This window comes from Cydia pomonella, chromosome 6 (genome assembly GCF_033807575.1).
Source record: "Cydia pomonella isolate Wapato2018A chromosome 6, ilCydPomo1, whole genome shotgun sequence".
Lineage (NCBI taxonomy): Eukaryota > Metazoa > Arthropoda > Insecta > Lepidoptera > Tortricidae > Cydia > Cydia pomonella.
Genome location: NC_084708.1, coordinates 16,761,787 through 16,833,875, shown reverse-complemented (window position 1 = coordinate 16,833,875; position 72,089 = coordinate 16,761,787). Strand labels below are relative to the sequence as shown.

The 72,089-nt window shown below is 35.7% G+C and overlaps 2 protein-coding genes across 3 annotated transcripts in view; both read left to right on the top strand.

Annotated features, from left to right (window-relative positions):
- Positions 1-1,752, top strand: part of LOC133519126 (uncharacterized) — a 6,265-nt gene extending 4,513 nt beyond the window's left edge. Inside the window, exon 2 of the mRNA XM_061853069.1 lies at positions 1-1,752. This exon is cut by the window's left edge and continues 2,973 nt beyond it. Coding sequence (XP_061709053.1) covers positions 1-1,361 — 1,361 coding nt within the window. The 3' untranslated portion in view covers positions 1,362-1,752.
- A 37,643-nt stretch (positions 1,753-39,395) lies between these two features.
- On the top strand, positions 39,396-46,926 carry LOC133519125 (ciliary microtubule associated protein 1A-like). Of its 2 annotated transcripts, XM_061853066.1 has the most exons (6): positions 39,396-39,640; positions 40,134-40,265; positions 40,882-41,095; positions 43,959-44,148; positions 45,336-45,461; positions 46,581-46,926. In XM_061853066.1, the coding sequence occupies exons 1-5, from the start codon at positions 39,508-39,510 to the stop codon at positions 45,459-45,461; spliced, it is 795 nt and encodes a 264-aa protein (XP_061709050.1). In that variant the 5' UTR covers positions 39,396-39,507; the 3' UTR covers positions 46,581-46,926. The 2 variants fall into 2 exon arrangements, with proteins under 2 accessions (XP_061709050.1, XP_061709051.1); XM_061853067.1 differs by lacking the exon at positions 46,581-46,926 and having other exon boundaries at positions 45,336-45,760.
- Positions 46,927-72,089: the final 25,163 nt, after the last annotated feature.

Genomic DNA, 72,089 nt, shown 5'->3' with positions numbered 1-72,089 from the left:
CTGAATTTGATAAAGCTTTAAATACTGTTATTAAAATTGACCAACATCATAACTATGAATCTGAAATCGCCTCTATAAAGGCCCAAAAGCTTGTAAAGGGCAGTCTTAGCTCCTTAAATTGCTTTTTAGACAAATATAATATGTTAAGAGTAGGTGGTCGCTTACAAAATTCTGAGCTATCCTACTCAACAATACACCCAATTGTGTTAGTTAAAGGCTCACATATCACAAAATTAATCATACTCAAAGCCCATAAAGATTTAATGCATACTAGCCAAAAGGGAATATTAGCTCATTTAAATCAAAAATATTGGTTAATTGATGGTCTTAGAGAAATTAAAGGTGTAATCCATAAATGTATTATTTGCTTTAAACTTAAGGCTAAAAATGCAACCCAGCTGATGGGATCTCTGCCTAAAGAGAGAGTGCGTGTAGCAAGAGTATTTGAGAAGGTCGGTATTGACTATGGTGGACCCTTCACATTAAAGTTTGCTCGCGTTAGAAAGCCAGTGCTTTATAAGGGATATGTGCTAATTTTTGTGTGTTTTGTCACAAAGGCTATTCATATTGAGCTTGCCTCAGACATGACTACTGAAAACTTCCTCAGCTGTCTAAAACGTTTTATATCGCGTCGTAACAAACCGTCTCAAATATTTTGCGACAACGCTAGCACATTTCGAAGTGCCAATACGCAGTTACAGGAGCTGTATCAGTTACAAAACTCGTCTGAGCATAAGAGTGTAGTTTATAATTATGCAGCGGATAATCAAATTGAATTTAAGTTTGTGCCTGCATATAGCCCCGTCTTTGCCGGTCTGTGGGAGGCAGGTATAAAATCTATAAAGTATCACCTAAAAAGAGTTGTAGGTAACAGCGTATTGACATACGAACAATTAAATTGTGTATTAATTCAAATTGAGGGAATTTTAAATTCTCGGCCCATCACTAGTATGTCATCTGACCCTAATGGTATGTCATGTTTGACTCCTGCGCATTTTTTGACAGGAGCTTCACTAACAGGTGTACCAGAACCTGATTATGTAAATGAACCTGTTCACCGCCTTTCCTTTTGGAAGCAATGCCAGCAAATCCAACAGAATTTCTTTAAGCAATGGTCAAAACAATATTTAACTATGTTGCAGAATCGTCCTAAATGGAAGGGTGAACAGCCAAATTTGACTGTGGGTTCATTGGTCCTGTTAAGGTCAGACAATATAGCACCCTTAAGATGGCCAATGGGTCGAATAGTAAACGTTTATCCAGGGAGAGACAATAAAGTCCGAGCCCTTGATGTTAAAACATCAAACGGCTACATAATGCGTACTAGCATTATGAAAGTATGCCCTCTTCCTATAGAGTAGTATTTGTTTTAGATTTAAGTACTTTAGTTACTTTCTCATTTCCATTCGGAATATTTTTTGGTGGTGGGAGCACTTCAAATTCTGATACAAGCATTTAGTTAAGTATTGTAATACTCACATAAATGAGTTTTAGATATAAATAAGATACCTATATCAGTAAAAAAAAATGTTTCTTGGTATTTAAAAATGTAATTACTACAAGCCTTTGTGCGGGCCGCAGCTTATGTACCATACAAGGCACATAAATATGTGAAACGAAACGTTTTAGTTTAATATGGCAACCCCGCAGCTGACCACCCAGCTCAGGCCTCTTTCTCGGTTTACCATGTGACCTGTAAATACCTTGTATTTTGGAAAGTGCATTTAATAAAAGTTTATTCATGTCTTTGAACCCATAGTTTCATTGAACACTATCCTACTTCACCTTTGAGCGCAACAGGGGATAAGACGACTGCAGTAAGACTTTAGCGACTCCGAATTAGATCTCAATTCAAATGCACAACGCTGCAGACGCGATACGAATTTGCGATTGTTCATGTTATTGCGAGAACATATGCACTGAAGCTAACTTCGTATGTTTATCTACGTTCGTGGGAAATTTGATATGATTCTACAATTGTTGAGGGAATAACATTATCATGTACGGGATGCTATCTAGCATCCCAATCACGTTTATATGAAACATTACCTCAACAACAAATAGTTCAACCTTGATATTTTGAATTCTTCCTATCCAATTAGGGTTTATTTTAGCAATATCGGGCCGTACTACATTTACTTAGATGCAAAAATGAGTCAAAAGTAGTACTATGCAGTACTTAGTCAAGATAATAGTCAAACATGACTTGTTTGTTGTATTTGAAAACTTATACCTAGATTATAAAAAGCATCAGTCTAGAAATTATCTTTCTACTTATCGTTTATGGTTTTTTACTTACGCATAAATCCTTAATTTTTTATAGCCCCGATAATTACCAAACCTCTGTATGAAAGTCAGTACCTAAAATTCTTAAATTAGGGAATGAATACCTGTATACAATAAGTAAATAACAGATTGGGTAAAATATTTTTTTGCAGAAAATAATTGTAAACAAAGAGTGTGGTACAAAACTAAATCATTGCAATCATGGATCGGACCACTGATTCACTTTTGCACCTAAATAATATTTATTTCTGCAATAATTACTAGAAAATCTTTCAATTTTAAGAGAGTTGTTGTTTATTAAAAAGACTTTGGTTTGCTTTATAACCCTTAATAAAATAGACAGGTGTCCAAATTATGCCATTTTTTTTTTCTTAGAATCGAAATGATGGTACGGATATATTCCCCTTGTCTTATTAAGGAATAAATTGTAGCACCAAAGCAAAGCAGCGTAAAAACCAAGACGTCAGAATTATATTGTTTCAAAGGGAGTTTAGTAGATAATATAGCTATATAAGTCATGATCTCATGATATAAAAAAAATTAAATATTATCTATTATTAGTGTTTTGTACATATGGAGCAACTTGATTGATATCAAGGGATATGAAGATTAAGAGTTTTATTTTAAAGAAATTAATTAGACGACCCGCCAATGCCCGCCAAAATTACTCAATGCTAGATTATCCTTAATGTGGATTTTAACGGGAAATAATTCACTGAAATTACCAATTTCATATAAATTTAAGATACATTTCAAAGAAGTCCAATACTATTCAGTTTTGCGCCTAACTGTAGGTAGATTTTTTATGTACACAAGATTTGAGTTTGCCTGGCACTGGTATAAAGGGAAAAGGTTTAGAATACAACCTGCATTTCCAAGAATCCGTTATTCCGCATATTTCAACGTCGTCGGTTCCAAAGCAGAAAAATTCCCAAAGTGTAACGTTGTGTCTTAATGCACAGGAAATATTCAACTGAACCGTTCCCACGAGTGCTCTCTAAAGACTTGCTACGAAAATCTCCAACAGCTTCGCCACTTGGACGATTTATGAGGATAGTTAGACCAACGCATTTCTACTCTACTCGCAAACAGGTATCGCCAAGGAGTGCCGATAAGAGCGAAGGTGCGTAGATATCCATGGTCATTTTTAGGGGATCACTTGTGTGTCCGTCTGTTACAGTCAACACTACGAACCTACTGAATCGATTTGGTTAAAAATTGTATTTGCAAACTATATTAGGTATAGTGTGATACCCATATAAAATGGAAAGGCTTGTTTATAATTTAAAACAGTTTTGAAGTTAATGAAGAAAAAGAATTTACCATTCTCCCCCATTTTGGTAGTTTGTTAAATATTTTCTGAAATGGTTAACATTTTTAGAGTTAAGAGCTCCGAATGTTAGTTGTCAAAATTCATGTTTAATGTTTTCCCTCAGTTCAGGGTACGAGGGTAACACTCATATAATAATTAATGAGAACAAAGGGGATGCCGGACTGAAAAGACCCAGGTCTGTCTCGCCGACTACACGGTTGCCACACCGATATACCGGGGAGCTGAAGACGCGCCGCGACTGCCTGATGAACTTTAATTACAACGCTGCGGTACCAACGTGGAAGCAATTGCCTGGTATATTAGCATAATCACCGCGGTTAATTGAACTGAAATTGAAGACGTCTAAACGTACCTTTGGCAGATGCGAACCGTCTGTATCTGAGTAAAAACTTTTCCATAAGTCAGCAGGTAGTTATTTGCACATTATAAACTGTGCTGCTTTTGCAGTTTTATATTTATTATATATTAACCCATTTTGATTAAAATGTACTTCATATTCATAGGTATAACTATGTTTAATTTAAACTGGACACGTCGTTGTAAACTCCAGTGATACATCAATATATCTTAGAATCTTGTTCTGTTTAAGTACATCTATTTTTCCTAAATGGACCGGCAACAATAATAAACCCGTAAAGCGGTGCCGGTCATAACTGGCGTTATTATGTCGCAATAACCGCCGGAGATGTTGGGGAAATTATGACCACCGCGGGAAAAGGCTTGATATAAAAATATTAATAGCGGCGTAGTTTTTCGCAACCTCTGCCTTTGTGAGATTTCCTCGGATTATACAGCATCAAGCTCCTCAAACTGCTAAGCCTTTGAAGTTGGCCGTTTTAAGGAAAATTAGAGGTTCTGGGTCGTTATTATAATTTGCTTGGCGTGCAAGAACTTCTTTTTACTACCTATTATTTTAGTCATCTTCTTATTTGGTTTGGATAATACATTTAATGATTAGCGTATGGTTTTATTAAAGCTCAAAAAATAAGTTTCTGTCATTGCATAAACATTAATATCGGAGGTACAGAGTTCTGACTAGATTTTACACAATAAAAATGCACACAAATATAACAAAATTTACATAAAATAAATGCGTAAAAGAGCTTTGTTGTGGTGATGGATACATTTATAATAAATAAATAAATAAAATAAAAAAATATTTATTCAGTAGGACAAGTTATTTTACAAAAATCAGGTGGGTGCCTCTTTTTAAGTATAAAATTACCTGTGTCAAGAGACACCGCTCTTCCATTGTGATTTACAGCATCGTAATACTATGGTGTGTTTATAGTCAAGATAAATGGATGACATTCACATCACGAGATCTAATACTAGACGGGCACTATCGCTTATAAGCAGCATCTAGTGGTTAATAAAATCCCTTACTCTACTAGAAAGAACTTAATATTTCAAATTTCAAATAGATAGCGTAAGTCCCGAGATATTTAGCAATGAATCCAAGTAATAACCAGACCGACAGAGTCGCACCTTAAGGGCTCCTTTTTTGATACGGAACTCTAAAAAACACAAAGTCATATAAGTATGTGATAAACCGTCCGCGAGTATGAAGTTGCTAAATCAATAAACAGCCCAGCCATAAATAACGGGGCATTTGACTAAGCCGGCAACAACAAGCCAGCCCGCGCCGTCCTTCGCAAAATAGAAGCTACAAACACCGGCGAAAAAAGCAGACCAAGAGGTTTTACTTTACAGCTAACAAAATAACAGGCCATTTAGGTACTGGAGTCCTTTCAAAAATAAACTGTCTACTGAGGCTGCTGTCTGGATACTGGCTTTAAAGAAGTACTTAAATCATTGTTATATAAGACACTGTGTAAAGTGCAATTTAATCAAATTTCATTTATACTGAAATCTCGTTTGTACTGTACGAGTATTGAGATACTGAAGATACTCAAACAAAAAGTAAATGAACTTTTTGATTGTTTAAAAACAACTTTTAGTTAGAAAAACACAGCTAGTATATAAATTTCATTGAAAATTCGAAGACAGCAAACCCCTCCAATATTTATATATACTTATATATATTATACGACGACATTTTAAAAGATTTTCTCTTGTTTAGCCTATCAAGGTATCTACATAAAGCTATACGCTCAAATTTTCTTAAGTATATGTAACAACAAATATCCATCAAGCGTCAAATAAATAACAATGGTATTCCGAGTCTATAAAGTGAGGAACCTCATCATAATATGGCACGAGAGTGTTAGATTGCGAGTAAAGGCAGGGCGCAGTGCGGCGGGTTTTGATAGCTCCATGATGGATAGAAGTACTGAGCCGCCAGGGAAAATGATGAGCATCTCATTGTTCTCTGAGAAGCGAAAGTATTTTAAATTCAAATCAGACGGGGAAGAGTTTTAGACACGCCACCTTGAGAATATTGTATAGACGAAGGTGAAATATAAGGATCGTAAAAAATATCTGCTTAGAATTGTGGACCTAAAATTCTCTTGTTAGTAGGAACAAACATTGTAATTACCTAAGCCGAGGAAAGTAAATTTAATAAAAAGGTACATATAAAATTTCCTCGTAATGATTATGCCGGCGACAAGGAAAATAAACAGAACTAAACAAAAAAACTGTCGTAAATTTGGAGGAATTCGTCAGTTCGGGTGATAGAATTTGTTCAGGGACATTAGTAAGATGGGTAAAATTATAGATAGAATTTTGCTTTTTGTGTGCTTGTTTTTGATAGAGCTTTGATAAGCCGTAAGTAAATTGAGAGGATCACTAATCGAGCTATTTAGACCACATTGATGAGTTAACATTTTTACTCTTTGTATTTAAATTAACCTGCTGAGATGAAACTTCATCTTGTCTATTTTCGTTCATTTGCCTAGCTCCCATTTGTGAGACACATCAGTTGGCTAGAACAGTCGTGTCACCTGCGACCCGCTCTCGGACGGATGCATTAATTTTACCTTCACTGCGCTCAGAGTAATTTTTTAGCATTAAAGCTAGGCTACCCCAGCTTTGAGAAACTTACGTCTGTAGAATCCAAATAAATTTAAACTAGTGACGTCCGGACGTATCAAGGAAGTACTTAAAATATCACAATGACTTAATACAATTTGTATGAAACATCTTCGTAGGAAAGGAAGTCTTATATTGTTTGTGTCACGAGCATAGCTGCGGTGCACGTTTACTTTAATCTTGCGACTGTCTCTCGAAGCACTTAGATGAGAATCACATAGGACGTACGAGCTGCTTCAGCTGCTTGTTTTACTTGCTAAATTCTTGGCAACCGTCTGGTTTCTGCTATCTTTAAAATAGACATATATCTGTACAATGATATAGATAACATATCGTCTTTTATTACGTGTTTGTAGTTTAAAGAATTTTACAAAATGCTTTATATGTGCTACAACATGATACAACAATTGAATAAATATATGCTTGCAAGAGGTAAATTAATTTAAGGAACAAACAAAAAAAAACCACAGTTTCCGCGCGACCATAACATTGGCCGTAAACTGTGACACGAGCGACCTAAAATTATGGATCCGTCGGTTTTAATGGCTCTGCAGACCCCAAATTATTCTGCTCCAATTTCAGGGGTGTCGAGTCGATCGGTACTACAATTTTATGATTCACAAACATCATTTTATTGATTAATGACATAACATTAATTGATTCAAATGTCGCCAACCAGAATCAGTTTACTAATTAACATAAATTAGCAGAGAACAATGATAATGATAATTGCGCGACTGCTTCAGCCCTGCATTGGTTATGTTCACGTGATTTAAGCAAACATGTTTTTGATAAGAAAACGGTCTAGCTAATACAACCTGCCCTAACGCTTGCCAATATAAAAACTTAATTTATGTAATTTCAAAAACTCGATGTATATGTACTCTCATTTTTAACCCTACAAAGTCCGAATAGAGCCACTATTAAGCGTTTCCTTTCCAGTGGATTGCAGAAAACTCCCCGTCGGCAGCGACACCTGCCCGCTCGGATATTAGCGCTGAATTTATGTGATCTTTCGTAGCCACTAACTCACACTAGCACAAAACGGGTGGCTATAAAATTATTAATATTTTTCATATAATTTTTACAATTTTATTATCTAATCTTAACTAGGAATTACCACTTATTATCTATAATTTATTCATTTGTAATTATACACGTGCAAAGTTTGTACACTGTGTATAGTAGACAACAGTAAAATCTGAAGTAGGTAAGCGTATTTTATAGAACATATAACTATTATTAAGTCAGTGTAGATATTACTGTACAGAGGGGTTACTTAATGATAGTGATTAACGAATTCCATGAAGTTGTAGGTACCTCAACAATTATGATCATGTTTTTCCGGTGTACCTAGTTATTTTCAATGCATCTTTACCTGAAACAGAAAAAATAAATTAAATCTATTTTTTATATATGACGCATCTCCCAGGAGGCCTATTTGAACATTAAACATCTAACTTGTTTTGACAATACCTCGAAATAACGAGCAATGCGAGATGAACAGTTATACTACTATATGGACCTATTCGACTTCGTTCGCGTGGGTTGTTATATTGATTGTTTTAATTATACATGGACATGGTGCAGCAAATAATAGTATTTGAGTTAATAAATTGACGAGTAAAATTTGTTTTAAGTCCCTCACTTTCAAATTTGTTCTCGATATATCAACCCGCTTAGATGATTGATTTTTCAAGAACGCTCAGTTTTCTTGTTTTCTAATATGTTGTCTTTATACGAAGTTTCACTCCTGACACTACAAAAAAATTTGGTCCCGGTGTACTAATTTTCAACCCTCTTTTCACAACCTTAGAATATGAATTTACAAAAACGTTAAAATTATTTTTCTTGTTTTGATAAAATGACTTTTTGGCCTTCGACAAATCCCTATAAAGTAAAACTTGTATTAAGGTATGTTCGGGTAAGAATGGATCGGGTCAAGATCGGTAAATTCAAATTTTTGATTGCTGGCGACAAACCTGCCTACGCCATCTTGTTGCGTCCCACACCTCAGTCAGCCACGTGGCTTTAAAGCGACAGGTTATATGCGACAGCGAGAAAAATCGAAACAATGTTTTTTGACGAGTGGTCAGGAAATCCGATCTTTCTCGTGGCTACGTATTTCAACAACCAAGTAAGTTTGACCTGTTTTTGTGTGTTATTTGTGCGTATTATTGTATTAATACTAGTTTTATGTAAGTTAGAACTACGCATAACGGCTAGATAAGGCTGTACCAATTAATCCGATCTTCGTCTTGCGGGTCAAGATCGTACTAAATTCCACCGGTGTTGACCCGTTTGTAAGTGTATGGAAAAAACAGCGGTTCTCAAATAGTTAATTTAATGCCGTAAGACAGTTTTTTTTTAAATTAGATTGAATAAATGTGTGTGTCTGTCGGTGTCTGTATGTGCATGCGTGCGTACCTCTGCGTGTGTATGTGTGAGTGATGACACTACTCACAGTTCCCCTTTGTCACTTTCATTTAATTGTCCATGTTTGTTAGAGAGATGAAAAAATATACAATGTGCCAACTTTAGACATATTTTAAATAAAAGCGGTTGCATATATGACGGAATTAAAAATATATTTATACTTATTTATAACAAACGATAACAATTCAAGGAATCGTTAGAAGAGTTAATAAAAAAAAAATTAACCCCGAGGCCTTACCAAAGTGTCGAAAATTAGTCCGATGTTAACCCAACATACCATAATACAAACTTTCATCCCCTTTTCAACCCTTTTAAGAGTTTAATTTTTCAATATCGTTCCTAATGTCTGGTCAATTTTGTCTTTGGTCTAGCTAGTACACACAGTTTATAAATGTAACGTAATGTGCAATTTTCAACTTTCTGGCTTATAATTTTTTGCTCTCCTTTGATAAGTCAGTCAGACAGGACATACGCTTTCATATAATAAATAAATAAAAAGCTTTTATTTCGGACCAGATATCCATATTACAAACACAACAAATAATTATAATATTTCCATATAAATTAACTTAAAACCAACAAAATTAATTATCAGTTAAATTAAAATTATCAATTAAATTAAAACTATCATTTAAAATACAATTATCAATTAAATTAAGTTAAATTAAAATATTTACCTACTTGTCATAGTGGGCATGCGGCGCGTGAGATTTCGCCCAGCGGCCAAATATCGGGCTGTCATAATGCTGATAATGGGCTGATGTAATGCTAGCGTCTGCCGGAGACTTTGTCTGATGCGTGGGATGATAATGATATGATATTACAAAAACTACGTAAGTACCTTATATACCCTCTCCGACCCCGGGCCTCAAACTGTCTCCATACAAAATTTCATCTAAATTGGTTTAACGGTTAAACGTGACCAAGTAACAAACTCTCGCTTTTATAATATTAGTAGGGATAAATAATAGGAGTCACCTAGTTTTTTGTGTGCTGAACCACATTTATTTACCTATTGCGCGTAACTAAATATATCAAGTTAGATAACTTAGGAAAGTAATTTTACTACAAATAAACTATTTTCCGGTAACACAAAACCAATGTACATAACACTTAACTATAAAGTATACATACTAATATGTTAATTAGAAAATCACGGTATATGGTAATTAAATTCACGCAAGTGTTATCGAACATGAACCATTTTCAGGCCGTCTAGGCCGAAGCTACGAATAGCCCAGATCAATACGAGAAACCAAATCTATTTAGCTCCACACGGACACAGACTCGGGAAATAAATGCGACTCGACATTTGACCGTTTGTCCACTGCATTTATTGCATTTAGACCTACACTTGAAGTAGACAAATTTTAGCGGAAAACGGCTATGTAGGTAAAACGCGTTCATTGGTTGGATCTTTTTACTTTGTACTTTTTTGTTTTTCTGTAGGAAAGGCCTTTCGCGTTTATTCTATACCTACTAATCATCATATCCCTAGCATGGGATCCGCTAACTATTAACCGAATATATGATATAATATAAAGCAAAGAATATCGATATATTATAAAGCAAAGAATTAAACTGTACGCTGTACTCCTCAAGCTGATCAACATTTGTTCAGCTACTGTTAAAAAATAACTTGTGTATTGACTTTTAGAGCACTTTAAATTTTATTCTTACGATTAGATACAATGTATTGCGAATTTTGTTATGGTTAAAGCGTGACAAGCAACGCCAATTAAAAAGATGATGAATATTTAATGTGTATGAAAAATGGGAAAAAGTGTCATCGTTTGAAGAGTACAATCTATGTTTTATTTATTTGCTCGTGTTACCGGCCCCACCCGGTATACTTAATTAACTGGAGGTTTTTACTTTTACCTACAATATACATAAACAAGTAGAAAATCTGAATCATTCGATGCTGGTGGCCATCGACTCAATTAATGTATAATTTTAGTAGTAAGAGTTCCACATAAGAACCAATCAATATGGTAGCGTGTTCTGGGCTTTCATTTTAAATACTTACAGGTATTTATAGGTGGGAGTTATGTCTAAAATTGTGACAATCCGTATCAAAAGGGACTTTATGGCGGTTGGCGCTTACGCCATCATTAGCGGCGCGCCAATACTAATAAGGTCATAATATCGCCATAGCCATAAGGTCCCTTTTGATATAGACTGTCACAATTTTAGACATTTTAGACACAAACACTATTCAAAAACTTGAAAAATTTAAGTAATTTAAGTTATATAGGAATACATAACGAATGCAAGGTCTAAACCAAACATTCCGCAGCTCAACATCAACAGTAAGTGGAGAACATACGACTCGGTTCTATTGCCGAGCAGGATTCAATTCCAATTAAGTTGTACAAGCGACAGGTTCAATGTGTACAGAACATCCTCTGTCTGTAACAAGTACAAGAATATCTCATTACTTACCAGCTGCATAGTTTACTTCTAGCAAATTATTTTGGTACTTATACGAATCGTTAGTCTGCCATCCGGCGAACAAGCAAATGTAATGTGTCTAAGCAGTTTCAATTTGAGTCTTTTTGCCTATGTCATTTTACGAAAGAAAATCGATCACTGATCAACCTAATTACTTTTAGGAACAAATATTTATGATAAACACATATTATTTTCAAGCCCAACTCACTCAAGAACCCCGACTTCATAGCCTGTGTTACAAGTTGTGACTCACAATCGACATAAAATTAAGTCTAGCTATCGTAGCGTTACCTATATTTACGTATCTTTTCTAATTTACCTATAAGGCCTAGTACCTATCATTAATACATAGTATGATATATAATCAACTGGATATCTTACTAACATGAGATACAAAATTTATACATAGGTAGGTAGCACTAGGTACTCTTAAGTACGAGTATCATATCATATCATATCGTTAAGTAAATTATACTTGGTCATTTATATTAGCAAACAGGATCACATGGCCTTGGCAATACCTTCTTAACGTTAATGACGTCGCTATTTTCGACATGAACCAAATAACGCCTTGGAAATGAATTATGAATGAACATTATGATAATTATACGGGGGCTATAAAATGGATCAACCTATCTCATTTGTGGTTTGGGGCGAAGGTAGTTATACAAAGAAGGCAATAAACCTGGTTATGTCTCCGCACAGATCACTTACCTATTAGACGGATCATACCAGAGGACTGAAATGAATGAATGAATGAAATGCGTTTATTTGCTTAACATTATGTACAGATAATATGGTAGAGTCAATAATATTTTGTCCAGATAATGTCAATACCTTATACTAGTAGGCATGCAAAATATTTTAAAAAATCTATTTACATTATATTACATTAAATTACGTATTTACGTAATCAATTACAATAACATTACATTTCAATAAATTATTATTATTAAATATTGACAATTAAAATAGAGCCAAGAATAGAATTAATAAATAATAAAATGTCACAATATCAATAGAAATATATATTTTAATATTTGCATGCTGTTTCGGCTGAATACTGTGACAATATTTAATGTAACACCTTGTACCTACGTATTTTTGCAAATAAACGCTTCTATTTTATTCTATTCTAAATTACATTTAAAAATATTCCTTAACGCTATAAAAATTGTGGTCGCTTAAAAATATTATAATCGCCCGTTTAAATGTAATAAGTGGCATGTCTCTTAACGATTGTGGCAGTTTATTATATATATATATATATATATATATATATATATATATATATATATATATATATATATATATAAAGCGCCAAATTGTTTTTTGTTCCAAGAAGTTTGTTCAGCCGATTAGCTCTAGCATTCGGATTTACTTGAGCTATAAAAGTAAAGTATCGGTAATGTTTTTTTACAAAAATGCATATTTCTGCTATGTATATACATGCCAAAGGAAGAATTTTAAGTTTTATAAACATGGGTTTACACGATTGCCTTGTAACAATACCGCTTAATGCTCTATCAAAGTCAACTGAGTTAGCCCAGATTATAACGCCATATCGTAACACAGATGACACATAGCTATGGTACTCGTTACTCCTTGGTGCTCTCGTAATAACGTAGTATAAAAACGCAACCGCTCACCACAATCTGGGGGTTTATTCGATAAGTCACCTTACGGTCTGTCGTGTCGTTTTGGAAAATTTGATAGAGTAGTTCTGCAGTGACATCAGCACTTACCGCAAAAGTAGCCATAATGTTAGCTAAGTCAATTCTTCACACTTTTAGGAGTCAAATAACAATTCTTGTCTTGCGTATTAATAAACAGAAAAATGTTTTCATGTAACAAAAGTCAGGTCATGCTCAACTTGCCTCGATAGAAAGGCAAAAATCCATCGGTGCGTGACTCTGCGAACATATTAGATGCCCTGCAGAATTTGCCCTAAAGGCATTGTTGTACTGCACCCTAATAACATTGTGTGACTTTTGGGTATATTCAATATAATAACGTAATTTTCACTGCAGATGAACACTTAGCAAAACTGTGGGCCAGCATGTTCGCCCTCACACACAATGCTCTTCGCTCTCTCTCCATATCAGCATCGTCCTTCAGATCGTCAGTAACCGTCAGTGCCCAAGATATTTGGAGCGATTGACTCTCGTGAAGGCGATGCCGTTTAATTGGACGGGAGGTATAATTGTGAGATACATGTTTCCAGCCTTAAAAATAATTATCCCACTGTTTTTCCCGTAATACAACAAACCGTGTAAGGAGGCGAAGGATTCACATACAGCTATAAGTTTACGGAACGTCCCGGAGGGAGCCAGCAGCACCAAATCGTTCGCGTAACTTTTGTTGTTCAGGCATACGCCATCAACATGGCATCCCACACTCACCCGCCCACCTCACACGGTTTTCCTGATTTAAATACCAGTACCAGAGAAGATGGATTAAGTCTGGCGGTAACCCAGAGCTCTACAACTTAGCCCACAGAATATCATACGATACGAGGCTAAAAGCTTCCGTTAGGACCAAAAAACAGGCATAAATATGCATTTTTCTGTCGGTGTATCAACATATTAACTATATTTTACAAGTTTTAATGATAAATAAATAAATAATAAATATTGTAGTACATTATTACACAAATTGACTAAATCCCACAGTAAGCTCAATATGGCTTGTGTCGAGGGTACTTAGACAACGATATATATAATATATAAATATTTATAAATACTTAAATACATAGAAAACACCCTTGACTCAGGAACAAATATCCATGCTCATCACACGAATAAATGCCCTTACCAGGATTCGAACCCAGGGCCATCGGCTTCATAAAAATTACTTAAGTTAGAAACTGAAAGGAGAAGGTAGTTTAGCAAACACTCAAACATTCTGCGGAATAAGGCATAAGTGGAGATAAACTTTTTAATTTTGTGGCCTTTGAGGATTGAAACCAGCGTGTACGTATCGTGACTGCCGGTCTATGTAAACGCTTCATAAAGCGAAGTCTTTGTGAGGTAGTCTATGTTTCTCGGCCAGCACAGCTCCACGTAATCAAATAAGCGGACTCGCCCAACGGATTTACGACCGACAAAGCAAATCCTTCCCCGGCTTGCTTACATAAACACACACGTACGAAGAATACCTAAGGACAACTGAAATACAATCAATGACTCTTCCTTTATTGGAAGCTAAACTCATTACCTATTTGAATCTCACACCTATCATGCGCGGCCCGTCATCGTGAACCTTGTCGAAATGCATGGAAGTTATTATACTCGTAGGTATTGGGCTGTAGTCGTTGTCGTCGAGTTGATATTTTTGGCGGTCAAAAAAGGGATATTGTAAATAAAACACTACATTTGAAGACTACATGTCTGATTATAAGCTTTGTTATAAGCGGTGGTGAAAAGGGAGTTGAAAGTTTGCCTCGGTAACTTTTTTTTTAGTAAGGGATCTGAAACTTCGTAGAAAGACACAATATTAAAAAAATAGAAAAAACATTTCGAAATCTTTGATAATTTGTTCCCTAAGGCCTTAATTTGGCCTTCAAAGGGGTTGAAAGCTTGTATCAGGTACGAATATTGTTTTTTAGTTGGGAACTTGAAACTTCGTAAATAGATACATTACATATACTTCGTAAATAGATAAACAAGGAAATTAATTTCAGCTGTGTGAAATTTCATTCCTAAAGATGATAAAGCAGAGTTGAAAGTATGTTCGAGGAATAAACATTTATTTAATGATAGACTTGCAACTTCGTAGAAAAACCAAATATGAGCAAATAAGTTATGCTTACAGCGTTTTTGAAAATTCATCCCTTAAGAAGATTAACCGACGATCACTGAACAATTTAGGTATCTACAGGTTTATGGAATCTGGAATCAAATATCAGAATGGAATTTTTACAACATATCCATGTTATTGCTAAACATTAATGAATTGAAAGAAAAAACATACTTGAAAAGTAAAGCTCCTTAAAGCTGATATAAATAGCATACTACGAAATAAGCTACTTTCACAGCATGAGAAACGAAAACAACATTTTAATGAAGAGCTGCTACTAGAGAAGGGTCGCGGGTATTTACCCACCCTGGTAAATATCCGGTAAATACCCATCTACCCGGTATTTACCCGTATCTACCCAAATGGACGGGTAGATTCATTTCTTGTTGCACGCCGTTGTGTTAAAGTGGAGATATAAACCGAGTTAGTGGTTGTAATCATTGTGTGTCATTTCAAATGAACCGGTTTAGTGAAACTTGCAATTGTAATTAAGGAACTAATCTAAAATTCCTTCATGAGAGATGACTTTTATTAATTCTGTACCAATTATCAACTTGTCACTTACAATCAAAACTAAAACAACTTATACAACAACCCGCCTACAACTTATCTGCTTTGCCTGAAGGTTGACTGGTAGAGAATGCCTTACGGCATTAAGTTTGTCTATTGTACAGTGTGTTTTCTTATGTACAATAAAGATTAAATAAATAAATAAATGTACGCTAAGCACGCACTCAGCATCTTCTCATGGAAAAATGTGCGGACTGCCACAAACCCAGAGAATTTGTCAGTATAACCGATCATCATTTCATAAAACTAAGATAAATAGTTCATAGTAAGCGATTTGTTACTATAAGCGAAGTCATCTTATCCGATTTTGTTACAAGGAATTTTATAGGTACGAAAACCAAACTTCGGGCAATAATTACGACATTGTAAGCGGTTGGTCAATATAAGCGGAGTCATAATAAACGGATTCCACATTCCACTGTATATCTGAAATTCTGAAACAAAATGTCTCCGTATTTCCACGAGATTAACAAATTTAAATTAGTTTTAGCTACATTGCTTGACGTTATTTGTACTGTAAGGTTTAAAAATAAAGACTCCATTAAACTTCCACGACCAAATTACTACTTTCGTGTTAGAGATGTTTGTGCTCCCATATTTTTACTCTTAACAATACTATTGCAGTGTCGTCGGAAATAGTATTCAGTCTCCTGTAACGTATATGTGCACATAAAAAGGGACGAAGGATGAATGCTAGGATATAAAATTTTCTATTCTATTGACGGTCTTGGCTGTCGTATGTAAATGATAAAAATATATTTTCACCTGACCCACGTCGAGTGCCGGATTAAGGCTACGTCCTCCATTTACACGCATCAGAAGATTTATTCTATAATGGAAAGGTATGTGTTGGTATTAAATTGCATTTGTATTGGTTCATTCATTCAATGGTTAATTCAGCTAAGAATAATCAAAATCTATAATGTAAGTATACTAGTGTCAAGACCGGTTTCAGCCACGATGACTGCTGTCAACTCCGGTGTTGTTTCTGAAAGCACGATGTTAATCAAATCAAATGAAATTTGTTTTGAACATAATGAAAAAAGCAGACTGCAGGTTAAACAAGATTTTTTTTATTTTATATGCTCAGGTGGATCCTCTATTAACAACGCAACGAACCATGTAACTGCACTGTTTTATAGTAAGTAAACAAATCCACGTGATAACTAAAGCATATTCTAGTTTAGCCAGATTTACTTGTACAGAAAATTCTGTGGAGACAAAATGGAAATGAAATAATGGTAAGTTACATTAAAGACCTAAGTAAATAAAACTAACTGTGTCATCTCGTTTCTGTAAATGAAGTTACCTGGTAGTACAGACAAGTGTAAACATATGGGTGCACACAAATTTCTCAAAAATATGTCCCCTAGCTCTTAATTCGCCGGCATGCTTAATAAGTTGCGTGGAACCATATTTGTACACCTGACTGTCCCTGACCATATGTTGGAGATTGCGGCCCTAATGAATTGAAATAGTGGCGGAAATTGAACATTCAACGCTAACATTACTCCCACTCGCAGTGAAGTATACTCTGTCCATTTTGAACGTGTATCTCGATCATACAAATAAAAGGATTTTACACGTGAATAGTCTCTCGATTACACGTATTGTTTTACCATTTTCAATAGGTATTTAAAGCAGGGATTAAATATCGCGGCGCGGAACGATGCATTCAACAATAATTCACTCATTCATGAAGCTTACTAAATAATTATACGAGTACTAGTGGCTCTGTGAGCTGTAGACCTTCATTGAGTAATTATTGACCTCATAATTCTTGAGTCTTAAGTCAAGAAAAATTCTATCTAATATACTGAACCTGCTCAAAAAAAATTACGAGAATATGTTGAGCAATGCGACCTGTAGAGGAGAACATCTGGATATACATGTTTGCCCAAGCTGAAAGGGAAACCTTAGATAGCCCTCGGTCAAAAACAAACAAATGAATGTTTATTTGTATATGCAAATTTGCCTCTTCTTCGCGTAATATCGGCTAAACCTAGGTAGCTAAACGACATACAATACTTTTCCCGCAATTCATCCTCTATCCAAATACACACATAAACCATCAACAAACCTCGATATTTTATATTAATTTAATATAGTATTTTATACATAATTATACTTAATTAAATTGAGCTATCGTGGTTGGTAATTTTTTTTATAGTTGACTACAGCGTATCGTAATGAATATTAGATTAGTCTCCGATTCGCCGGTTTCATGTTTTGTCTGATTCTTGTTACGTTGGAAATATTAATATGCAATAAAATCTGTTAGGTAAAGAAACGTGTGGTTAATTTTATTATTACATGAATTATTATTTTGTTGTTTTTGCACAATAGGACATAACTACAATTACCTTGAAATCGGTTCGTTTCATATTTTCAAGGAAACAGCGTAATTTTTTTTATTTTTATTTATCTATATTAAAATAATACATTTAAATTAATAGAAAAGCGCCGTGAAACCCTATCGGGTTTGTATCGACACTAAATTCGTGGCAATAAATTACATTGTAGATAGTTCTGAACATTCGCAAAATATAAATTCTAAAACTAAAATTAAAAGATAATAGATAAAGCCACGATATTTCCATACTAATTGTTTGATTTTCGGCGAAACAAGAATCCGGTGGATCGGGAACTGAATAGCCTATGGAATTGTAACATTTTACCTAGCATCAACTGAGGTACTTTTGTTTTTTAATATGTTGGTAGTGATGAAATAGTAATAACAAATCCAAGTTTTCCACCTCGAAAACCCTCGGGTTCATAATAAAGTACATGAAAATCCATTAAATAATAAGACTTTTTTCAGTTTTTTTATTCCACCAATAACCTGAGTTACGGTAAAAATCACTATGCACACTTTTAAGACGATGAAATTTGCAATTTATTGACAATAATTTAGTCTTATTAAGCCAAATAGTTTCTAAGATACAAATTTTTTAACTTACTGTAACTACTGTAAGCATCACAATAGTTAATATCCTGTATGTGGCCTTATACTGATAATAACGTGTAGTATGCACCGGGCTTTATACTTTTTGGTTGTTGTGTTTATGGTCATTTTAGTTTTATATATAACGTAGCGTCAAGCGTCGCAAGTATGTCAACCTCGGCAGTAGTTACATATTTGCGGCGTTTGGGGTTGAAACTTGAAACTAGGGCTAGGGCCGTGGGGGCCTAGCGCGCGCCGCCTCTATAAGGAGTTAGCAAAACGCCTCATAGAGGCTTCGGGTGACCAGAGGGCTGGCCTGTACTTCGCCCAGCGGATAAGCATTGCTATCCAGAGGGGCAATGCAGCCAGCCTTCTGGGCACTCTGCCAAGCGGTCTCGATCTGGGACAATTTTTTTATTTATAAGTTTTTAATTTAAGTTTTTAATTGTTTTTCCACCCGTTTGTTTTATATAGAGAACTGTCAGATTTTGGCGGAATGCCGTCGACCGATATTATGTACGATTTGATCTTAGTTAATACGGTGTATCGATGTAATAAAAGAAATATTAACTGGATGCAGTGGTTTGTATGATAAACCCCATTAACTGAGCTTTAAATCAATGGATGTTTACACTACAAACCCTAAAAAAGGTTGTGCCGGCAGTTGTGATTTCAGGAAAATAGGACTTAAATGCTCAGCTGTTTGCAATTACTGTACATCAATCCTGCGAGAATATACCAGACTGACGAGAGATGTGTGCCGACATTGAAAAACCATTCATTGATGATCCACCATCAGATGACGATTTCGACCTGCCTGACCAGGTCGATGAAGAAATACTACCACACACGCTGGCCGCAAAAGGAATGCTGTGGATTCAGAAGACTAGCCTGGTCCGTCAAAGATATACGAGTTATAACAATTTCCCTCACTGTAGTGTATATTATACACACACTAGACTTAAATCGACCGGGATATAAACCGTGATTAATTACCTTTTTCATTGTTTTTGAGCTCCCGGTATTTCGACGCAGTTACATGCATCTTGTTCACGGGTAACTGGAGATAGCGGGTAGCGACAGCGAACGCAGTCGACGCGCACGAATGAGGGTAGACCGAGCGCTGTCTACACAACTTTGACACCCACCCGCTATCTCCAGTTACCCGTGAACAAGATGCATGTAACTGCGTCGAAATATCGGGAGCTCAAAACAATATAAAAGGTAATCAGTAGTAATCACGGTTTAAATCTCGGTCGATTTAAGTCTAGTGAAACTAACCGTGAATCATTCAAAACTGTTACTATACACTCAATTATCCAAAGGTCTTTCGAGGTGGAAAATTACTATTTCATTACTACGAATATATATATAAAACGGAACTACCTCATTTGATGTAAGGCAACACCTCTTTATGGTAAGATTTCCTACAGTCGACGAGTAGAAAAACATAATATTAGTTTTTCTACTCATCGGCTGTAATGGTTGAATTTATTTTTCGTATACCAAACTATAATTGCGTAAAATAAAATAAAAGTACTTTTCATGTATGGGCTCCCAACTCAACAATAAGATTCATTTCGATACGCTGTAGTCAACTATAAAAAAAATATCAACCACGTGCCGCCGCGCTCCCATAGAAAAGACTAAAGGGGCGCGAGTGGGAGTCGCGCGTTTTAGTCTACCGAGATACTTCCCAATTATTATTATTTACTTATTTAGATTTTATATTTAAACGAACGAAGTTTTGTACTGAACACTAAAAAATATTATTTTAGATGGCTCGTAGAAATAGTTTTGTATACAATAGTGAAAAAAAATAGTGATAAAGCTTTTCAATCTCAATGAAAAGTTCTCTATTATATCACGGTTGTATAAAATACTATTATTTAGTTTAAATGATTCCTGCAGACAAACTGTTATAATGGTTTTGCAGGGCTTCTGTCTGCAATATAATTTTGTTGTGTGTTTAATAATAACACACACCTTAATAAATAATATATTTGGTAATTACGTGTGTGGAATGATTTATACAGCTTCACATAAATAAGATATATCGATCGACATATTTAAATTATATTTACATTAAAATACCAAGCAGCTCCGTAACTCAGCGAAATATTCAAGGAGCGGTACGGTGAAACCATGATGCTTCAGTGACAATGAATATTAATAGAGGGATTACCTTCCGTAAGACCTGCATGGTAACTATAGACATAGTTGTACAGTAAACGCTCTGCCTTCTGATTACAATGTTTTTGTTGGCTGCCCATAATTTGAAGTGATATATTATAGTAGAAAGTAAACCGCATACGCATTTATTAGATTAGTCAGATAAATTTTAACTTAAAAAAACTAAGTCATTAGTGTAAAAATATGGATCTATTACGCACTTATTTCAAAATATGTCTTTTGTAAGATTTATCGTTTAATAATTGTGTAATAAGTTAGTTACATATTATAACATGTAAAAATACTATATTGCAGCGTACTACTACTTTATTATTTCTTGCTTATCTATTCAATTTCTTAATTCAAGTAATAAGACAGTATCTTAAGCCTCAGACAGTAAAGTCCAATTCGGATTTCAGTTGAGTTGTCCGCAGCGTGATATTTAACGCCGACTGCACGACATGAGACCATCCCAGCACCTTCATTAACCTCCGGCTTAACGCCACGTATAATTATCCATTATTTCAAAACAGTTCGCATATCTAATATCTACTAATTGCAACTAAGCGTAGATACCTAAAGTGGAGTTCAATAGACATGGCAAATAATGTAAACACACCAATTTACCTTCATTTCTTCGTAATCTCACACTTTTTGTGGACAACTATGATTTTATCAACAGTTTATATGCTTCCATCTTTAATTTATATCGATTACTAGTTAAAATAAACATGTTAATTATTAATATTTAAATGAAAACAACCTAATTCTTTGTCTATTGTAAGTAAAACCGCGCGTGCTACTTACCTGCATAAAAAGAGTTAATTATTAGTAACTTAAGAAGTAGTACTAGTAGTAGCAGTAGTAAGTACGTAGTAAGAATCAGTACCTTCCACGTTTAATCTGATAAGTTCAATGAACTCAAAAACTTATGTATTAAAAAAGACCAGGTATCGTGTCAAGGGACTCTTCCTAAGGAAAACCCTTTTTTTCGCGATGGGGTTGGCCGTTGATACCTATAGTAAAAATTGTTCATTATGACCTAGGTACGTATCCACCCCTTATTTACGTACAGCCTCGTATATTGGTAGAAGATATCAATAGTTGTGTCCAAGATACAGTTAAATCTGTAGTGAACAACTAAGACAATATTGAATCAAGCAACCTGTTTCTTGGTAGAAGATATCAATGGTTGCATCCAAGATACAGTTAAATCTGTAGTGAACAACTAAGATAATATTGAATCGAGTAACATGTTTCTTGGTAGAAGATAGCAATGGTTGTTTCCAAAATACAGTTTAGTGAAGAACTAAGACAATTTTGAATGGAGTAACACGTTTCTTGGTAGAAGATATCAATGGTTGCGTCCAAGATACAGTTAAATCTGTGGTGAAGAACTAAGACAATATTGGATCAAGATAATATTATTCAAAGGAATTTTTAGATAATGTATAATGCGTCTCATGATACAGATCTACAAAATTCAAGAAACACACTAATTGATATGGAAGAAAGTAAGTTCAAGTCTGATTTCAAATACGGGATATGAATACAATACGTAATTTATAGGCTATCCTATGGGCCTGAAGCGATAAACTGTTAATAATAGATAGGTACCTACTTACACTTAGATACTATTTTAACAATTCAAGAGGTTCGGAATTTATGCAGTGTTATAGTTAAGTTTGTAAGTAACGACAGGGCCTCTTTTGTGCGAAGGTGTGTATACGTGGAGAAGACTCCATGTCGACTTAACAATGACATTTGAAATGGGTCACCCGCGATACGACCAACTGAGGCATACCAAAACTTCGGCCCCGAACAGGGAAAGTCAATTCAAACTGGGAACTTTTTTCAAAGAGCTTATGCCGGAGTGAGAGGACCCTTTCCATTGATTTTCAACTCGAATACTCTGCCTTTTATTGTTTAGTCTCGACATTTAATTTTTTTGCGAGTTTGTTACTTTTCCAGAACTTATTTGTTGCCCTTTCTAAAGATTCCCGAGGGATTCATAAATTCTTTGGAATTGAAAGCTTCATTCTTGAAAGTATCCTAATTGAAAAATAAGATATGTTTTTTTACGTTAGTTATTTCCAAGAATTAAGAATATACTCTCGCGCCTAGTACTTTAACAAAAGATGTAATAAAGTTTAGTGAACCAAATCCTACCCGAAGGCAACGAAGCATTTTATTATACCCCGTCTACTCATAGGTATAAAATTTTAGCGCCTTTGCAGTATTATAATTTTGTATTTAACAATATCAGATTTAAAAATAATCCATCAAAGTTACGAGTAGGACGTAGTGGTTAGATATTGCTTTATATGACCAACCCGGAATGCATTTTTTTTTCTCTCTGTGTATATTATAGTATATCGGTAATTGGTCCAAAAGTCGTCATGACGATACAAGTGAGAAAAGTAGGAGCACGTGTATTGTACAACGTTTTACAGTACATATGGTATATGGCCCTTTAAATTTTCGACATACGCACATATAGTGCCAGTTACCACATATGTACAGTAAAAAATATTAAAAAGCGTGTTTTTCTTTAAATATCACCTAGTAGGTACTTTTTTTGAGAAATAGTACTACAAAGTTGTTTCACAAACCTCAAACTTTGTGGCCAACTAACCTTCGTTTTTAATTGCGTGGAATTCTGACGAATGGTGATGTCACGCAAAAAGCCAAAATAAAACATTAGAAATACATTTTGACATGATTATTTTTAGTTACAATTATAATACTTTATTCGTGAAAACAACGATAGTTTACTTTTAAATTGCACTATTTGGAAATAAGAAAATATCAGATGTTTTTCGGGGGTGAAAAATAATTATTACTGATATCATTCTAATGACTTTCATATATCGTAAACCTTTGGACTTAAAATTATATTGTTTATACTATTTCGTCTCGTTTCAAACAAAAAATAATTTTCAAGTAAATTTGATTATACCGTGAAAGCTCCAGCTTAGGGGTCACAAAACCGGATTCACCGAAACCGAAAAAACCGGGTTTTTCGTCGATTGAGAAAACCGGCTTTCAAATTAAAAAAAAAACCGGTTTTTTTAGTTTTTCGGTTTTACACTTAAATACCTGATAGTTATAAGTATTACTTTGATTATCAGTTTATTACTACTTATAACTTCTTCTTCTATTTGTAATTTCTACTTTTTAGTTTATCAGTGAATATAGAACATATAATTGAATTAATAAAAATTAGCTAATTGCCCTACCCTACGTATAGTGATGATACATTAGACATTCTCTCTATCCTAAGATCCCATTATCAATTCGTAAAGAAAAACCAAAAATAATCGCTTGCCTTGATAGTTGATTTAGCCTACCAATTAGTAAAGGTATTAGCAATAGTCTAATACTTGCAGTCGAACTTTTTATTGTACGAACCACATATTTTCCTAAAAGCAAAAAATATAATTGATTGAGTTCAGGCGTTTCAACGTAATTTGCCGTTCATGCGACGGAGGCTTCTACCCACCATTTCAAACAAATTGCTGAATTGTGTACGTCATGACTCATGTCATTCGACTCTCGACAGTTTGAACATGCCAATATGTTTGCTCTCCTTTTTTCGTGTTAATTTTATCCGACTTCAAGATTTCAAAAGGAGAAGGTTATCATTTCGGTTGTATGTATTTTTTTTAATGTTTGTTAAAAAAATTCTGAAACGATTTTGAAAATTATTTTTTTGATTGAGTTTGTATATATACAGATTATTTCCGTATTTGAAAAAACTCAGTGCTGATGATGGTATCCACGAGGAATCGAGGGAACTCTTCAAATGTGAAAGGCATATATATAGTAATTTGTGCATTTTCATCAACAAATCAAGCATTTACATTTTAAAAAGTGACATTTGATGAACTGGAACTTCTGATGCTGATCAGAATGGAACTCTTCAACGACGCATAGTTCCCGCTTGGTGATATGTCGTCTGCCTTATATTTGTTCGTCAAATTAGGTTTTCAAGACAATTTTTGTCAAGCTCGAGATCTGATGATAGAATCTACGAGGAATCCAGGAAACTCCTCAAATGGTAAAGGCATACATAGAGTGATTTTTGTATTTTCTTTAACAAATCAAGCATTTACATTTAAACAAGTGACATTTGATGCAGTGGAACTGCTGATGATGATCAGAATGGCACTCTTCAATGACGCATAGTTCATGTTTGGCGATTTCTCCTCTTCGCTGTGTTTCTTAAGCAAATTAGATTTTCAAGACAAATTTTTGTCAAGTTCGAGTTCTGACGATGGGGTTCACGAGGAATCGAGGTATCTACTCAAATGTTAAAGGCGCGTATAAAGTGATCTTAGTATTTTCATCAACAAATCAAGCATATGAACAAATTCATATGAAACATTACACAATGACGTTACGACCAACTAACCTACTTTTTTATATTTATATCCTATTTATTATATAGAACTTGTGTTTAAAAATAACTGCTATCTATGTTTTCCTAATAATTATCTGGTGCTTTATTTCATGCATGGTGTGAAATAATTTATTTTAAATATAGTCTATTACCCTATTGCGGGTATCTTATTACCAGTCAACCATAGGGCAAATCTGAAATGTGTCAAGATGGGTGCAGTGACAAAAAAATCATTTTACCTCCTTTTGTACATAATTAGGCGTAGGTAACTGTCCTTTCAATCCGGAGGTCGCGGGTTCAAATCCTGGCTCGTACCAATGAGTTTTTCGGAACTTATGTACGAAATTATATATATGTATTAATGTATTAATTATATCATTTGATATTTACCAGTTTTACCACTAGCTTTTCGGTGAAGGAAAACATCGTGAGGAAACCTGCATACATCTGCGAAGAAATTCAAAGTTGTATGTGAAGTCCCCAATCCACATTGGGCTAGCGTGGGGACTATAGCCCGAGCCCTCTCGCGCATGAGAGGAGGCCTGTGCCCAGCAGTGGGACGTATATAGGCTGAATTATTATTTTATTATAACTGTCCTTTTAATTTCATTGTATAAAATCCAAAATCAAAAATCATCTTTCTTTCACCTGGTCTTCCTTTTGAAGTCAGTTTTTTTTTTCTTAAAAAATATTGTCAAATTTTATCTACTTTTTGGAGCTATGCATAAGTCAATACCAGCGAACTGGACCTTATCACATGCAGTCCCACAAATTTAGATTTCCATGAAATTTTCCATGCGAAAGGTAATTGCTTGCCAATTTACTTTGAAATGTTGTTCACGGAAACTTTGAACGTTTTCAGTTAATTCAAGAAATATTAACACATTTAACAATAATATGTATTGTAAAACATGTTTGCTATCCCTGAAATGTCAACTTATGAAAGCTAGCAGAATTCACGCAATTAAAAACAAAGGTTTACGAGCGGCTTTCCCAATACCCTTATTCCATCCGATTAGCGGCAGTCATTAAAATCGGCGGTAGATACAGTTAAGTGACTTTTCATAAACCTTATTGCAATGAGATTAAGTCCACGTAAGGAGTACATAAGTTACCAAATTTTCCTTCAAACTTTTAACGGGCTTAGGACCATCAAAATGCAAAGACGTCTAAATTAAAATAGCATTTACTGCCAATTCGTTTTAATTCACCGGATGTTATTAAGGCGTCTGTGACAAAAAATAATACAAGGAATAGTCCCTATTGACATAACCTATTGCTTAAAAGTTACAATAAGAAATACAAACGATCAGTTAACACTTAACAGTGCTACATTGAAAACTTTAAAATTTAGACCAGGCTGGCACTATTTGCATTTAGGCGTATTTAAAAAAAGCTGATTTTTTGTGTAAATACGTTAGTAGGTGTACTCGAAGTAGTCTTGCACGTTTCTGCACATCCTCTTTCATTTGCGAAGCACATTACTGCAAGAAAGGAATAGACATTGCTTCATACGTCTCTTAGCCACCACATAAACTTTTCCAACTTAAAAAAAAAAGTCGCACCTTTTTATAACATTTCGCAGCAGCAAAAAACGTCACGAGCGCGCGCGGTCAAGGTCAGCAACAACTAACGTATGATGCAAGTATTGGTTTAAACTGTAAACTACGCTCGTTTATGTTTTTTTATCTATCATGTTTGCTTACATTTGACGTAACAAGGTGACCACGCTTCGTAAAAATTACTTTTACGAAAGTTTAAAAAAATGCTAGCTGTTTTTTCTGGATATGGAATCTACATGGTGAACTAAAATCGATGATCAAGACCAATTTTTTAATAAGCAGATACGTGTGCGAGCGTAAAAAAGTGGGTATGATGGATGGCAGGCTTTTTTTATACAGGTAATTACAAAAACTATATCTAAACTGATTTACTAAGTATCGTTAAGCCAGTAAGGTTTGTCTCGGTACTCCATTGCGTAGTAGATTTTATACAAAAAATTATAAAATGCTTCCGTAAGTTCCGTAGTATCCGAAACATTCTCCATTTTTAGGGTTCCGTAGTCAACTAGGAACCCTTATAGTTTCGACATGTCCGTCTGTCTGTCTGTCTGTCTGTCTGTCTGTCTGTCTGTCCGAGGCTTTGCTCCGTGGTCGTTAGTGCTAGAAAGCTGAAATTTGGCATGGATGTATAAATCAATAAAGCCGACAAAGTCGTACAATAAAATATAAAAATTTAATTTTTTTTAGGGTACCTCCCCTACACGTAAATTGGGAGTGAATTTTTTTTTTGCTTCAACCCTACAGTGTGGGGTATCCTTGGAAAGGTCTTTCAAAATTAATAAGGGTCTTCAACAAACATTTTTTTAATAAAGTGAATATATTCGGAGATAATCACTCCGAAAGAAAAAAAAATGTGTCCCCCCCCCCCCTCTAACTATTGAACCATAGGTCCAAAAAATATGAAAAAAATCGTGGAAGTAGAGCTTAAGAAATACCTTAAATGAAAACTATAGCGGACATGATCAGTTAAGCTGTTTTTGAGTTATCGCAAAAAGTTTCCCCTTCATAGTAAAAAGACTTACTTTAATTAGGTACTGATTATGCAAATTTGCCTATTTGTTTAACTCGGGTGAAAGGTACCGTTTCATCCCTTGGTTAACAATTTACTATACTTTAAGCTCCAGTTTAGCTTATTGTGACGGAAGAGTAACTACGGAACCCTACACTGAGCGTGGCCCGACATGCTCTTGGCCGGTTTTTTTCCTTTGATATAAAATTTCGATGATCAGGAGTTGAAAAATATTAATTACCAACCTAAATCTCATGCAATTTACTTCACCATGTAATTAATAACAGTTAATGACATCATCGAAATTAGTAACCACTGGATACATGGGCACACTACTTTTATTGAAGAGAAGTAAGAATACGTCAAGTGCTATCGCTTCGGCGGAGAACTGAACAATTTGATAACGATCAACTCACGGCTTATTGCTCATAAGTCTTTAGTTTTTTATGGCTGTTACATTGAAAAGAGATTTTAAACTCTTTAGACTAAACTATTGGAATGGTGACAATAAATATAAATAAAAATTTAGCTTCAACTTTAAAATAAATAGTATGATAAAAAAATAACTGAGTTGTGTTAGTGCTACATAAATGTGATGTGATTGCCACCGATTATGGTTTCAATGGGTAGTATTATATGAGATGATAAGCGCAAAAATGGTGGGGGTCGTAACTAAGACGTTATATAGTCGGCGGTACCAAGATTTTTATCTCTTTTAAACATACCATAAGTGTGAGTTCGTGTGCAAGTGTATAGGTAAGATGTGTAGAAACGAATGATTGTTAATTAACGTTTATCCACGAACGCTTCTAGGCGTAAATGAGTGTCGGCCAATGATATAAAAGGCTTAGCGCCGGCGTTGAAAGAGATCAAGTGATATCAACAGTGGATCCCGACATCACGAAATTAATTACGTGTACAGCATTTCACCACTCTCATATTCCATACGTGTACCGAATACACCTACAAAAAAACTCGAATAACGCTGCGTATTCAATGTGATTCATATCTTATTTAGAAACAATAGGTACAAATACATTTAGGGCTCCTTAATTTATCCTTGTTTGTTAGAGTCTACAAAAGTTAATTTATTAAAGGACATTTGTGTGTTTTAGTGCCGGAAATTATTTTAGGGTAGAACAGTCTCTTATTTATACATTATTCTCATTTCCTTTGTTGATTTATGAGTACTGATCAAAAACAAGTAGAACGGTAACTTGTTATTGAGTATCATTCGATAATAAAGATGCAAATTAAATCCATCCAGCATCTCATGTCAGTGTCAGAATTTCAAGTTAGAGGCTGCGTAAGTGAATAAATAAATGAATATTTGGGGGTATTCTTACACAAGTCAACATGTAGGCCAGGTAACAAATGCTCAAAAAAAATACTGGGATATGAATGGAATTCATTCATAAAGTGGGTATGTATTTTTGCAGCTCGCTGTACATACGTCGCGATGTTACCTAGTTTATAATCGTATGTAACTGCGACCCAGCTGCTCGCTCGACACTAGACAACGGAGTGTCGACTTGCAGGTAGTTTCGCAAATATCTTTTCAACACACTTGCTCAAAACGACGTTTTCATTCCATCGATTTTTGGCTCATAATCCTAGATATTAAACACGCGTGCTTTTTCCGTATATTATAAGTATTATAACACTCGTGCCTTTTAATTATAATCTCAGACTCAGTTAAGAAGGTAACGGATTGCTAATAATATGCATGGAAACGGAACCTTCTCAATTTGGTCGAGTAATACATTTTTTTACCCAAGTATTAGGTTTCAAATGTTAGTTCAAAGAGAAAGAAGGTTTTATCACACCAAATATAATTTATAGATTAAACTATCTCGTAAATTACTTTAATGAATAAACTTAATATTTTATCGATTTGATCTCCATTCGTCGAATAGAAATACGAAAATATTAGCTTTTTTACATATTTTTAATTGGCTGTTTGTTGATTTCGTTCGCGACTTTGCCTTGCTCGCGCATTGGAATCGTGCATAAAAAAAATAACGCCAGCCATTTTCCGTATTTGTCATCAAATTGGAATAGTTTTGATGTTTTTAGTTTATATATTGACGAAAATATCATTTTCAATGCTTGAAAATGAAGAACACATAAAATGGACGCTGCCAGTAATACTAATAGAGGCAAGAGCCGAGAACGATAGCCTTTTACCATCAAAATCGGGTGAAAAATTATTGGCTGCATATGAAACTTTTATTCAATGGAACATCAGCAAAAACGCCCAGTCTTTCTTGGAAAACGTGTTGGTGAACTGGCGAATAAGTGCCTACAAGCCCAGCACGCGTTGGTGCAATTATCCGATATTAAAACTGTAAGCCACCATTTTGAAAATTGTACTTCTACAGTTTTGACAAAAAAAAAACTAATTTATAAGTTTTGTTTTTTCCTCACAAGTGTGTTGAAAAACGTCGTATGAAACGCGTGTGCATTGATCATTACCCACATCGGCTTTCTTATCGCGCCCACAATATCGCCTCGTGTGTAATGACCAACTTAGCATACTTGTATCATAATGTACTATTAGCTTATTGTTATGTATTTTTTTTGTGTTTTACTACTATTATTATTTTACTTTTACAATATCAGTCCCTCTCCTTCTCCTTTTTCAGTTTTGAGTCTGCTTTCTTTATTTTAAATTGATAATAACTCAGAGGTGATAAACCTTAACCTTAATTGCTACATATTTTCTTTTGACACTTTTTCCATTTCTAGGTATTTTTTATTATCGTACAAGCTACATACATGTTTCACAAAATCGATACAATTGTAAAATATAGGTCTCTTGCCAATAACATCTTGTACATTATTTATTGGTAACAACTGATTGCCTCAGTTTTACTTGGCTTGTTTAATAATACAGAATGTCTATATGTATACAGGATGCAATTTCTAATATTCATATATGGTCTAATGTTAAGTAAGGTAATACTTGCTGAATACAATATTGTCATCAATTATATTCAAATATGGTATATCGACTGTAATGGTAATCTAGCAACTTAATGTTACTTAATTATGCAATGAATATTATCATCTATGTTATGAAAACAACTTTAATATCTGCTTACTAATTGAAAGCAGTCATCAATTTGACCATGAGTACAGTCACATTAATATTATTATTTTTATAGACATTTTGATTCCATTAAGGTCAATTATTCACAGATATTTTATAGAGCAAAGCTTGTACCTTTTGTATGTTCGTTTTCCTGTCTGGATGGCAGGAATATATTGTTTAACTGTAATTGTTTATTTTACAAGGAAACAATGAAATTCCATTACCATAACTACGATTTCACTGAGTACACTGTTCGAAAATGTACTTTGTGTACTTTCATTGCGTTTATTCGTAATATTTCTGTTTACTAAAACCCTATTCCATTTTGGATTTTAATTCTTAATCGGTACTTAGTACCTATACGATAATTAGACAACTAATTCAGTTACTAGGTAACTCTTTGTTAATATACATGTACTCTTGGGTATATGGAGAGGCTCGATCTGCAACCTCAATTTACTAGTTTTATTTGATTTTGTTAGTCTCAACCTCAACTAGGCAAACTGTAATTTGGTGCAATCAAGATCACGTCTAATCCGAATACTGTTGATATCATCTATTACTCAAGATATCAGAGATAGGTTGAGCCGTGTTAAATTACACATTAAAAACTTAAAATCGTTGTATGGTGTAATTTTTTGTGATGAAATCCACCCAGCCGCGCAGTTATAGGGATTTCGAAATCATCATTTCGGTTTTTTTTTTAATTTTCTTATTAAATTACCATCTATAACGATTAAAAGATGGTTAACGACCATTCTTAGTTCAATAATTTTAAACTCAGTTGGGTTACCTTTATTTAAATTTGCTTCTTAATGTAACAATTTGTTCTCAATTACTCTCGAAAGCGCTGATAACAGTGATAACTCTATTTCTATCTTTATACAAGAGTACCTGGGCGACCGAGCATTGCTCGGTTATAACTATTTATTGTAATATGGTGGTGTATAGGTGATAATCTTATCTACATTTTTACTACATTAAACTTGTCTAAAACAATAAAAATTAAAAAATTATATATAAACTTGAACATATAAAAAAAAAGTTAACACGTTGAACGCCATGGGGGGCACCGGCGACCTCACGAAGTCAACTGCAACACGCCATGGGGGGCACCGGTGACCTCGTGTTAAACCTGTTTTTAAGACGCTATCCTGCGCCGCGTGTTGCAGTTATAAGCAATGCGTTGTATGCAAGGGACCGGCATGGCGCTCGTTAGTAAAACGGTGGCTTGGGACGCGGGTGCAGTTAGTGACATAGTAGATTTGTTGAAAAAATGAAAAAAACAAGGCATTTTTTTTCAAATCACAGCTTTAATTCTATAATTTATATAATTAAGTATTTGCAATAATTATATAATTAATAGAAATTAATTTCAATTATCTGGAGATACACGACAATTATCAAAAAATAAGAAAAAATAAATTTCCCAATGCAGACACACACCTGATACATGCATTCCACAAAAAAAACATCATAAAAACCCAAAATTAACAAAAATAAACAAAAACAGCGTATCTTCTTGAACCAGTAGCAGGAATTGCCAAACCAAGCTATTGTCACACAATGCCAAAGCAGTTAAATTTTATATTATAAGCATATTTTAGCGGGTGCGAATGTGACAGTATAATGACCGGCACAGTGACCGGCGTGGCCGGCGGGGGGACCGGCGTGGCGTCATGGTAACGGTTTTTGAAATATGAACTTCACAGCGCCACGGGGGTCATCGGTGACCGCGAGTTTTTTTTTTTAATAACTTTTTAACTAAACCTCCAATAACAAAATAAAATATTTATCTATATACATATCAAAGTAATAATTGAATTTACATCAAGTTTTTTTTTAAGAAAAAATGAATATTTTGGTCTGGCGTTTAACGTGTTAATCACCGGGCGAGATTCGAACCCGTAACACTCGTTTCTAACCGTCCGCGTCTTAACCCGCTGGACCAGACGGACAGTGGCCGACAACACGAAATTAGCGACCATATTCTGCGTCGAAAGAAAAACGCATGAAAACTGGAAAACACGCGTTTTCCCAAACATAAGACTAATCTAGATCGATTGTTTACCCCCAAAAACCCCCATATACCAAATTTCAGCAAAATCGTTAGAGCCGTTTCCGAGATCCCGGAAATATATATACATATATATATATACAAGAATTGCTCGTTTAAAGGTATAAGATATATTAGAAACACAAATTACGCATTGACACCTTATGTTCCCGCTTTTATCAAGAGACGAACACATTGATGTACGCGCTGAAGATTTCATGGTGCAATCTATTAAACCAGCAGCGCATGTCCCGCGCCGGCTGAATAATGGATGCCCGCCCTCGCCGCCGGCTACCATATTTATGCTGCCCTACATTTAATATTTCAGTACCCTCCTCCCAAACTTTATTACTACACAATTAAAATTAATACATAGCTAGAGCGTTACAATCTGGCATAATGCGAAACTATAAAAAACTTACCTACTATACGTTAAACGAGTAAACACAAAAATAAAATAAATACGATAGCGATAACTAAACATTAACCACATCAGAGATCATATAATACTATAGTAAACACCCCTATAATGGGACAGGCACCAATAATGGGATGGTATAGACAATTCCTGTAAAACTATTATTTACCATCAGTTTTTAAACGCTGACAACATTTTACCATAAACAAGAGCCAAAGAGCTGCTTAAGTTTAATTTTCCATTGATATTATTTTATTAGTTTCAAAATTAATGGCGCCATACATCCCATAACTGGAGCAAAAAACCATGGTTTTAATTGGTTAATAATATTGAAACCAATTGCAGTAGCTTTCATTAAATACATAGAAAACATAGAGGACAAATTGGACACTCAACTTTTAAAGCATAAAGCGGTCTAAAATTTTACAAATGTCTGTGAAATATCAAAAATACTCAAATTTTTCTCTTATATGTCCCATGATTGGTGCCGTTAACATAGTTCTATAGTACTAAACTAGCCCTTATTAATAAAGCTTTATGAGCCTGATTTATTTAAATTATATATTATCCCTTTCTTACAAATACATAAGTAAAAAAAAAAGCGGCCAAGTGCGAGTCGGACTCGCGCATGAAGGGTTCCGTACAATTTAAGACGTATTAAAAAAATTCTACTTACTAGATCTTGTTCAACATTTTACCACTTTGGAAGTGTCTCTCGCGCAAACTATTCAGTTTAGAAAAAAATGATATTAGGAACCTAAATATCATTTTTGAAGACCTATCCATAGATACCCTACACGTATATGTTTGATGAATTTTTTTTTTTTTTAATTTTATGACGTATTAAAAAAAACTACTCACTAGATCTCGTTCAAACCAATTTTCGGTGGAAGTTTGTATGGTAATGTATATCATATATTTTTTTTAGATTTTTCATTCTGTTATTTTAGAAGTTACAGGGGGGGGACACACTTTTTTTCACTTTGGAAGGTTCTCTCGCGCAAACTATTCAGTTTAGAAAAAAATGATATTAGAAACCTTAATATCATTTTTGAAGACCTATCCATAGATACCCCACACGTATGGGTATGATGAAAAATAATTTTTTTTTTTTAATTTCATGAGTTCATGACGTATTAAAAAAAAACTACTAACTAGATCTCGTTCAAACCAATTTTCGGTGGAAGTTTACATGGCAATGTATATCATATATTTTTTTTAGATTTTTCATTCTGTTATTTTAGAAGTTACGGGGGGGGGGGGGGGCACACATTTTACCACTTTGGAAGTGTCTCTCGCGCAAACTATTCATTTTAGAAAAAAATGATATTAGAAACCTCAATATCATTTTTAAAGACCTATCCATAGATACCCCACACGTATGGGTTTGATGAAAAAAGATTTTTTGAGTTGCAGTTCTAAGTATGGGGAACCCCCAAAATTTATTGTTTTTTTTTCTATTTTTGTGTGAAAATCTTAATGCGGTTCATAGAATACATCCACTTACTAAGTTTGAACAGTATAGCTCTTATAGTTTCGGAAAAAAGTGGCTGTGACAGAATCGGACAGACAGACGAACATGACGAATCTATAAGGGTTCCGTTTTTTGCCATTTGGCTACGGAACCCTAAAATGATAGATAAAAAGAAACGATTTGTAACGAATTTAGGCTTGTTATGCGTTTATGAATAACGTCATAAATCTTTATAGATCTTACATGCTCATTCCTAATTAAAAACGACCAATGAAAACAAAAAATGATTTTGTTCAGCGTTGGAGGTGATGGAGACCGAATCAAAGCAGAGAATTACAATAGTTGCATTTAATGTTAACAGAAGGCTAGTTGAAAAAAGTGATTTAATCTATACACATGTAGAAGCTTTAAGATAGGTCTTAACAGATTTTAAAATCCCTATTACAAAGTTATACCCCATTCGAAAAAGTATGTCGATTTTCATTTTATTATTTATTATTTATTTATTACTTTCATGTCTTTAGCGAAACTCGGATAATTAAGATAAAAGGATTTATGTAAGAATCATAAGGTCTCTATATAAGGAGAGTGCCACAAACGAAAAAAAAAAACGGCGTTTGCTGGTTTTTATAAATATTCGTATTTGCGACAAATTGGCAACGACAGCCATTGAGATATAGTACTAGAGTCGGCACCTCTAACAAAATGTTTCCGCACCTCAATGAAGTGCCGTCACTTCATTGCGTTTAGTACCTCTCCGACTACTGGCGAGATGCCACGAATGTAACGAAAATTAAAAAAAAAAAAAATTGAAAAAGTCTTTGGGCGTTATGAAAATCTTATACCTTTAAACGAGCAATTCTTGTATATATATATATATATATATATATATATATCTGTTATCTCGGAATGAAATGACATATACAAAACTGAAATTTGGTATATGGGGGTTTTTGGGGGTATACAATCGATCTAGATTAGTCTTATGTTTGGGAAAACGCGTGTTTTCGAGTTTTCATGCGTTTTTCTTTCGACGCAGAATATGGTCGCTAATTTCGTGTTGCCGGGCACTGTCCGTCTGGTCCAGTGGGTTAAGACGCGGACGGTTAGAAACGAGTGTTACGGGTTCGAAGTTCGAATCTCGCCCGGTGATTAACTTTTTTTTTTATATGTTCAAGTTTATATATAATTTTTTAATTTTTATTGTTTTAGACAAGTTTAATCTAGTAAAAAAATGTAGTTAAGATTATCACCTATACACCACCATATTATAATAAATAGTTATAACCGAGCAAAGCTCAGTCGCCCAGGTACTGTATTCTAATGATATCAAGATAGAAAATAAAAGCAATATAATAACAAGCTACTGCGAAAAAACTCTTGTTTTAAGCTCATATAGATTATTTTGAAACGTCACTTTAAACACTCGTGGTCGTACGCCATTTTCCTTGGCGCATAGATTACATTTCGCAGATGTAACAGAGGTACTAATTATTACCTACCTTATTGTTTGCGGAATATATATTATATACACAATAATGATATATTACTGTTTATCTCGTAATTTTTGTAGTGTTTTTGTTATATTTAAAGAGCATATTATACGCGCGATTTGATCAAAATTGCTACGAGTATAGTAGATACCCCTATAATGGAACTAGAACCGGTAATGAGACATAAAACCACAAAATTTGTAAAATAAGTAACTAAAACTAGTTTATAAACATTGGCAACATTTTACCATAAACAAGAGTCATAGAGCTTCTCAAGTTTGATTTTTCATTAAATTTGTTTTTTTCTTAAGAAATTGGCGCCAAGCCAAAAGTTGTCGTGGAACTGAAAATATAATCAGTAAGAATTCTTAACAACTCCGCTAAGAGAGGTGAATACGTATTTAAAATTATAATAATATATTTACTTCGTGTAAATTAGAATGTGTTTTGTTAATTGCATTTACCATGAGATTAGGTATACAACACATTATGTTGTTACTCCAGAGGTGTAAAAAAATGGTATTTTGCCGAATCCCATTATAGGAGCTGTAAATTTACATACCTCTTATGATAGGACAATCTTATACAATGATACTTGCCATGCCGTAATTTCATGTTTTAAGAATACATAAGTAAAATGTAGTTAACAAACATGTCAACTATTTTAAAATTTTACGTTTGTGGCAGTATGGTATGATAGTCAGCAGCATTACTGCAACAGCAACGCGACATTACTGCTGTCCGCATTTCTGAGGCAGCAATGCAGTCGGCAGTCATGACGCGCTGCAATACTGCTGCAGTAATGCTGGTGCAGTCTGAATACGAACGGTTTTGTTTAGACGGCGCTCAACCCCGCATGGGATTTTAGCTACTTGCGGACTATTGAGGATATAGTAAATTGAATTCTGCCGACCGATCAAATACTGACAGGAGATAAAAAACGTAGTTTTAATTTGTTGATTATGTGGAAACGAATTGCAGTATATTTTGTACAATACGCCTGAAACATAAAATACGAATAGGACATTCAACTTTTAACACGCTAAGGAATAGAATTTTTAGCATATATCAGGGAAATGTCACAAATGCTACAAATATGCTCTTAAATGTCCCATGGCTGGTGTCGTTACCCTACGAGAGTCAAATAGAAAGAGTTTTATGACTATTTTCATAAATTTTAATGTGCTCAGTGCCACATAAGTAAAACAGTTTCAATACACTTGTAAAAAAATAAATGCATTTTAGCTAGATTCTTTACAGTGCGTAGGCAGAAAATTAACAGTTGTCATAACAGTTTCACCTCTGGCTAGCTATGCTTATTCTTTAGCTTAGTGACAGACGTCTAATGCCATAAATGGCGGACACAATTTGTTCTCGATAGCCTGTCTAGTAAGTACATTTATGTCAGTGACGACAGCCAAAGAGTAAAGTAAGTAAGTATTTACGACAGCTATTCATAGGATGTTTATGAATTATGAAACAGGCGATACATTTCATCGTGATCTGGTTAGTAGCGTGATAAAACTAAAGGCAAGCAAGCGTCTCTTTCTCAAAACAAAATAAATCAATACTTTTATTAACATAGGTATACAAAGAAATTTTCCTAAACAATTTGGCCCAGATAAGGTCCAGTCTCTAAACTCTTTGATTTTGACCTGAGGGACTTTATGTAGGAAAGACGGCAACTTTTATATAATAAATACACACAATAGCTTATTCTTTTATAATAAACGTCTTCATTTGACGTTACAGCTCTTATTTCAGTCAAATTACTTAATAATAATATTAAACGGCGCAATTTTAACAACACGGAATTGCAATTAATCAGACCGGACAGGAAACTACGTAATGATACGATTAAAAACAAACAACTTAATATAAAATTGAAATGTGAGAGAATGGAGGAATAATGAACGCCCACCTCGACCGGAAGCCATTGCTCCGTCGCACGTCGTTCCGGTGCGACGATATCCGGTGCAGCTCAATTTCCTCCAAAGTTGAAATACTCCACCATTTTTTATTTTCACTATTGCTTTTCGTTACGTACCTGTTTTCTTGGTTGTTAGGTATCAAGAGGTGTCCAAGATCCGTCACACTTAAAAGAGGCATTGCAGGCTCGGATATTATTTGTATTACAATTTATAGCAAGGAAAACGAATACCAGACATGGATATATATAATATTCATGTCAAATTTCATGTTATTTCAAAATGCCGTTTTAAAATTAGAGCATTACTTCTTTTGACTTGGTTTATATGGTTTTTGCACATTTTGTTTTTAAAGCTGTTATAGCGAGTAACCTATTCGATTAATCGGTACAGTATCCCAATACCCTTACCAAACGTTCCCTTGCGTTTTAGTCATTAAGGTAGGCTAACTAAGTAACTATCTCTATCTAACTATTAGCACAAACGTACATTCATTAAAGTCCTACCTTATTTGTATTTTATCTTTTCCATGAAGCACACATTACTTTGCATTCGTAGCGAAATATCGTAGGCGGTACGTAATGGGCCAGAGATCCGCAGTTCCTGATCTTAACAATTTTATGTTACTAATCTTTTCTGTGAAACGAAAGTGCCAGCTGCTCAATAAACATAAACGACAAATGGCATCTAGATAAGCTATTTAGAGAAATCACCTAGACTGCAGGTGCGCAAAGGAGTAACGATGAATTTGAGACGCGTTCGAATTGATACGAAGCCAAACTTGTGTAATATTATTTCGTCTTTCAACTTGCAGGCAATATTTTAGTCCAACGTCTCACAGAAAAGGTATTCAACATATTTAACATAATATTATTGACCACGTCGCGAGTATCATCAAATATCAAGACATATGTATATTTATGTCAAAACCTCAAACTAAGTTTTAGTGATTCATTCTCTTTGCTGTATAAGTATGAACTACAAAATTTATGTCAATTTTGTTTGTCAGTCTCGTGTAATATTATTTCGAAAATAATTTTGTTATTATTGTTTTCTTATCGTATCTTTTATCAAATAATTGGTAATGCCGTGGGGCTGGGAGTGTAGGGCAAAGTTAGTGAAGCAATTGCCAGCTAAGCCCACCAAGCGGCGAGGGCCCGTCTCTGGAGAGGCAGCGGCGCCCGGCCCGCTAAAATATGAGGTGCCCGAGCTGTATTGTAAGATTGTTGTTATTAGTTTTTCTTAATGCTTATTTTTCTTTTTCACCTCATCGACATTGATTTTTAATAAATAAATTCTTGGTAAACTTCGGTGTTAGAGGGGTGGGGGGAATAGTATTTCCCTCTCTAAATGTGTTTACAATAAAAATTAGAAAAAAGCATGTCTAGCTTTTTCACACGATACCTAGTTAGGTGACCTTTTAAACTTCGACCTCCCTCACTTCGGACGTTTTTCATAGAACATCGACTAACGTTTTTTTTCGGCCGACATCATCTATTCGTTTGTAATAAGTACCATAGGTTTTCGTCAAAATATCATTTATTACAACAAACTGATGTTCTACATTTACATTTAGCTGACCTACTGACCTAGCTTATGTGAAACACAAAAATCCCAAAGGGTTGTGAATGTTTCTCAAAAAGGATGGGAAGGAGGAAATGTTTAAAATATACATCATTATATTTATTGGTCCCCACCACGTCCCTACAGGTGGAAAAGGACACGGGCACATCAAGCGCGCGCCGGCATATTCGTTCGGACTGGCAATACCGGCCAACGTAATCAAGCCCGCCGCCCGTCCTAACGCACCAGTTTTCAACGTACGAGGGATTACAAAAAAAGGTAACAATATCACCTGAAAAAATATTATGACTTGTTAGAAATTATAGGTATATTCGAATTCTACTGATTAGTGTAGGTACACGTCCACTTTTGTCAAAATGAAACTAAATGTGTGCGAGTACAGCGCACGTATTAACAGATCGGAGATACATTAAAATTAGATTAATACACACAGAATGCGCGCCCTGGAGTTCTTCATTATCGAAATTACGCAAAAGTTTACGTATTTCTACAGGTTTCTCAGCTCCAAACTCTCGGCGCGTAATCATGGCTGAGAAGATTTTCCTTTTAAATAAAAGGAAAAAGAAAAAAAGAGGGCAAAATGTTACGCCCTTAAACAACTGTCATCGCTTTACTTAATTATCCGTTTACGAAATTTGAACAAAGTTGTCTGTTAGATACGCGTTTTTGTGAAAATCTAAATTTGTTCGCTTTGTTCTCCAGGGAACTATTTATTTCATGAAAAGAATAAAGGAAAACGTCAAGATAAATCGTAAAATTTACTTGCTAATTATATTACGCAAATTTATCCTTGTATTCAAAATTGGTGACTTCACTTTAGGCTTGGGCTCTAAAAATCAATATAGTGCAATACACTATTTGTATTGAATAACAGGTACGTCAAAAATCCCCGGTGGAGTTGTGGGCTCTCAACTCGAACCTGTAAGCGACCGCACGCGCAAGCCGGGCCCGGGTGCGTACACACCCGGTAATGTGCGCTATAAGCGCGCGCCGGCGTACACGTGCCAGCCGCCCGCGCGGCCCCCATATGAGCCGTGGGACATGTGGACATGTCCACCTAATATGTACTGCCCTTATATACCGCTCAAGTAAGTTTACATATTGAAATTCAAATATTAACAACGAGATAGTTTACCTATTGATTGAGTGATATTTAATGTTAAAATTCTAGTAATATATTAATCAAGTATTCGTTCAACCATCTACATAGTATTGTCCACTGGTGATAATTTGATAAACGTCAAATTTTATCAATACAAAGAAAAACCAAATTCCAGATTATTTTTCCAATAATTACAAAATTGTAATTTACATTGTATTAAACTTCTGTGATTCGCCCTTCGTGATTACATTATACTTTACTTGTAGTAGCACGTGAATGTGCTGCCATCGTACACAATTTTAGAGTATCATTTTTAACAAAAAAATATCTCGCCTAAATTGGGGGTATTTCATACACGTTTTGTGTGGCGGCCATCGTGCACGTACTTTTTCTTTGTTAGTGAAATAATTGTGTTTTAGCAAGTTTGTAATAGTGTTTAGTGTTTTGGTAAAAATGGGAAAACGCAAACATCGTGAGGAAGACGAGGAAGATTACTTGGAAAGGAAAATCCGAAGCCTGGAGAGGAAAAAATCGAAGATTCGTCGTAGGCGCCGTCACCGTAGTTATAGCCCCAGTACGTCCTCCTATACAGATAATGAATACGAATATATGGACCAAGATATCGGCGAACCCGATCCCTTGCTAGAGGATTCGCAATATGAAGGTAAGATTTTCAGTTACCGTCGCCTAGTCATTTGACAAAATATGTCTTATATATGTCGCTTTGTTTTATTACGTGCAATGAGTATAGTCTGTAAGGCTATTACCGTCCCTAATCTATACCTCAGTTCAATCCGTGAGGTTGAACGCTGTGTAAACGGGAGGCACATTATATTCCTAGAGCATAGTCCGTGAGGCTATGCCGGAATACTTTATATTTAAAATACTTTGTTCCACCGAATTGTCATTGCTATCAGTCTAGACTACAGCCCGTGAGACTGTATCATGACTGCCCGTGTTTTTTCAAGAAATAATTAGAACTTTCGTATACATACCTACGTACGTGGTTATTGTATACACAAGTACAAACATAATTAGTTAAAACCCTACCCTACCAAATATTGGGCAATTCATAAAGTTTACCGAACCGTTTATACGGTCTGACCAATATAAGTGTTGATCTCTGGTTAGAAACATTCAGTACCTAGATTTGGGTCAGTCAAAATATTTGAACTCATATTTTTATTACTGAATTTTAAGCAGTATTGTGAAGAGATGGACCGTATCGTTACAGAATCCCCATTGATCAACAACACTGTATACGACTTAACTGATGATGAGGCCGGAGCCTCAATGTCGGGTCGGCAAGCAGCCCTTGCTGCCAGCGGGCTGCGTTCGGTGGTCGTGCAGAATGGCAGCGCCGGGACCGGGCCCCGCGCAGTGGACACGCTGGCTCCCGCGCCCCCTCCCGCGCTCGCCCCTGCCTCCGCGCCGGCGCCTGCGGCCCCGTCCACGACGTCAACCACATCACCCGCTCCCGCGCCTACACCCGCAGCCGCAATCGCACGGGATACCGGTGATACACTTAATATACAAGAATCTGCGCCGACTATTACTGCTCTTGATCCCGGTTTATTATGTTTGTTGGGCGACGAGCCCGTAAAGGAAGAAACATTTGGCCCTTGCATTCACGACGATATATCGACGAGATGGTCAGACATTCTAGTTAATGGAATGAAGGACGATATTAGGAATGACATTTTAAAACTTTACGAAATTCCAGAAAATTTAAAATTAGCGCAAGCTCCTATAATCAATCCCGAGATCAAGGCGGCGTGTAACGATAATGTCCTAAAGCGGGATAATATTCTAAGTGACAAACAAAAATTGCTCGCGACTATTATAACTGGAGTTGCCAACACATTATCGAACTAATTGACATTACAGATAAGATTAAGACATCAGCGATTAATCGCTTGCAGCCAAAATTGATTCTGCCTTATTTTGATGAAAATCACTCCATTTGCCCTGCAAGGACTTTAGAATGTTATCTGGATATGTCATCTAGCAAACGATCAAGGGATTGTGATTTTCTTTTAAGTAGTTTTAAGAAACCATTCCGAAAAGTTTGTTCACAGACCTTGAGTCGATGGATCAAAACCACTTTGCTCGAAAGTGGTATTGATACATCGGTCTTTGGATCCCATAGTACGAGACACGCAAGCACGTCAGCAGCCAATCGGCTCGGGGTGAATATAGAACTGATTAGAAGGACCGCCGGTTGGTCAGATAATTCCTTGACATTCGCTAGGTTCTATAATAGAGATGTTCTTGCGGACTCGTCCGAAGTGTTTGCTCGTACTATATTACAACATGCTAACATTAATTAAAGCGTCTGTTGATTATAGTTAAACTAACAGAAACTCTTTTGTTTTATTTTTCATATTACCAACATAAAATACATGTTTCGATTCCTTGGCTATTTCGTGTCACTCTAAACATCTACAAGTAAAGTATAATGTAATCACGAAGGGCGAATCACAGAAGTTTAATAGATAATCAAACGAACTTACCTGTAAGTGATGTTCGATGACTATTAAACGATGTGATTCGCCCGAGTGATTACAACCCTCCCTAACCCAAACTGGTCAAGCTCCAGATTCTACCCAATAGGACACAAAATAGCGCACTTATTTGATGGCCTTTTTATAGGAAACGTGTATGAAATACCCCCAATTTAGGCGAGATATTTTTTTGTTAAAAATGATACTCTAAAATTGTGTACGATGGCAGCACATTCGCGTGCTACTACAAGTAAAGTATAATGTAATCACTCGGGCGAATCACATCGTTTAATAGTCATCGAACATCACTTACAGGTAAGTTCGTTTGATTATCTATTATTACAGAAAACCCCCAGCGTATTCCCTTGGCAATGCTATAAGAAACCTAAATGCTGCTTCTATTCCCGGGCCTGGGGCACACGATCCCAAATTCGCCTACCCTCAAAAGAATCAACCAGCCTATTCTTTCGGCCACCCGTTCCGGCCTTTGCCACCGCCGGACTACCCGCCGCCCAACAACTACTGCGAGAAAAAGGTAATTTCCATTTCTTACCTATGTTTATAAGATGAACCTTCGGAAACGATAAAACCGCAAATAGGTGATGCAATGTTTAGAGCCGCCCTTATGTAAATGTATTCTAGGGTTTCATAACGGAAGGGATCGAATCATTTTACGACTTTGGTTTTAAAAGAAAACCTAAACTAGGACAAAAACAGTGTATTGATTCGATCGGATTTTATATTAACGTTGACCTACATATTAACATATTAAAGTTGCAGACCTACATATTAAAGTTGAGTTCAATAGAAATTGCAAATGTAAACAAATATGACAGATTTTGTTAGCATTTGACATATTACCTAACATTTTTACGAAGGTTGTTATTTAATTAACATATATTTTACGTAAAAAAATATATAAGTACATAACCTGTTGATATGATCATGGTTGTCCTTAAAAAGTGCGAGATTAAGTACGAAGTAATGTAAAGGTAAAAATTGTAAAGTAATGAACTACACTTTAATGAAAGTATTATTCACGATATCAGTTAATAAAGTTTAATAGACTGATAATGACTGTTTCATTGGCGCACTTAATAAGCTCCGGTACAAATCCGTCAGGAGTAATAAATATTTGTTCTGCGACGAGCCACACTCCCTCCGTGATCGATCGCTCGTGTGTTGTTGTTTTCGCCTTTTGCTAAAATGCCCTGTTATGATTTTGTCTTCATTATGATAATAATGTACTTGAGGTTCGTAGTTCAATGGCTTGCCTGTTGATTCTCTTGGTTGCTTTTTATAGGTTTACGTGACTTGTAATAATCTAATAAATGATAATTCGATTAGCTTCATGTTCTTGTTCATTCAGTTTACTTACTTTAAAAAAGAACAATAAATTTACCTTATTATAAATAAATAAATGTTATGGGACATTATTTTATTACACAAATTGACTAAGTCCCACAGTAAGCTCAATAAGACTTGTGTTCAGGGTACTTAGACAACGATATATATATTTATATAATATATAAATATTTATAAATACTTAAATACATAGAAAACACCCATGACTCAGGAACAAATATCCATGCTCGTCACACGACTAAATGCCCTTACCAAGATTTGAACCCAGGACCATCGGCTACATAAGCAGGGTCACTGTCACCACCCACTAGGCCAGAAGGGTCGTAATTTTAATTTTATACTTTTGTTTGCACAAAGTTCATGGTGCAGAAGAGGACGGCTCCGGCACCTTCATTTGGCATCCGCCATACTCCGTATTTGGGAGAGCTTCCGGCGCAACTCAAACCCTCCAAACTGGATCTCGTCGTCAACACAGGATCGTAGGTAATTATAGTCATATTCCAACATTTTATTACGAAGTACGCAATATCACAAAACTGCGTAAACAAGTCGCCGTGAAGGTTTCTCAGGTCATATATTGACGTAAACAGTATTAGTTTCACCCCATTTCTCCAAGTACACACTAATATTTGTTACCACAAGATTTGCGATGAACATCAATTGTCACTTTAGTGGTAAACACTCCTATAATGAAATGGACGTGGCAACAATAATGAACCGTGAATCACAAATCCTGTGTAGTCTGGAAAACCGTCAGTAAATTAAACCAAACAAAAAATATACTCAGGCCTTTCGTTTGTGTGCTAGTACTAGCGTAAGATAGAGACAGTATGATTCTCCCTGTCTATGTTTAAAATGAGACAGTCCGTGGCCAAACAATAAATATAAAATATTATTTTTTAAACACTGGCAACATTTTACCATAAACAAAAGTAATAGAGCTGCCTAGATTTGGCGTTTCGTTAATTTCGGTCCATGAATGGAGGAAAAAAAACATATTTTTAATATGTTTATTATGTTGAAACTAATTGCAGTATCATTCATTAAACACGATAAAAACATTAAAATCGAAACGGACTTTCAACGCGCAAAGCGGTATACGGTTCTGCCGCCAGAGTGCAACACGCACTAGCACATATTGTAAACCATGGATTAACTTATACATTTTTGACAAGTTTTCACTATGACTTTGATGCATCAAGGCGGGTTGTTTACAGAGAGTTTATCGCGAGAAGAAAATCTAAATGAAGGTATCTACTTTTGTATCGCTTAGTCGAGATGCAAGATGCAAGTGTGATAGAGAAGCAGGTACCGAAATTTCGATTTTCGTGTTTCGCGGTAGGCCATCAGTTTGTGCTAGTAACACCCTCTACGCAGAGTTTTGCGTAATACCTATTCCCTATTGGTGCTGTTACTATATCAGATGGGTAGGCAGACTAATATGGCTCAACACTGTGTGGCCATTGGTCAGCGCTTTTAGTTTATCAAAATGTATGAAGGATTTATCAAAGGGCATAACAAATTTTATGTGAATGTCGCATAATATAACTCTTTCCAACGAAATTGGCTATTCAAAGCATAAAAATACTGATGTTCTCACAGGATCGGTAAACATATCAACGATCGTCCTTCCTGCCCTCAACTTGAAGCATACGTGCAATCGCTTCCCATGGAACTTATGGAGCTGGGACGTATCGCGTTGGTGGCGGCGTAAGTAGCAAAATATATGCATCGAAGCATGACTTAAGGTCCGTTCAGATTAACCGCCGCGCCGCCCGCACTTTGACTTGAGATTGTGCGCTTTAAGAGGGGGATAACGCAAAATTGCAATTTTTATATTGAAATTTTACACGTTTTAATCAAGGACAAATGCCATGAAAAAAATCACTCGGAAACTAAACTATATTTGCAAGGGGAAACTCTAAGCAAAACCGCAAAAGGTTAAAGTTGGCTCCCTCTTAAACGAGTCGTACAAGTGTTGCACTAATTAGTGCGCAAACGTGTACACAACGAGTGCGTAAACGGCTCCTTCGCTAGATCTGACGACCTACCGCGAACACCGAAATTCACAAATTGGACATCTTCCTCTGTCACTAATTGCGCCTTAATTGGAGTAACAGAGAAAGTTGCCCACGATTTGCGAACTTCAGTGTTGGCGGTAGGCCCTCTGGACGGAGCATAAATACCGCCCGCGCCCTACGTAGAAATACTACGAGTACAGATGAAAGTAGGACACCGGTTTGCACCTTACTCTCAACACTGCTAATATAACTATTATCTATAACTGCTGCAGCCTCTCATTGTATAATGTGCGTTATTTTCAATAATTATTAGTTAGTTTTCAATTATTATTGTTTTTTTATATATTTTAACTTCTGTTTTTCCCGTACACGAAATAACTATCCTTTGAGCATTGGAACGAAACCAACGCGTATATGCCCTTTCTACAATTTAATGAATGTAAGGTTTATTTGTATTAATCTTAACTTTGATTATATAAGATTTCGTATAAATTTAATAAACATTACCTTCATAATCAAAACTTTCATTTATAATATACAGTGTCGCCTTAGCACAGACTATCTACCTACTTAATAATATTTAATATAATTAGTAAGAATTCGAATAACTATTCACCAAGTAACCACAAATAAAATATTTATCAGGAATAATTTTCCGTGAAATTGAAAAAGCTTATAAAAGTACCTAGGTACCTACCTACATTTACGTCGATTTCTAATATTCCTTTCATGAGCATGAATAACCGAAACATTTAGGACACTTAGCTACGAAGCCATAATACAATGTTTATCATCTCTTTTTCAACACGAGAAGCCATTATATAAATTAGATTTATAAGAAATAGTTAATAAAGTTTTAAGAAAAGAGATATTAAAGGGCCCACTGAACATAATCTAAATTGATTTCTAAACTAGGTAAACGAGAGGCGTGCCTCGGTCACAAGTAATCTTAATGTCCGAGGCACCTCGACGACACGCAGGGATGTGGCGCGAGAGCGCATTAAAATGCGATCAAAGTTAATTTCAAAAAGTTTTATTCAAAGTCAGCCACAGGTCTGATTTGTATGCAAGGGGGTCGCGGTACTGCGACACAGCCACTCGCCTACCGCGGGTACCGAGGCACTTAGAAACTTTCATATTTTTTTCATGTATTTCATATTGTTGTCGCCGCTTTGTCCATTTTGTTAGTAAGAAATGTAGAACTTTATAAGGACTTCGTTGAAACGTTCTTTTTGTTTCATTCTTGAAATATTTGCCTTCCCCATGAACCGTATTAAAGGCCATGGCCAGTTATCGTGAAAACAATAAACAGGTACAGAAACGATTTGCTTTATGAGATAAACGAAACAGTAAAATGTAATTTCCTTAGACAGTTACAAATCATTAAAATACCTGCTTCATTGCTAACAGATATTCCGTGCCGCTTTGAACTACAGTATTATTAAATTTTGACTGTCATTAAATGCTAAATTATAAATCGCATTCGTAGGTAAGGGTGTATGAATCATTGTTTCGCAAGTTTGTGTTAAATTATATAATATAACTGTATTTATTTTGGAATGCTATACTTATATAACATTACGAAAGTGCTACGTAGGAATTAGGTAGTCAAGTGCCAAAAATAACCGGACAAAAATAGTTCGTTTAGGAGTAAACTATTGTTTGGATGAAATCTACAAACTGAGACAGAACAATGACACAAGCAACAGGAATCACAACAGGAGAACAAAACGTTAAGTTAAACACATCGTCGTGACTAAGGCTGGATATGGCCGCCGTACCGACACGGCTGACTGTTGGTTTTCGATGATTAGGTTTACGTTGCTCAAGTGATAGCTCCCGTTTCGTATTTGAGAAGGCAACTCAAACATTGGTTGAAAACCACGTTTGTTCGCATCCATTTTCAGAGAAGCGACCTTATAAGTACTATGAAAAGTTGCGTACGTGTCTCTAAACTTCGGCGTTATCTATGATTGTATTTCATTAATAGTTAGTCCATTACCAGCATCAAACCAGTATTCAGAAACTACATACACTTAAGAGCAAAACTGTCCTAATAGTAGCTTATTAGTAGAATGTGGGGAAGTTGATGACGATCAAGAGGAGGGGCACATGATTAATACAATAACAGTACTCCTTGACATTTTCTACAAATCCGCCTAACATTTGTAATTTCGAATCGAAAAGTAGAAAAAAACACATTTTTAATTTTTCCAATATTTTTATTTCCTCTGGAAACTCCAAATAGGGAACCATATTTAATTAAGACATTCTGCCACTATAAAACCATCATGAAATTGTTTTAATGGGGCATATTTTTGAAGTTACTTTTAGGTGACTTATAGTTCGGTGCAAAAGTGTACCATTAAAAACAGCCATAGAAAGTGTCTATTCGTTCAATGTTAAAGACGACTGTTATTCTGCCATAACTAGAAAACTATGTTCATGATTTAAACAGTTGATACCTCATTTTAGAGAGGCTGAATTTCTTAATTATGTATAGTTCCCTATTTGGAGTTTTCATAGGAGGAACTAGAAATATTGGAAAAAATAAAAGTGTTATTTTCTACTTTTAGATTCGAAGTTACACAATAACCGCAAATGCCAAGTACATCATATGTTAGGCCGATTTATAGAAAATTTCAAGAAGTACTGTTATGTATTACCCATGTGCCCCTCCCCTTGATCGACAATCGACTTCTCCACATTCTACTAATATGCTACTATTGGGACAGTTTTGCTCCTTAGTGTATCACGCCATTACAGAACAGTTTTCGTGATAAAATAATCATGTACGAATCTATGTTATTTCAATTATTTTTTTGCCAAAATGAGATCCAATCTGTTCAGCCAATCATGCGCGATAAATGAAAAAAAAACCATTAATATAGAAACAGACGTTCACATTAATGATATTATCTATATATGATTTCGCTTATATATGTTCTTTACTCTCAGCTAGCTCTTTATACACCTTCTTAGTTCAGACTTAGAAGTGATATATATATATATATATATATATATATATATATATATTGACTGAGAAGTGAAAACCAGCTCCTGTGCTGGACCTCAAAAATAAATATCTAATAACACCGATTTTATAAAAAAAAATCAACTGCTCGTATTAGATCATGGTGTTTTAACTGATTTCGGTCGACTCATCGAAATAAAACCATTGATATGTAGTTACTTGTACACATAGGATGATACGGCTCCCTGACACGGCGGGGTTGCGAAATGCATCGCGGCCATAGTGCGTGTTTTAGCTTTTAAGATAATATATTTTATAATATGTATGCTAGTTTTAAGGTATTAATCTATGGACCCATAGTTGCCTGAAAATAAAGATTTTTCATTTCATTTTATATGTCTTGATGTGGCTATTGAAAAAAATGTATTCCTAGTTGGCTTTCGACATTCTTAAAATGTATCTTCGGCTCTTATAAAATATCATCCAACACATGTTTTGGACGCTCACTCAACAGATTTCATACCGTTGATTTGATCAATTATCGCATTCCGTCTTTCATATCTAGCCAATAAAAAACATTTTTCCTCTTATTCGAACCTCACTCATCGTTTATATTTTACCGAGAGTATTCATCGAGTTCCTTAATGTAATAAAGAGAACTCGTCTTCGTTTCAGGGAGATAATTATCAAGGGAATTTGTTTCAAGTAGGTAAATACATATGTATGAGTGCTCTGTTTCGCTAGCGAATTCTACCCGTCATAATTGGCCGTCAAACGGTGAGCGTCTCCTCGGTGGGCGTGAGTAAATGGCGTTAAATTAAACCCGTGCCAGTGGTGTGTATGATCACCTCCCACCGCCAGTGCCATCCCAAGACACCGCCGCAGCTGTCTCGCGTACTTCAAATGGATCATGTCCGCTAAATGGCCATTGGTGAAACAAGGATGATCACTACGCTACCGAATTTTCACAGACTATACAGCGCTACCGCGCTGCTGAATAAAAGTTATTACAAACACATGGTACAAATTAGATTCACGCGTAAATATCAGTGTCAATATTTTTACCTCAAAAGGAAAAAGCTGATCCCTTCTAGGATCACTCGTGCGTCTTTCCGTCTGTCCGTCTCTCGCAGCATATTTGCTCCAAAACCACTAGACTATTTAAATTGAAATTTGTGACCCCAAGACGGTGATGTAAATAATACAAAACAATAATTTTAAAGTATAAAAAAAAAGTTTTGCAGATTATATCTTATAACAAATTAAAGGACTGATTGAGAATCTTCAAAAATATTTATTTTTTTATAATTTTAAGATAGATAGTTAAATAAATACAGGATGTTTATTTAGTCACGGGCAATAATTTATGGGGTAAATAAATAGGTCATACTGCGCAACTTTTACTATGGGACCAACCCCGAAATCCCGAAAAAATATGGCTGTTTCATATATTTTGGCTGTCTGACCTTAACATTTTTTTTGGGGGAGTAATTTTGGGGTTGGTCCATAGTAAAAGTTGCTCAGTATGACCTATATATTCACCCTGTAAATTATTAAAGGGGACTAAATAAACATCCTGTATTATAGGGATATTCTTGCACAAATTGACTAAGTCCTACGGTAATCCAAGAAGGCTTGTGTTGTGGGTACTCAGACAAGGATACATATTAAATATTTAAGGTGAATATATCCGTCTCGCTAAGGGAAGCGCCTCTTAAAACTAGTTCGATAAGAACAACGCTAGGCTAGGCAAAAAATCGGCATAAAAATCTCAAAAACGATGTTTCGTACTCGACTGTTTCCTCCTCCAAAACTTAACCAAATGTAATAAAATTTTGAAATCTAAATGTGTCTGTGTTGGACTCTTGCTTTTTAGGCTAATTAATGTCAGTTTTGAATACCATGCTTCTCTTTGCGGCCCAGTAAATTAGGCCGTTTCTGCGAATAATTGAAGTGCACTAGCGCCTTAAGAAACAAAAATATCAAAAAAGCAAAACAGTCCAACACAGATATTAATAATAATAATAATCTGTGTTGAAAAAAACATTATTCTAGCTTCAAAAACCGCGGAGGAAACAGTCGAGTACGTTTGTATGGAGAAATGACCACTCCTGTTGCCTCTTAAGAAAAAAAAAACATTGTTAATATACTTACGCCATGGGATCACGGGTCTCCGAGCAGTGTTTGCTACATACTGGAAAAATACCGCTACACACTAATCCGTAGCAAACAGTTTTGTTAAGCCTACTTTCCGCTCCTACATAGCTAGCTAGCTATTCAGTATTCATCATACATAAGTTTGCTACCCAAATATAGTAGGTAGTTTCCCGCGCCGCCATATAAATGCCGCAGTGTTTAGTTATTACACGCGAAACTTTAAACTATCTACGTTTGAGATGAAAGGAAACCTCTTAATGCTAAAACCAACTTTGCACTTCGATGGTTTGCCATTCGGTTAACGCAATTTAACTTTAAGACTTCGTTGATGTAAGTTAAATACCTACAACCATTTAATTTTCCACATCATTATACTGATTTAGTTAAGCTCAACCATATACACATTACACACGTTTCTCTCTTCCACAATTCGTATACATACCTATACTAGATGTAATTTGTGTGATGCTCATGTAAATTTGATCCGGGTGTCAATTTATATAAATCACATGGGTGTGTTATTCCAATAACCCACTGCAGCGGGTGGCTACGGCCAAGCTTCCTATCAAATTCATCAATCTTTATAGTAGGAAAGCCGCTTCGTTTTCTCTAAGACCTACAGGTTATATAATGAACAATTTGACATTTCTAAGAACAAACTAAATTACTTTCTATGAAAATATTTTAATATGTGTTTTTTACAAGTAGACACACTACTATTTAAACTATAAATGTCATATACATACAAAGGAAAAAAGAACCCAGCCTCCAGTGCCCAAGGCTGGAATCGACGCCTGCGGCCCCTGGCCAGGAGGCGCCACAAGCCTTCGGAAATTGTCATATACATGGAAATTTTAACCCATGCTACCGAGCCCAAGAGGCCGCTGGTTCACTGGTTCGATTTCAGCCCTGGGCACTGGAGGTCTTGGTAATTTTTTCCTTTGTATATGACATTTATTTCGTTTACAATTTGAATAGGTAAGCTCACCTGTTGAAAACCTTGAAATAGTGTTACCCGAAGTGTTACGTCTTTACGGTATCTACGTGTACTTTAACCCTCTTAGTTAAGATATTTTTATCACTTCCAGTAGTCAATGTCATAAAGATAAAATAACCATGTCAAGGGGCAGTTTAAGTATAACGTGCGACGATTTAGATTTAAACACAGCTTATTTTTTTATCTTACAACGAATATAAACAACAATGAATAACAACGTGGAATGTGGATCTAAAACCAATGTACCTATAAGGACACAGGCCAATTTAAACGTAAAGGTATTATTAAACGTAAAGATCAATCAGAAACAATTTATTGGATATTGAGATTAAATTGGGTCACCGAATTCTTATTTTAACTTGTATAAGAGAGAAGAAAATGCAGAAAACGGTAAAAAAATCGTACGTAATATATGAAAAGCCTCCAAAAGTCACTACATTTACACTGTCTTATCCTTTGTGATTTGTGTTGACGTTTGCGTCCAGCGTTTAGGATTTTTTGAATACCTATTTAAAGTTGGCGAAGGTTCCGAACAGTCAATTACAGTATTTACATCATATTTTTTTATTTAAGAGCTTTTTAAAACTACCTACCACATTTGATTAAAAATTAAGACTTTGTGGTCACGAATACCTTTAACTTTTTTTTTGGTCTAAACTATAAAAGGTCTTACTTGGGTTTTACATGAAGAAATGAAACGTTGTCAATTGCACAATTTTAATATAAGCAAGCCAATCAGTAAAGTGGTGGTTTAAGCATTATGGATGCCCTGTACATACACGTGTTTGTGTATCATAGTGGACTAGATTTCACACGAGTTTCCTGAATTCCCTCATTAATAACTTTGCTCACATTTCTATATTTAAAAAGCAAAAAATCTAATTATACTGGCGTAGTTTTATTTATCCACACGCTCCGCCGACTTTGTCCATGTAGTGAAATTCGTTAAAATCCTTCAACCTTATTTTCATTCTCTTTAAGGGCTGAATAAAAAAAAATCTTAGTGGACCTCTATAACATTTTAAACATTTTTTCAAAATTTAAGGTCCTTCCTTCAAGGACCTTCGACTATTTAGGTTGAATGTTGTCTGTCAAAATCTAAGTAAATAACAGAACGTTTGAATTACGTATATACCTACATATAAATAGAGGATCTGGCTTAATTAATTAATAAAATAATGATAAATGTTAGGGGACAATCTTACACAGATCGACCTAGCCTCAAACTAAGCAAAGCTTATACTATGGGTACTAGGCGATGATATACATACCTATACAGATAAATAGATACTTATACATACATAGAAAACACCCATCACCTTAATAAATACCAATCTCCTTAATAAATATATAAATAGAGGATCTGGCTTAATTAATAAATAAAATAATAATAAATGTTAAGGGACAATCTTACACAGATCGACCTAGCCTCAAACTAAGCAAAACTTATATTATGGGTACTAGGCGATGATATACATACCTATATAGATAAATACATACTTATATACATAGAAATCACCCATCACCTTAATAAATACCAATCTCCTTAATAAATAGGCTATAAACATGACATTTTTGAGAGCCAAATTAGTTTTATTCATTTGCATGGCAGTAATTAATCTTCTTCGACATTCGGGGAGGAGGGCTCTGATAACAAAGGAGTAGCCGTCGGTGAAGGGGTCATTTGAGCTTTGTTCTGCTGAAAGAACAAAAGAGGCTACGATATCTTTGTTTAGTTTTGAAATATCATCCCGGCCGCCTATCGGGTCGCTTTACCTGTCCGTAGGCAAAGTATTATCTTTTCTCTAATTACAGGAAACGGTGAATCTCAAGAGAAATGTCTTTATTATTTCATTCTACTATATATTTATGTAATTTATCAAGTTATCACATTTCCTAAATGTTTCTTAAAAATCTATCGTATAGGACGTAAGCGTGTATATGTAAACGCCGCGTTAGGTGTCGAATTCTGAAGGAGGTCGCATAGGATAAGGGTGCGACCGACGTCCAACCCATTAATACGTATTAATAAGCTGTCAGCTGGATTACCTTGTGAATCGTATGGCCGCAACCTCGCAACAAAAACTAGTTGTTATAGGATTGATTTTCTATTATATAATACAGTGTGTAAATACGAGCGAATATTTTAACGGTACTTAGCATAGGATCTAAGAAATATATTGAAAAACTTTTGCTTAGAAATACAATGAACATATATTATTAACCATATAAAATAATTCGGAACGCAATGTAAAGTAACACACAAATTACGAGACACGAGCTTTTTAAAGTAACTGTAAGTTGCAGGACATATTGCTGCTCGGTAAATTTCCAAAAATTAATAACGGGGTCATAATTAAGTGTAACTTAAAACATCTTCTTAATCAATGATTGCATGGATACATTATATTGCTGAAACCGTATTGGATTTACACACTGTATATGCTACCGTTTTAAATGAAAACTAGTTTTAAATAGGATTTTCAGTCGAAACTAATTTTTGCAAAATGCTTTAGTGAAAACTAGTTTTCATTAACGACCCATTCCTAATGAATTTCAGTGAAGTTAGTTCTGACTAGGTAGATAAAACGCGTTTTCACTAGTTAAAACTAGTATTCGCGGTATTCTGCCAGGGTCATAAAATAGGTGTGATAACGTGAGAAGTGCGTTGGGTTTATCTTTCACACATTCACTGCCAGCCACCCGCTAGGCGGGCTTTCTGTTTGTAGGGGCGCTTGTCGGGATTTCTTGTGTTATCAGCTACGCTTGTAGCGCGTAGCTCGCGCTGGCACTGAAAGAGTTAATTAGTGAAAACGCATGGAAAACTAGTTACAAAGAAAAGTCGTTTTCACTAAAATCGAATTTTCAGTACAATTTCAGTCGTTTTAGGACACAGAATCACAAATGTACACTATGCGATTGTTGCGCGAATAAAAGTCATCGCTACTGCCTGGCCTTATCGCGCGCCGTTCTGACCAGCTGTCATTTCACAGCTTAACTACTGGGCCTATTTTGATGAACATTATTATTAAGAAAGCTTAAGCCTGAAGCGGTCGATCAGATAATTATCATGTCGATAGATTCGCTTTGTATCGGACGTTATACGTATGTATTTATTATACACTACAAGAAATATCCTGTTTTTTTTTTTTCGGATTACATTTTCTTTTATAAAACACTAGTACAAATAGTAAGTATCATTTATTTAATGACTCTTCTTTAATCTTAATTTTCGAGCTCATGAAGTTTTTAACTTTCTTTTTATATACAATAAGTCATATGTCTTTGACCATTTCCAGATTCAGTTAAATGATAACAATCTTATCGAAGTTCCCATTGAATTTATCGTAGAGATCACAAACTTATATTATTACGAAACGAACCCGAGCTTTCAGGCAAAAGTACTATTATGTTAGATATAGTCATAGTGACGTCTTTGTTACCATAGAAATAAAGACCTGTCCGGATCCCGATATGTATGGCCATTTTGGTGGTCACTATCTATTGGGTTCTGACTGTACAGTCCAACCTAAATCGATAACGCGCAAGGGTCGGCAACTCTGTAGTTGCAGGCGTCCATAGGCTACGGTGACTGCTTACCATCAGGCGGGCCGTATGCTTGTTTGCGACCGACGTGGTATTAAAAAAATACGGAAAAACTACTAGCTACTTTACGGTCAGGCAATTCGAAATATAAATTTAGACTTAAAACAGAATCTCTTGGCATGAAAATTCGGATGTATGACTAGGCAAATATTACTGTGGATACTGCTGGTTTATTAATCTTACGTTTCCCTCAAAGACGACGCAATCGTAGCATAATACTATTTGTCAAGCGTTCATAGGCTTATTCGGTGGCGGGAGCTCAACAACCTATTTGCATTTCTCATTTTCGCCCCTCTCCTTCCACTCTCTCGAGAACAAAAACGACACCCAAGAATGTTTTTGTGTTTTACATGACGGTGTGCGGTGTGTGAGATGAAAGTGGGAATTATTCCCATATTAATTGTGAAATAAACTATTAACAGAGTCTGGAAAGAGAAGAGTCGTGGTATGTAAGGAGACCAATACATTCTTTGACGACCGATCTGGTCTAGTGCGTGACCCTGCCTATGAAGCCGATGGTCATGGGTACGAATCCCGGTAAGGGCATTTATTTGTGTGATGAGCACAGATATTTGTTCCTGAGTCATGGATGTTTTCTATGTATTGAAGTATTTGAATAAGACGTTACTTTCGTAAATCCATATAAATTAAAACGTAGACACAGCACCGTCCCACCTCCAACGGACTAATGTAAAAGCGGGCGCAGCGGCGGAAAGCGCCGAAATTTTGAAACGTAATAAATATAAGAGCTTCGGTAGAGAGTACCATTTTGTACCATTTGGCGTGGAAACTCTAGGTCCCAGCGCGCACAAGTTTTTTTGAGAAATCAACAGACAGACGGATATGGCAAAACTATAAGGGTTTCTAGTTGACTACGGAACCCTAAAAACAACTATCAAAAGTACAAAACTCGACTAAACATTTTTTTCTGTGTAAACAAACAATAGATTTTTTCCACAAAATTTACAATGCATTTCATAATACGATGTGTGTATTCACTTTATTACGTAGCAAGAAGCTAAGAGGAAGTATATGCGCAATTCCTGACGAATCCGGTGATGTGTAAAAATTCCCGGTCCCAGGACGAGCACCGGCGCGGAAACCTTTCGACACGTAATAGCCCCCTGGGTGCCCGGAGCGCCACCCGCGGGTTGTAAAACGGACCACTATTTTCAAATTTGCTGCTGCAATTTTTGTGTCTCTATTGCGAATTTTTTTAAGAATTTGTAACAGCTATAATAGAAACAGTGTTTGTACGTAGGTTTGTAAATACTTGTTCAAACTGTCTTATCTCTGTGTAAGATCGCTTAAAGAGATATTTTTGTGAATTTTGCCTAATACTCAAATTAATCCTAGAAACATAATGCCTTTTTTTTAAACAAAACCGGCCAAGTGCGTGTAGGAAAACACAAAATGGAGTGCGTAAGTTAGCGACACTAACGTCGTTTTAATAATAAGTATTTTTTAAACCTCATTAATGGGTCGACCGATCACATTCAAAATAATTTTCTTGGAAAGTATTTATTATAGGTAGCCCGGTTGCCGACTGCAATAAATCCAACCTGATAAAAAATAGAAAATACCTACTCTACTTATATGTATATATGTAATAGCTGACTTTTAATAGCTTCAACTGCTCTTCTAATGCACAAAAATTAAGGGTTTCACCTCGATCTAAGCATAGATCGTGTGTGGCTCGGAAGTTATTCAAGGTCTAATGTCTAAAAAAACGGTTTTTCGCAAATATCAGTTTCTTTAGATCCAATGTTATTTTCATCCATGTAAGAATTTAAGAGTATACAATTTGCTACAACTTATGTCTGTAATATGTTTTCTTGAGATCAACCGTTTTCAAGATATAGGGCACAGATTGCACAACAGTCAGCCAAACATGTGATGCGAGGTCAGCACATAATATCTTTGAATAATTGTTCTATAATTATCAAAAGGATATTTATGGGTGAAACATAGGTATTCAACAAAAGTTGCCTCCCGTAGACATTAGTCAACAGGTTGTCTGCTTGTATGTTATGATTTTATGACATAATAATAAAATAAAGCTTTATAGCCCTTAACATTGGGTATTTCTACAAGAAAGAGATAGATTTTTAAGTACAAATAACAAAAAAAAATGTTTTTACAAGCTTTTTTTAACTCGCGATGTTCCTATGTAACTATGACAGTCGGCTTCAAAATGCTCACTCCTTGACTACTTATTGGTTTCCGATTGAGCTAAAATTTGGCATATTTATGAAAGATCGACATCAATGTAATTTTATCATAACATTGAGGTGATCTGATGATGGGGACCAAAGAGTAAAGTAAGTATATATGTTAACGGAACCACTCATAACATTTAAGAGAAAATTTTGAGTGTTTTTGATATTTCACTGACACCTCTAAAATTTCTACCGCTTTACGCTTTAAAAGTTGAATATCCAATTCATCATTTATGTTTTCTATGTATTTAATGAAAGCTACTGCAATTAGTTTCAATATTATTAACCAATTAAGATTGTGATTTTTTTGCTCCAGTCATGGATTGTATGGCGCCATTAATTTTCAAAATAACAAATATGAATTAAAAATAAAAATTAAACTTAAGCAGCTCTTTGGTTCTTGTTTATGGTAAAATGTTGCCAGCGATTAAAAACTGATTGTAAATACTTGTTTTACAGGATTTGTCTATACCATTCCATTACTGGTGCCTGTTCCATTACTACTGTTTACTATAGGATGGAAACCATAGTGCGATAGTTGAACATTGCGCGTTCTGCGCCCCATGTCTTAAAAACGGTTAATTGTATGAAAAAATGTTTGAAGCATAACTTGTCGCATATTTTATGCTCTTCAATTCCTACCTAGATATAAACAACATTGGAGTTATAGAAACTATGATATGTGGTACCATGACCATGTGACATCTACAACTTACCTCATCGAAAAAGAGAATGAAAAACCGGATAGCTAAATTAAACCTGTTGACTTATGTCTTGGACATGCATAAACAGGCTAAGTTGGTCACTACATACGAGGCGATATTGTGCGGGCGAGCTGCAAGCGAGCGCGAATAAGAAAGCCGATGTGTGTAATGACCATAGCACACGCGTCTCATACGACATGTTTCAACACACTCTTGCGAGGAAAAAACAAAACTTATAAATTAGCTTTATTTTGTCAAAACAGTAAAAGTACCTACAATTTTCAAAATGGTGGCTTACCGTTTTAACATCGAATAATTGCACCAAAGCGTGCTGGGCTTGTAGGCACTTATTCACCAGTTCATTGAAGTAAGCTACCAACACGTTTTTCAAGAAAGACTGGGCGTTTTTCCTGATTTTCCATTGAACAAAAGTTTCATATGCCGCCAATTATTTTTCAGCCTATTTTGATGGTAAAAGGCTATCGTTCTCGGCTCTTGCCTCTATTAGTATTACTGGCAGCGTCAATTTTATGTGTTCTTCATTTTCAATGCTTGAAAATGACATTTTCGTCAATATATAAACTAAAAACATGCAAAACTATTCCAATTTTATGACAAATACGGAAAATGGCTGGCGCGTTATTTTTTTTACACACGATTCCATTGCGTGCGCAAGGCAAAGGCGCGAACGAAATCGACAAACAGCCAATTCAAAAATGTAAAAAAGCTAATATTTTGGTATTTCCATTCGACGGATGGAGATCAAATCCATAAAATGTTATGTTTATTCATTAATGAAATTTACGAGATAATTTAATCTATAAATTATGTTTGGTGTGATTTTTATTTTATTTTATTTTATTTCAAACATATTTCCATAACATTACAGTCGCAACCAATACGTCATGAAATTATATAAATTAACAGCGTAAAACTACACAACAACAGTTGAGGGCCTAGCATCCATCATCTCACAGAATCTCAGGCATTCCCTTCTCACAGCCGCCCATCGCCACGCAATCAAGTCGCACTCCGGTGCTAATGTCAAGAGCGCATTCAATTGTGAGAGAGAGCGAAGCAATGGAGAATTCATGCGCGACACGGTGCGCGCCGCCGGCACCGCCAACAGATCGCGTCGCCGCGGTCTTAGTGATTGCCTAGGAACGTCCGGAACATGCAGTCGCACCAGGCGACTCACCAGTTCCGGACAGTCCGACTCACCGCGCAACACCTTACACGCAAACGTCAACAAATTATAGTTGCGTCTTACCTCCAATGAGTTGTAACCTAGAGTCCCTAGAAGGTACTTCGTCGGGTATAGGAAGGGGTAGTACCCATGCGTTCTACGGTAAAAAAATCTCAAGAAGGCTTTTTGAACCTTTTCAAGTAGCAGTGCATACGTCGACTCAAAGGGATGCCAAACGATTGAGGAAGTTTCTAGCTTACTTCTTACTAAGGCATTGTAGACGAGCTTGATTGCTGTAGGGTCATGAAAATCGCGAAGGTTGCGAATGATGTAGCCTAGTTTTCGGTAGCAGTTAGCAGCAAGCGATGTAATGTGCTCATGGAAAGTGAACCGCGTATCAAAAACCACGCCCAAATCCTTAACGGAGAACACGCGATTGATGGGCTCGGATGCAAGCAAATATTTGGCAAATATTGGCATACGTGCACGAGTAAAGGTGCAGACACAACACTTAGTGGTGTTAAATGACAGCTTGTTTTCCACACTCCACCGGAATACCGCATCGATATCCTTCTGCACGGACTTACAATCGGTGGTTTGCTCCACTCCATACACTAGTTTTAAATCATCAGCGTATAGGAGACACTGAGCCGACTGGAGAACTGACTTGAGGTCGTTTATCATGATCCCAAACAGAAACGGCCCTAATATGGAGCCTTGACTGACACCAGACCGCGTATGATATGGGGCCGAGACAAAACACCCATGCTGGACATACTGCTGCCGATCACGTAGATAACTAGCGAAGAGAGTTAGCAAAGTGGGAGAGAAGCCAATCTGATGTAATTTCATCAACAACACATCGTTATCTACGCGATCAAAAGCCTTTGCGAAATCAAAATAGAGAACATCTACTTGGATGCCTCTGTCGAGGTGCTCCGAAATATTGTCAACCAGAATGAGAAGATTCGTATTGACAGAGCGCCTAGGTCTAAATCCATGCTGTTCGTCACACAAAAATGGTTTTACCTGCGTTGACAAGGCCCGGTGTAGGATAGATTCGTAGAGCTTAGCCAAAGTAGGAAGAACGGCAATGGGTCTATAGTTCTCCACGACAGTAGCATCATTCTCTTTCGGGATGGGTCTCACTCTCGAAACTTTCCAGTAAAGAGGGTACGATCCGGTGGTAAGCGCCAAATTGAAAATATAGTGTAGAGGGGCCTTCAGGTACTCCATACATCCTTTCACCCAGAGTTGGGCATAATCAATTACTTTTGGAATTAAATTACATATTACATTACAGTAATCATGATTCCTTAGTGATCGATTCCTTTGGTAATCTAAATTACTGTAGTCAATCCCGCCGATTACTTGCGTAATTGATTCCTTCGGAATTGAATATATCTAACTACAAGTGTAATCGTGATTCCTCGGTAATCAATTACTCGAGTAATCTGATTACGTAATATTATCCAGACTAAATTACAATTACTTAATGTCAAAATAATTTCCTTCGTTTTTATCCCAGAAGACAAATACATTTTATGTGTGAAACTCTATAATTACTGTAAAATAATGATTATTTTGGAATCCAAGATGGCGGCCGTGCACTACGTGATAAAAATCGTCATGGATATCGTTTTATAGGTTTTCAGGAGTGGAGATTTCGAAAAATGATGCCCATTTTGGAATCCAAGATGGCGGCCATGCAGTATGCCATAAAAATCGTCATGGATGTCGTTTTATAGGTTTTAGGGAATACAGATTTCGAAAATGATGGCCATTTTGGATTTCAAATGGGCATAATTTTCGAAATCTGCACACTGGATACAAATAAGATGCATCTATATAGTAAATCGAAATATACTTTACGTCTGTAGTCAGAAATATAGCTTTATGTATAACAAAATATATTTTGAGGTAATCTGAAAGGAATCAAGTAATCCATTCATGTAATAAGGAATCTACACTGGTTCCCAATTACTAGTAATTTTAATATTCCAACAGATGATTCCAGATTCCTCAAATGTAATTGTACTTAGTAATCAGCTAGTCAGATTACAAAGTAATCTGGGAACCGGTAATCAGATTCCAAAAGTAATTTCGAGTAATCATGAAATCAGGAATCAATTACGAAATGCCCATCTCTGCTTTCACCACATACGCTGGCAAGTTATCCGGTCCCATAGCGCAATTGGACTTGAGTCGTTTTATCCCTGATTCCACTTCCTTCATCGATATTGAATTAATGTGGATGTGGTTCGCGCCTCGGCTCCGATCATGTGTCCCCTGCACATTAGGATTAAGTGATAAAACCTCTTTGAACTAACATTTGAAACACCTAATAGTTGGTTAAAAAAAAAAGTATTACTCGACCAAATTAAGAGGGCTCCGTTTCCATGCATATTATTAGCAATCAGTTACCTTCTTAACTTAGTCGGATAATATAATGAAACAGCACGAGTGTTATAATATACTAAAAAAGCACGCGTGTTTAATATCTAGGACTATGAACCAAAAATCGGTGGAATAAAAACGTCGTTTTGAGCAAGTGTGTTGAAAATTATTACATAATCAATATTTGATGTTTTAAGCAATTCTGAACTTTTCGGATAGATCCTTTCAGACAACCGGTGCCAGGGACTGACCATCTAAATGGACGATCCAATAACCGATTGATATCTCTGCAGTACATAACAATGTTTATGTATACCGTCGACAGATGGCGCTAGTAGGCATCAATTGTTAGAAGCAAAGCCCAGATTTGCATAACACGGGCCGGATCATCGGCTGTGATTGTTTCGATGCCAGTTACAGCCCACGTAATTTGTAGGGATTGCGATGAATAAACGGTGTAGATTTATTTACAAAACGGTTTGCTGTTTACAATTTTTATCGGATTTCAGTCTATCCGATGTTTTAGCGTTTTTGCATGCGCCGCCCGCTTGACGCCTACGTGGTTCATATTTTTAGCCGTTTCGGTGTTAGTATCATGTTAAATTAATCCTTTTTCTCTCAGCCTTGTATAACATTAACAAATATTAATAAATAAAATAGCCGTTTCAATCTAAACCTAACAGTAAGATACCGAAAAATATAATATTATGTGATAAGTACAATGTATACTAAAGCGGCAGGAAGAGTTTAACATGGCCGCTAGCGATATTAAAAAGCTGCGTCATTGATTCCATACTAAAATGTTGCCTCGGTCGGTAACTCGGTACATAGCGCCGATAATACATCACCTCTTTGTTGGAAAAAATGCGTTAATATTTCGCGAGGAATTTCATTACTGCGAGCCTTGTTGGCTTTCAAATAAATAGGCGTTTTATTGCCTTTCTTCCCGCCCCCCTGTTCGATACTCTACATCGGGTTAGGATTAAATAACATCGATGCTGTGAATGTTCATCAAGAAATTGAGACGATAACTTTGTTTTAAGCAAAGATAAATAATAGGCAACTTTCCTTTGTTCTATCAATGGGCTCATTCCTAACGCCATTATTCTCGATTTTCTGTCTCGAAAACGTACATATTGGTTGTATACGCTCGCTCACTTGTTTGTATTACTAGATGTGCAGACGTTGTCTCGACGTATTGAAATTGGATAAACTACTTCATTATAGTAACTACACTTAGGGCCTGTTTAGCAATGTCCGAGTAAAGTATTGGATAGCTAATTAACAAATAAATTAACTGCCAGATAAAACTTCGTGCAAATCTTTGCACTTTATCCACCAGTTAAGCAGTAGCTTATTCAGTACTTTACTTGGACATTGTGAAACAGGCCCTTAGCCAGATAAATCAGTAAATCCTTCGTTTAAGCTTAGACTATCGAATACTCAGGGTGGTCGTGCGTCCTTCTAAGTTTACCTAATGGCGTTTACCAAGGCTAAGGATTACCTCTAGCCTGTTGTTCTCATTGCTTAGATACAGGTGTTGGAGAGTTGAGGTGAAATATATCTGTGGCCCTAGTGAAAAAGGGTACAAGTCTCTGGCAGCGCAGGTTTAAAGGGGTGTAGGTTCCACGTAACACTTATGCCCTTATACACCCAAACTGCCAGAGACTTGTACCCTTTTTCACTAGGGCCACAGATATATATATATATAAAAAATTTGTACATGTTCAGCAATCTATTCTGAACTTTATTCAGTAGGTATTTTAAGGTTCCACATTCAAAAATCAAAACAAATCCTTATGGGTCTCAGGAGGCTATATAATAGTGTATGCACTAGGCAATGTAAGTACTAATGGCAGAACCCACTTAACAAGTTATTTCTGCTTCTTTTTTTTTACCTGCATTAGTTACATGCGTGCCAAATTCCGTTTAGTACTTATACGACGGCGACTCCTTCATTTTATTCGGAAACATGGAACGCTCTAATATAACTAGCAAAGCCAAATTTGGTTTTGAAAATGCGATCACATGGTGTGCAATGAAGCTGGCCAGCTGGGTTGTAGGTATAGGTATACGAGGGCTTCGGTCGCGTCTTACGGAGATGGCGCTTAGCATCCAGGTCTTCCAAGCGCCGCTGCTCATATTACTCTACTTTTTTATGAACAGTTGCGCGCCATTCCGTTCTACGCATCGCAAGTTTCTCCCAGGAATCACTTGGTATACCGCAAGTGGTCAAGTGACGCTTGAGAACGTCTTTATGGCGCAATTACTGACCCCCTTGTTTCCTCTTTCCGCTGGAGAATTCCGAGTAGAATACTGCTTTGGGTAATCTGTTATTACCCATATGCACGACGTGGCCACCCCACCTCAGCTGGTGCTTGATGATAAGTGCCTCGATACCAGGCATTTTGACGCGACGGATGACTTCCGTGTTTGGTATCTTGTCTTGCCTTTTATGCTAAATTACAGGTAGACCAAAGTCAAACTTTTGGATGCTCCTCTGAAGCGATTGCTCAATAACAGGAAAATGTAGTCTTAGTATCAAGACTTGTTTGAAGCCTTTTGTTTCTTGATTATTTAAAAGGCACACATCAAATGATTGTCTTGCCTTTGAGCTTTGTGGCCGTATACGACACTACCAATTACATATTAAATAGGCTGACTTCGCGAAAGCGCGCTCCACAAACGTTGGAGAGCAGCCAGCACTGTATCGGCACTATTCTTGCGAGGCTCGAGGTGTCTTCATTATGACACCACCAAATATACTGCCTTTAGGGAAGTTATCGACTCGAAATCGACTTAAATCATATAAAAGATCTTATTTATAATATAATAGCTTAAGAGTCACTGCTAAATAGTCAAAGGTTTGGCGTGGCGATCGTGCGCTGCCCTAATCAATAGTTCCCCGCAATATTGACCGTTTTGTAGTCCACGCCATCGCCACTACAACAAGATACACCTTGTTGTAGTGGCGTTAAGGGTACTCACTTAAAGGTTTTAGTAACCATTCTCACTAAAACCTTTATACGACAAATGGTTTTCACAATTCTCAAAATGACATTTGTGGGTGTCATTGAGTGAGCGGGTCCCGTTCGTCTGCGTCGTAAATAGGGTGAACACGGTACGGAATGGCATGTCTTTTGTCACTAGTACCTGAAATCATAACACCGTCACGAAGTAAAGTAAGCAAGGGCGCACAGATAGCTCAACGGACCCATATTAAGCGCACTCTACGATTGGCATATTTGTAGCAGTTCTGCCCGCGTGGCCAACATGCCAATTGTTAACTCTCCGTAGCGTAGCGTAGTTATCTGTCATCATCATATTAGTGCGACAGTGACAGTTGCGTTTTGTTCGCTACGGAGCGTTAATGATTAGCATGTTAGCTACGCGGGCTGAGATCACGTTATCGTGCTTCGCCCAAGAACTTGATATCGGAACACCCACGCTAGCATAACGGAAGCAAAAATAATCTGAACACAATCGATCAGAATCGGGCTGTGTAGCGAGGTAGCGACAAGTAGCAAGTGTAAAATAATTTAATTTGTTCTAATACTTCTAATAGTAAGTGTAATTTATTTATTTAGTATGTGTTGTCGATTGTGTTATTTCTAAACGGTTTTCAAACGATTCCGCAATGTCAATCAGTGTAAAATAGATAGTGTCATTCACGACGACGCGTACCTTGACTCCTAATGTCATGTTATTAAAGTTTAGATTTGATAAATCAGCGCGTCATCGTGGATGACACAAATCATAACTCCCTTAGTCATCGCAAAGAGAATTAAGAAGACCAAGAGTGGTCACTCCATACAACGGTTTTGTTAAGATTTTTAGCTTATATTATAACCAGAGTTAGCGAAGGAGTTGAAAATTGAGTTCCGGTTACTCTAGTTACAATATTAGCGGAAAATCTTTGAGCATTAGACTTCTTGTTTGCCGCGACATCTATTGTCAAGTAGCAGTACTGAGAGTTCCTCTACTTGACACTAGATGTAGACTACGAAAATAATAGTATTTTTGGTAACAAAACCGTTGTATGTAGTGAGCACTCTTGGTCTTCTTAATTCAACAGTAATTAATAAATCTTACACACTAAGTAAGCGGTACCTAAACTTAACGAAATAAATAATTGTATGAATATTTTAAGCAACTAAGTAGCTATTCTCTTATCTCTATTCGCAGGAAGCTTAATGCTGAATTTCACTTCGCTCTTTAAAACTTTTATACTCCAAACGCAGTAGGCTTTATGCCACTCCGCAAACAAAGTACAAATTAAATTTATCACTGCATAAAATTACTGGATTACCTTTAAAGAACATGAAGCGGCATAGTCGTGCGAAATCTGCTGGAATGCTATTGCAATCGCTAACCAAATGCAGTGCCGGTAAGTCGAAAGCTCATGCCAATCATTATACCTGAGCTCTCTGAATACCCGCAGTGGTTACAAATCTTGAGATCACAAATACACTTGTTCCACTGCTCGTTCAACTCCCTCGAGGTCGGTTGGCAATGGAAACCAACCTGCTCCCGCTCGGCCCGCTCATTACATATTCCGTTTCGGCGAGCGAATATTTCGACAACAAACATTATGGTAATTCCGCCGCATAACCATCCATTTTACACCTGTTTAGGTAAATACGCTGCCTAAGCTTCCGAGACGATTTTGGTTACAAACTACCTATACCTACCTTAATTCATTTTCATGAGCACATTTAGTTAAGTGGATGTTGAAAATAAATTACATTGGAACGCGCCTGCGAAGATCCAAAAGGACTATGTAATTAGAATCTCATAATAATTACGATGTCAAGCATCGACATCGTCATAAAATAGAAATTCTATTTGATACCGGAGAAATTAACACGAAATGTAAGCTCTCCGTTTTCCTTATGTTAGTATTGCACGTTGTGTTAAGTAACGTTGCCTGTATAGCTAGATCAAAGACATTTATCCAAATTGCTATGCATAATTTATATGGCAAGATGATTCACATGTAACTAAGTGATTAGTATACTGCTGGTTGTCATTGATTATAACTTTGAATTCATAAGATAAAATAGACATGATTTAAACAAAAACTTGAAAACGTCCTTAGCCTTAAGTTAGCTCACATGCCAATTCGAACGTACACTGAAATCAGAAAAATATTTGTATCATTTTATTTAGTTACCGTGCATTTCGCTCGTACTTCTCTGTACATGTATTGGCGCAGGCGAGTCGCACGATAACTAAATAAAATGATACAAATATCCTTCTGATTTCAGTGTACGTTCAAATTGACCTGTCAGTAACGTGAAATGTTTTACAGTTATATTAGCGATCGAGCGTTTATCAAACAGTATCATCGTGATTCAGGACGTGAGCATAGACATATGAAATTCAAAAGATGAAGGGAAAGGCAGCTCTCACTGTAACCGCTTGATTTTTAACGGTAACCAGGTTGCTGTGGCCATGTCAATTTAATCATATCGATTAACTATCGACATTTCTTACAATTTTAATTTTACTTATTTAGTCTGGCTAGCCAAATATTGATGACAGATTTTTCCTTGTTGTCACCAATTGTCTATGATAAAAAAAAAAAAACTAAAGGCTGTTGTCGATTTATGTCATTCATTCAAATTGTTCGCGGTTTATAAGGGGTTTATTTTAAATAATATTATTAATGACTATACCGAGTGGGGTCCGCAAACTATTATTTAAACTCGTAAATAATTACGACAATGAGTGATGTTATCGTGAAGCGTTTTATAACGAAAAACGGCTATGTTTACAAGTTGTAAACAATTTAGTAGGTTGTTGCTCTATTATTATTTTGTTACTTTAAGTACTAGTTCTTACATTTGCCTATAACTTTAATTAAGTAGGTGAATTTATTAATAAGTACCTGAATCTCATGAACAGGACAAGTGTGTAAAGAAAAGGATAAACTAGAAGTTCTGGAAAATATCAATAAAATCCAAACATTGGAACGTATGTAACGAGTTACTGAAAACCAATATTTAGAAGAAATCTGTGAAGTGACTGGTCAGTAGTAATTTGATTTAACAATATAAAATATATAAAAATATCTTGGCGTAACATATCTATATACTTATGTCTTTGTATTTTACATAGTGGTAGAAATTATGTGAGCTTTGAGTGCACGTTAACGTATATTTTAACTGATTTCCTTAGGTACCTTACGTGTGCACAGAAAATCAAAAATATGTTCTAGTACCAAAACTATAATTCCTACTACACATCAAAGTGTGACCAGCCCATGATTTTTTTAATTTCCCGCAAAAAATTTGTGTAATATTTCAGTAGTCAGACTCTACCTAAAATGAACATCTTTTGGAATATCGTATCTCACTCTATTGTGACAATGTATATACTGTCATCATGATCAAAGTGCTGCGATAACAAATAAGGAGGTTTTCTCTTCATTATTAAGTTGTAAGCTGACCATGATTGTATAGAACAACTCTTATTTAACAAAAAGTTAAAAGACAAGGAAAAATGTGTGGTTGTTTCACTTAAATACCATAGTGAACGATCCATTTAACATTTTCTGAGAGTGTACGGTTGGACCTGCTCACCCCTCATGATCTCATGAATCAACCTGTATGTGTCAAACCAAGTATAATAGCTTTAAATAAACAGTAATGTATTTCTAAAGCTGGCCATACACACTAGGGTATGCCTGTGCAATTTTATCAACTGCACAGGTAAAACGGAGCGTGTGTGGCATTCGACTGTGCAGTTTCCTATACAGCTTTACCTGTGCAGGCAAAACTGCGCAGTCGTACCCTAGTGTGTATAGCCAGCTTAAAACATACACGTACATCCCTTAAGACAATACCGGAATCCGGCGACATACGTAATATAACTAACGAGATGCTACAATCTGACGTGGGCCAATTAGAGGCAGCTACACGACTATCTCAAATACAACGAATTAATGTTCCCGACATAAAACAGCCGACGGCGACAACTGCCCTCCTGCGGGAACTTTCTTAACGAGTTCGCTGCGAATTTCAAATGGTAAGAGTACACATTCGGCAGGCTTTTGCACTGAGAAATGGAGAATGAAAATTATACCTAGGTACATAATATAAACTGGGTTTGTGTAACGAGTATAAGTAAAATCTCAGATAATTAAAAGTAAAGTAAAGTAAATTCTCAGAATATTTCAACAAGACAAAGAAAAAAAAATCGAAATTACCTATAATATGCACGCATGTTAATATGCATGAATTGTGCAACTAAAACAATTTCTTGATAAAAAACAGTTACGTTTCATTTTATAGAAAATTTGTATCGACCTAGCTTTATCAAAAAGGTACCTACCACTGGAACGATGCATGTAAAGGGCTTTCAATTTAAAAAGAGGCAAATAGAACGATTGATGATAAATAGGACAATAATTGTTAATTTTAAATGCGCTGACAATTATCCACGGTGCATTACCTGTACAGGTAGGATAAGGGACCTATGACATGGAAATTGCATCATACGACACTTCCTCGGGGACAGCAGACCTCATCAACGTTCTCACAAATCCTGCAAACGAGACGCCTGTTGTGTTATAATCTCATGGACAGAATGGATATATTTGTAAGTACCTGACGGAAACTAAAATGGAGACGCAAAATGGATTTTTAATTACAATTACTTAAGGATGTCCATAGTGAGAAACCTACTGGTCTTATAATGGGAAAACGTTATCTAATTTATTTCAATAACTTGTAATCTTGCTTAGTATGTATTAACATAGAAATAGAAAAATGCAAAACGATACAAAGAAGCTTCGTATTGCACGCCATAATAAAAAAAAAAACAGTAATGACAGAAAAATTAGGTTACAAATCAAGGGCTACAAACTACAAACATATGTTAACGGCACCAATCATGGGATATTTAAGAGATTTTTTTTTAATTTGGGATATCTTTAATATTTCGCTGACATCTGTAAAATTTCTACCGCTTTACGCTTTAAAAGTTGAATGTCCAATTCTTCCTTTATGTTTTCTATGTATTTAATGAAAGCTACTGCAATTGGTTTCAATATTATTAACCAATTAAAACTGTGGTTTTTTGCTCCAGTCATGGAATGTAAGGCGCCATTCATTTTCAAAATAACAAATATCAATGAAAAATTAAACTTAAGCTGCTCTTTGGATCTTGTTTATTGTAAAATGTAGCCAGCGATTAAAAACTGATACTTGTTTTACAGGATTTGTCTATACCATCCCATTACAGGTGCCTATTCCATTATAGAGGTGTTTACTGTATAGGTATTATTACATTTCGAGGATAGGTATCTATCCGTACTTAGATATTTTTGAAATATTGAATTGTATTCCTAGACTATTTTTCGACATAAATGAAATTATTTTACATCAATTATAAAATTAAAATTAGGCCAAGGTACCGACCTAAAGTTATAATTAAAAATTTATTGATTTTTTTTTTACTTTGTTTAGTTGCAAAAAGCCTCCCATTCGATTTTATTTTGAAACTTTATTTTGACTAATCAACATTGCATTTGTCTTCACAAGTTTGAGGTATGCCGGCTAGAAGATATTTGCTACTCGGCTTCCACTAGAGACATGGGGCAAAGACACATGTACGTGCACGGCCATGCCGTGTACACTATGTAGGTACCACAGATCGAGTATGTACTAGACAGCTTGTAAACTATTCCTTATTTACAAAGTCATCTAAGGCGTAATATAAATTATGAATTGAAGTAAATAGAATTTCCGCCGTGAACAGAGTTATGCTTACGCCTAGGTAATGGCGTCAGTCCCAGGTATTCACAGAAATTTTAGGTCTTGGTCACTTTATGTTCGTATTTGACAT

What these genes read in the sequence shown, in the direction of transcription:
- LOC133519125 (XM_061853066.1), top strand. Translation starts at nt 39,508, where the DNA reads ATGCCGTGGGGCTGGGAGTGTAGGGCAAAGTTAGTGAAGCAATTGCCA. An exon ending in TGCCCTTATATACCGCTCAA is followed by an intron (nt 41,096 to 43,958) that starts GTAAGTTTACAT and finishes CTATTATTACAG; the next exon opens with AAAACCCCCAGCGTATTCCC. An exon ending in ACAACTACTGCGAGAAAAAG is followed by an intron (nt 44,149 to 45,335) that starts GTAATTTCCATT and finishes GTTTGCACAAAG; the next exon opens with TTCATGGTGCAGAAGAGGAC.